We start from the raw sequence: 72,089 nt of genomic DNA on the forward strand, positions 1-72,089 counted from the left end.
TGCTCAACTTCTTTGATATCACATTCTTGTCCCAGACTGATGTTTTCCTGGTGCTGCAGTGTTCCTGCTTTAAAGGTTGCTTTTGCACATTCATCACTCAGGACATTTATATGGTCTCTCCCTTTTTTAATTTCTCCAAATCTTTTGGGTTTCTAATATGTGACAGGAATGGACCACATTCCTAAGTCAAAGTATGATTAAAGTTCATGAAATTAGTATTGTTTTACTCTGTCAGCCAGTAGTGCTCTTCGCAGAACCCGCAAGGTGCCCAGTAATGACTCCTACAATTTGTATGAAATTGCATGCATTGGTAATATAACTAAATATGATTGTAGACTTTTCTTTTAAGACCTGTTGCTCTACTGCTATTGGAATTGTCTGTGTATCTTTCTTCCACTTTGCTCTTGTTTCTGCCTGCAAACCTCCTGGTTTAATTTCTCCAAGACATTTGGGTTTCTAATACCATGTCTGGAATGGACCCCATTCCCAAGTCAAAATACGATTAAAGTTCATGAAATTACTATTGTTTCAATCTCTGATGTCAGCCAGTAGTGCTCTTTGCAACACCCGCAATATGCCCAGTAATGACTCCTCCAGCAATTCGTATGGGGTTACATGGATTGGTAGCATATCTAAATAGGATTGTAGATTTGTTTTTATAAGGTTCATTGCTCCTACTACTATTGGAACTGTCTGGATATCTTTCTTCTACACTGCCCTCATTTCTGCCAGCAGATCCTGGTATTTTGACCTTGAGTCTCTCTGTACGCAAGACACTATAGTCACTGGGTGTGGCTATTTCAATGAGTAATGCTACTTTTGTCTTCTGTTCTTGGACCACTATATCCGGTTTTCTAGCATCGATCTTTTGAACTGTTGGTAATGGGTGATCCCATGCAATACAAACTTCATTTTCTATGATGCTTTGTGACTCATGTTTCCAGCGTTTTTCAGCCACATCAATACCACAATGTTGTACCACATTATTATGCCTTTCAGTATACAGTCCTTCTGCCATTAGTGTGTCACAACCAGCAACAAGATGTGTGACCATTTCCAATTTGGTTTTACAAAACCTACATTTGTCGGATTCTCCCACATGTTCAATGGACTTTGTGAACCAGCGTGTACGCAAGCTCAATATCTTCGGCTGCCAACATTAACCTTTTATTTCTTGGTTTGAATTCGCCTCTCCTTAACCATTCCTTTGTTCGTTCCTGATCAACATGAGGTTCTTACAGAAGTTTACTATATTTGCAACTATATTTATGCTTTTTCCACAATTCTTGCCTTCTTATCTGGTCCTTTTCTTCTTGTTTTTTGCCACATTCAGTTGTTGCTTGGTTTTTATCTACTTCTGGTTTTATTTTCATTCCTGCTTGATGTTGATATGCTTCTGCTAGATTAAGCAGATAAGTCATCTTAGATTTATTCTCCTCATGTTTCAAAACTTTCAATACATTTGGATCTTGTGAGGTCAGTAGATGTGTGGAGCCCCATGATTGCAGAGCTACACATGTAATCAATTTCAAGGAGGCCCATCTTTCCTTCTGAATGGGAAATACATAATCTTGGCATACAGTGATTTTTATAAATCATTTGGTTAGCATGAAACATCATTCTTGTTTTAATATCTCATCTATCCAACACTTTTTCGGGCCAGTCAATCACTACAAAACTGTAAATTAGGACAGGAAGAGCAAACTGGTTTACAGCTTGGATCTTGTTCCTAGAAGTCAATGCTGTTTTCAGGATTAATTTAAGTCTTCTAAAATATTCCTTACTACAGTTTACTCACATTTGTTCATGTTTTATTTCTGATCCTTCATCAATTTCCAAGTATTTATACACTCCATCTTGCTCAAGTTCTTTTATATCACATTCTTGTCCCAAAACTGATGTTTTCCTGGTGCTGCAGTTTTCCTGCTTTAAAGGTTGCTTTTGCACATTTATCAAGACCAAATGACATTCTAATATCATCTGAAAAAGTTTTGACAACCTGCAGCTGTGCTTTCAGTTCCTCATCTGATGAGCTATACAGTTTTAAATCATCGACAAAGAGAAGATGAGAAGTCATTAGACTTTGCTGTTTTCGAGGAGCCAAATTGTAACCATGGCCTAAGCTGTTAAGTAAACAGCTTAATGGGTTAATGGCAAGGCAGAATTGCAATGGTGACAGGGAGTCACCCTGGAATATCTCCCTTTGAATTTTTTATCCCTGGGATAATAATCTGTCCTTTTCCATGGCTTAATTGCAAGGTGGTCTGCCATTGTTTCATGGTCACTGTAATGTAGTCGATCAGTATGGTGTGTACCTTATACATTTTTAAGCACTCTTATCCATGAATGTGGGATACCTTTTCATGTTGTACTAGACTACCCTTTTGTGTGAAACACTTGCGGCACTTAGGACATTTATATGGTCTCTCCCCGTATGAGTCCTTTCATGTTTTATTAGAGCACCCTTTTGTCTGAAACACTTATTGCATTCTGGACATTTATATGGTTTCTCCCCTGTGTGAGTCCTTTTATGTTTTACTACAGAACCCTTTTCTGTGAAACACTTATTGCATTCTGGACATTTATATGGTTTCTCCCCCGTATGAGTCCTTTCATGTTTTACTAGAGAACCCTTTTCTGTGAAACACTTATTGCATTCTGAACATTTATATGGCCTCTCCCCTGTGTGAGTCCTTTCATGTTTTACTAGAGAACTCTTTTCTGTGAAACACTTATTACATTCCAGACATTTATACGGTCTCTCCCCAGTGTGAATACTTTCATGTTTTAATAGATTCCATTTTTTTCTGAAACACTTGCTGCATTTAGGGCATTTATATGGTCTCTCCCCACTGTGAATCTTTTCATGGTTTACCAGATCACTATTTTTTATGAAACACTTGCTGCATTTAGGACATTTATATGGCCTCAACCCAGTGTGAGTCCTTTCATGTGTTACTAGAGAACTCTTTCCTGTGAAACACTTATTGCATTTCGGACATTTATATGGTCTCTCCCCAGTGTGAATCCTTTCATGTATTGCTAGATCACATTTTGCTCTGAAACACTTGCTGCATTCAGGGCATTTATATGGTCTCGCCCCAGTGTGAATCATTTCATGTTTTACTAGATGACTCTTTCGTATGAAACACCTGCTGCATTCAGTGCATTTATATGGTCTCTCCCCAGTGTGAGTCCTTTCATGTCTTGCTAGCTCATACTTGTCTATGAAACACTTATTGCACTCTGGACATTTATATGGTCTCTCCCCCGTGTGAGTCCTTTCATGTTTTGCTAGGGAACTCTTTTCTGTGAAACACTTTTTGCATTCCGGACATTTATATGGCCTCTCCCCAGTGTGAATCCTTTCATGTTTTACTAGATAACATTTTGTTGTGTAACACTTATTGCATTCAGGACATTTATGTGGCTTCTCTTCTTTGTGAGCTCCCTGATGTACTAATGGACTTTGCTGTACTATAGAACTTCGGTCACATTCAGAGTTCATGTTGCAGGTATAACCTGGATGAAGCTGTGCTACAGGTTTAACAGGATGCTTGTTGGAGGCCTTCACAGTTTGAACAAAGTGCTGCAGGTTCTCTGTAGGATAACTTAATAGAGATACTCCAAGTGATGGCTGCTGACTCCAGCAAATGCTCCATTCTCTGTTCCCATTACCTACAAACAGATTAATTATTAGTATTGTATCACAATGATAAAATACACGTGTTTCATTTTACTCACAACAGCACACATGCAACTTTTCCATTTTAAATATTATGGATATATTTTCCATTTTTAAAGTTAACATTTTCTGCTGCTATTATGATAAAAAGAAAAACAGTTCAGACTGTTCCTTTATGAGAGGTTAGTCTTCAATGACTAGCTTTGAGAGGTACAAAAACAGTACAGAACTAAAAACAATTTACAAAAAAATCAATAGTTTTGAATATATAACATCATCAATCAATCATGCCTACAGGCAAAATTCTCCACTTTTCTTCACTGTAACTTTGACTCCCATAACATTGTTTAATCTTTTTTTTCTTAAACATCTTTATTGAATTATCACTTGTGACATATGCAAATTTACATTTATACAAAAGTAGTGAAACTCTATTAACAAAGATTATACTTCACGTATATTGCTATTTATCATATGAGCTAAGCAGCATTACATAAATTGTTCAATTCCTTCCACACTTTTTTTTAAACAAGAAACATCTTTATTAAACCATCACTTACAACATAAGCAATCATAAGTTTACATTAATGAAAACAAAACACACTGACACAATCTTAGTTGCAAGCATTTTACATCACAAACCATATAGACATACTCCCAGTTCCAAACATTGTACATTACGTATAATCGATCCAATCATTTTTAGTCAAACATTACATAGCTTATTTAAGCCCTGCCTTCTTTTAAACTTCATTCCTCCCCTGTATGTATTGTTCCCAAGATTCCCATTTATTTTTTCATATGTAGTTTGCTCCTACCTTTTCTAAAGATCTAAATTCCAGTTTTCTCTCTCTTACTGTATTAACTACTTCCAATATAGCTGGTATAGATTTTGATTTCCATTTTCTGGTAATTGTTTTTTTCGGCAGCCACCATAATTAGACACAGTAAGGCCTTGCCAATTCTAGGCAATTCGAATTTTGTATCATAGCTCAGAAAAATAGTCGGCCTTGTCACACCAATCTGCCCTACCATAGCATCTCTGACAGTGCATCCCGTAGGGAATCCTTAAAGTCCACCTACTCACCTGACTCCCAGAAAATACATTCACAAGTACCTCCTTCCCAGTCACACCTTCAACATTTGCTGTCTGAGGAAATATTCTCTGGACTATACTTGGGTATAAAAATATCTATGTAAACATTTCCAAGTAAAAATCCTAAATCTTCTAGATTTTGTTGCATATTGTTTAATCTTTTCATGCAAAAATATTTATAGTATAGCTTTTAAATACAACATTCTGCACTTCCCTAGGTAGCTGAAACTAGTCCTTTTGGATTAGCACTGGTTGCCAAAGTTCAATAAAAAAAAAAAAAACTGACAAAATGTGGGACATGACTAAATAAGAATAGTAGGGCAGAGCATATTGAAATTGACCACACTGATGTAATAACTGGTTACAATGAAGTGTAGTAATGTCTTTAACATATGCAGATTACAGCATATCACTTTTTAATACAAGTTTATACTACTAAATTTCATTCAGCAACACATGAAGCTGCCATGTCCTTGTTGCAAAATGATTTTTGAGTGTGAAAATGAACATACCTCATGAAGTGTGACACTTGAGAGGTATACTAGAGAACGTATCATTGCATAACTACCTTAACATCACAGTGGACATGTGTGTGGTCACTGTTGTAGTCATGACAACAGGGAACTCTGAAACAGAGGTCTGATATGCAAACAGAAGTTTAGAGATGAGCACCCTTACACCTTGGCCAGGCAGATGCCACCTTATGTACCCAACATACCCCTGCACATACTTGGCATAAAGGTGACATTCAATCATAAAATCTTTGGAGCTTTCATGCCTCTTCATAGATCACGGTCTGTCATGATACACAATGCTGTAGAGGAATTTCCAGACTTATTAAACTTTGACTCACAGAGTTCTATACTTCCCAAAGAGAACAACCAGGAAGAAAGCATAAGAAAAAAAATTAAGCAAAGAATCAGGTTTAGGATGAAAAGACACAGGTACTCACTCCAGTCCTAGGTTCCTTAGAAGACAGGACTAGGACTGCAGCAGTAACCAGTCTCAAACATATGCTGTTATGGTCAGTTTGTTACACAGCTGTACCATGTTCTTCATGTGGATCACTGCAGCAGTAACCACTCACAAACATCTCCAGTTATGGTCAGTTTGTTACACAGCTGTACCATGTTCTTCATGTGGATCACTGCAGCAGTAACCACTCACAAACATCTCCAGTTATGGTCAGTTTGTTACACAGCTGTACCATGTTCTTCATGTGGATCACTGCTGCAGTAACCACTCACAAACATCTCCAGTTATGGTCAGTTTGTTACACAGCTGTACCATGTTCTTCATGTGGATCACTGCAGCAGTAACCGCTCTCAAACATCTCCAGTTATGGTCAGTTTGTTACACAGCTGTACCATGTTCTTCATGTGGATCACTGCAGCAGTAACCACTCACAAACATCTCCAGTTATGGTCAGTTTGTTACACAGCTGTACCATGTTCTTCATGTGGATCACTGCAGCAGTAACCACTCACAAACATCTCCAGTTATGGTCAGTTTGTTACACAGCTGTACCATGTTCTTCATGTGGATCACTGCAGCAGTAACCAGTCACAAACATCTCCAGTTATGGTCAGTTTGTTACACAGCTGTACCATGTTCTTCATGTGGATCACTGTAACAGTAACCACTCACAAACATCTCCAGTTATGGTCAGTTTGTTACACAGCTGTACCATGTTCTTCATGTGGATCACTGCAGCAGTAACCACTCACAAACATCTCCAGTTATGGTCAGTTTGTTACACAGCTGTACCATGTTCTTCAAGTGGATCACTGTAACAGTAACCACTCACAAACATCTCCAGTTATGGTCAGTTTGTTACACAGCTGTACCATGTTCTTCATGTGGATCACTGCAACAGTAACCACTCACAAACATCTCCAGTTATGGTCAGTTTGTTACACAGCTGTACCATGTTCTTCATGTGGATCACTGCAGCAGTAACCACTCACAAACATCTCCAGTTATGGTCAGTTTGTTACACAGCTGTACCATGTTCTTCATGTGGATCACTGCAGCAGTAACCACTCACAAACATCTCCAGTTATGGTCAGTTTGTTACACAGCTGTACCATGTTCTTCATGTGGATCACTGTAACAGTAACCACTCACAAACATCTCCAGTTATGGTCAGTTTGTTACACAGCTGTACTATGTTCTTCATGTGGATCACTGTAACAGTAACCACTCACAAACATCTCCAGTTATGGTCAGTTTGTTACACAGCTGTACCATGTTCTTCATGTGGATCACTGTAACAGTAACCAGTCTCAAACATCTCCAGTTATGGTCAGTTTGTTACACAACTGCACTATGTTCTTCATGTGGATTACTGCAGCAGTCATAACTTCAAAGACATTTGTCAAAGCTGGTACTATAATTATTTAGGACAGAGGGGCAGCAAGCTTTCAATAAGGCAGGAGCAAATAAAGTACTCGCTATAAAGGTAATGTCCATCTGTAGTACTTAAAGGTGTGTACCGAGAACCATGTAGTGCCCTCGAAAATGTCCTGTACACTGTCCCCTTTCAGGTAGGCTCTAGTGGATGCTCTGGATCCGTTGCGTGTGTTCTGACTTTCAGTGTAGAGAAATGTACGGACTTTGTGATAACTGGTAACGCTGAAAATTGCTGAAAATATCCATTTTTAAACTCCTTGAACATGTGGTCTCTCTTGTTTTCAGTAACAGCTACAAATAACTTGTTTGTGTTTGTAATGTCCTTAATGTGGTCTATATAAAATCTCAGGTGCTTGTGAATGCCCATTAAGTGCAGAAGTATTTCTGACTAAACTATACGAAGAAAAGACTGGTAGCTGGAGAGCTTAGCTTATGTTTATTTTCATAATGACTTGGGACAAGAAGGAGGGTGTTAGTATGCTGAGACACCATGTTTTTGTGAAGTGCCAGAAAAGATTCCTTTTATATTAAAGCCTGGAGCTATTGGACTCTTCTGGTGAATGGGAATGCAATCAAAAATGCACTTATGCAAAACAAAAATGTTGCAGTTGCACTTAATATCACTTGAAATGTCAACAGAGTCAATTTATTTCTAAATAAAGTTAAATCATAGGCTGGATCCAATTTTTCTGAGGTGCAGAATGCCCTTCAAAACTGCATGACAGGTGGCTTGAATGCAAGGGAAGGTCTAGCAGCATATAAGCAGAAATGGCTGAGGTGTACCTTCACCGAGGTGTTTTCTAAACCAGATGAAAAATGTTTGGGGGGGGTACAGAAGCACCATGGTACATCTCCCTTTTTATGGTAAAGGTTCCTCCTTTGGTACCACAGGATAAATCTGTTACATTTCATTAATTATGATTTTATTTGGAACTAGGCCTCCTAGTTTTCATCATGACTTTGGAGTACATTTCTCTGAAGGTAAGTATAGGCACAGACTCCATGCTACTTTATTGAGGGGGGGCATACACACAGACTGCATCAGAAGGTTGGCATCCTGTGGCAACAGAAAAGTCTTTCCCTTTCCACGACAGCAGGTAGGAGGATCCAGTGCTACCTAACCAGAAAGGGACAATTAATATAATTTCTGGACTCTTCTGCTTAATCTTTTGAATTATTCTGGGAAGCAAAGGAATATGAGGGAAAGTATACTGATACAGGCCTCTCAAATTCAGGGAGCAGGTGTTCACTGCCCAGGTTTGACTATAAGGAACTCAAAAACACATTGCTTCTCTCAGTAAAAAAGCTGAAAACAAACAGATCTTCTCAGGAATACCTCTCGTATGGTTGTAATTTCTAGGAATTGTACCTCTGTGTGCAACCACTTGTGTGAGTCTGCAGAAGTCATGCTCAACTCATCTGTCAATGAGTTTTCCAATGATGGTATGCATGCAGCTGTTAGAAGAAACTTCTACTGCATAGTTGATCCCAGGCCTGTACATCTAACCTACACAGGCAGTAGGAGTGAGTTCCTCCCTGTTTATGTACATCATTGTGGTGTTGTCTATAACCACGTTCAAAGTTCCTGGCACAAAGCTTCAGCACTCTCACAGCATAAATGACTAACAACATTTTGTTTATATTTATGTGCATATTTCTTTTTAAGAGTTCCACGTGTCCTGAACATCAAGGTTTAAGGTGAGAATACCCCAGGCCTGGTCTGATGTATCCATGATTTGGGTCTAGTTGTGACCTGGTCACTTAAACAGCATCCATTTTTTTTTCTTCTGGCTCACCCACCAAACTAATTCCCTATTCACACAAAACACAAGAGTTTATTTTTTAAGGGTTCTGACTAGTGCTCTCAGGAATTCCTTAAAAATCACTGTAAATTCCCACATGTGAAACGTGTCTAAAGGAGTAAAGTGGACAGCTGAAATCCTATGACCTAGAATCTATAGTGTTTGTCTGGCAGACTACTTTATCAATGGCCTACATATTCTAGGCTGTCAGAAGGGCCCTACAAGGATTCATGTCCTGTAGTAACCCCAGAAATACTTCTGAACTGGACTCAGAATGGACTTTACATGGTTGAGAGTGAAACATATTCTTTAAACTCTGCTTTTATGCATTTTGGAATTTAGCCTGCTTTGCAGCTTTTATTGGCACATTGTTTTAATGGTTACAATCACCTTGAATATATAAATCAGGAGATTAAGGAATATATTAAAACTAGTGTAGAAAAGTGTCACTTTACAAATCAAACAACTATGTTCACTTATAATGCTTTTCCACTACTGATGGCAAAAAGAGAGGGGAAATGAAATCGGGGTACAGACAATGCTGAAAGTCAAATGTTTAATAACTCACAGAGCTTACGGATATAATCTTTCATCAGTATGAACATATAACAAATCCAAAGTCAAAATACTTATATTAAGTCTTAAAAAACACATGACACAACCTAACCAATCACAAAAACAGTTAAGAAATTAACAATTAATTACTTCTTAAAGAGAACTAAAACATATTTAACACACAGCTAAAAAGCATCTTGTAACAGATGTATCTTATAATAAGTGTGTGTGTGTGTGTGTGTGTGTGTGTGTGTGTGTGTGTGTGTGTGTGTGTGTGTAAAATTTAAGTCCCAAGGTGGAGGAATTGGTTTACGAGGGGGTCTGATAATGAAGACCCCTTTCAGGAAGAGTTTAACCTCCAGTCTAGATGCTAAAGGAGGTACCAAAGGGAGACAAGCAGAAATGGCAGACAGGTGAACCTTAAATGAAGAATACATCAGTCCTGAATGGAGAAGCTCACACAAGTAAGAAAGGACCATAGGCAGAGGAACGAGTAAAGGGTCCTGTTTTTTCTTTTGATGCCATCTGGAGAATGTTTTCCATTTTGACACAGTTTCTCTTAGTGCTAGCCTTTCTGGCCTCCTGCAGAACATTGAGCATGTCCTCTGTGTATAGGTGTCTGAAGGGGGATTAGAACCCTATCACCCATAAAGTTAGTCTGAGATTGGTCATTTGAGGATGTACTAGGGGATCCCATGTCTTGTGTGAGTAGATCTAATCGGTGAGGTAACCTGTGATGATTGCCCCTGGCTAAAAAGTGAAGAAGGCGAAACCAATGCTGTCTTGGCCAAAAGGGAGTCACCAGCAAAATTTTTGGTTTGTCCCTCTTAATCTTCAGAAGAACCTTCTGAATTAGTGTGAAGGAGGCGAAGGCATAGAGATACACCCCGCCCAAGAAAAATAGAAAGTGTCCACTTTTCAAGCTTGGGGGATGAGGATCCCTTGTGCAAAACTGAGGCATATGTCTGTTCTGGGAGGAGGAAAACAGATCTGCCTGTGGAACAGCCTACTTGTGAATGAGATCCAGGAAACACCTCTCTGTGGAGCTTCCATTCATGACAAGGTGCAGAAGTTCTGCTGAGTGTCTGCCATAGCATTCTCTGATGAAGGAATGTATATGCCTTACGAGTGGATATGAAGTGTTGATGCTAATCCAATCTGTATGGCTAGACTGCAAAGTCAGAAAGACCTCATCCCCACTTGTTTGTTTACGTACCACAAGGCAGTCGTTATTGTCTGTGACTACTTTCAATGTGCTTGGGAGAAGTGCTAGTTGGAAAGTTTGCAAAGCTAGACAAAGGGCCCTCACCTCCTTGATGCTGATATGGTCCCCTTATCTGGGGACAGACCATTCTCCCTGCACTTTGTTTTGTTTGTGTGACTGTGCAATAATACTGCTCACAACCCTACAGCTGATGCATCTGTAAAGATCTGCTGTAAGAGAGGAGGTATCTGTAAGGGGATGCCCTGGTTGAGATTGATGGTGGCAACCCACCATTGTAGTTCTTTCCTCAGGCATGGTAGGAGAGGGAGAGAGGTTTCCAGAGGGTGAGAGTGTTGGCTCCACTGAGACTTCTGAACCCAATGGATCTTTCTCATTACCAGAGGGATCATGGGTATCATGGATGCCATGTGACCCAAAACATTCTCTGGCTGGTAAAAAATATAGAGTGAGAAGGTTTTGGAAGTGGAGAGTGAGGTCTGTTATCCTCGGAGATAGTAGAAAGGCTGCCATCCTGTCTGCTCTGATCCTGCATTCTAAGAAAATTAGGTCTTAAGTAGGGGTCAGGTGGTATTTTACCTCGTTCACACTGAATTCTAACTCTGCCAGGGTTTTGTTCACTTTGTGTAGGTGAAGGGTTTGACGGTCCTGGTGAAGTATTAACAGGTCATCTAGGTATGGATACAGCTGAATAACCAGAGTTCTGCAGTGAGCAATCACTGGAGCTAGGCATTTAGTAAACATGTGAGGTGCTGTGGAGAGCCCAAAAGTTAATGCAGAAAGTTGAAAATGCAAGCAGCTTATAAAAACGTGTAGGACTTTCCTGTAGTCCTCACCTAAACAAAACAGGCACTGATCATGTGGGTCTTTATGAGGAATTTGTCTCCCACAAGCACACTTCCCCTTTCTAGTGGACATGCAAGTCTGAAAACAAAACAACAGATTGTAAAAAACCCCAATGGGGTACTTCTCTGTAGCAGATGGCAGAATAAGAATGTTCACTGTGGCAGAAAAATTCTGGGGTGGGTTATGTGCAGATGTCACGTTGACAGCCTAGATCAGTTTATGGCTCTGACATCATATGTCGCATGTACTCCTACTCCCAAGACCTTGGTATAATGACTGGATGTCCGGTGCTGCAGGCAGCAACATACCTACTGTCACGAACACTGTAACATGAGAATAGGACATCACTTGTATATTTTCCTGTTCATTACTATAAACTAGACTGTCACAACACACACACACACATATATATATATATATATATATACACACACACACACACACACACACACACACACACACACATATATATATATATATATATATATATACACACACACACACACACACACACATAGACATTTATATATATATATGTACGCACACACACACATATATATATATATATATATATACATACATGCAGATGTGGCACGTGTGAACATGTCTGACTGCCTCCACCATGCTGCCAATTCAATGGATTGGATGAATGACGTGTTTTAAGGGGCAGTGCCTGGGATGAAACATCTGCTGGGAGGGGGCTGGCATCCACGTGGGTGTAGGTTAGCCACATCATCTCATTTTAGCCAATGTGGCAGTGCCTAATCATGCTCCCATAGTGTCTCTACTGCCAGTGCTCTATCAGTGGTTGAGGTCCCTATACCTACACGTGGCAGGCCATAAGGTCGTGGTCCTGGGCATCTTCATGAGGGGAGCACATCCAGCAGGCAACAGTCATGTTCAGGTAGCAGCGATGGATCTAAGCATGGACGTGGGCATGCCAGTAAAACTCCTGGCACAGCCAGTTCTCATGGTCAGCTACGACAGTGATGAACTGCCACCTGTACCAAGCATGGCTCACACCTGTCCAACATACAAAGATGCAGAGTTAGCATGGTGCTTGGCTGTGTTCTTGCTGACACTTGCACAGCAATTTCACCTAGACAGCCCATACAGACACACACCAGTTACATTTGTTTGGCCGTGAAGGTTCTTAAAGCTCATTTTGTCTCACTGGCCACTTGTACTTTATCCAAATGTCTGCTGCTTTTCGTTCTTACTCACACATACTCACCTTTTGCATCAGCCCAGGCTTCCCTGTCCCCCCCACCCACACACCCACATGCAAAACACCTTGTACAAGTGATGATAATTGTGCCATATCCCTGTTTTCCATCTTTTGGATTCAGGGACACATAAGCTTTGTGTCTGATGCTCAGGGTGCATAGCTGACAATGTTTAGCATATCTGTGTTTGTGATGTTGTTTTGTTAACTGTACATTTGACATATTTTGGTCTTAGAAAGTTAGACAGTTGATAGAATCAAAACAGTTTTTGTATCAGTATTATTAAGAATTTTCTGAGGGTTGTGAAGTCTGAAACTGAAATGTGTCTCATTACTTTCCAGCTTCTCTCTCGAATGATTTCCCAGTACTAAAGTATGAGGCCAAACTGATGACATTCAGTGACCATCAGTACTTTTGAGAGATATAATGTGTGAATCTTTGATGCTTGAGGCCTACTACGTGATAGTGGGACACATGTATTCACATAAGTCTCTGCTGTCACTTGTTAAAGTCATTGCTGTACAAATCACCCACCTTTTACTTACATACATAAGTTAACAACATGCAAGGATATGCCATTCACTCTTGTATTACACAATTCTGTTTTAACACTCCAGTTCATCACTTACCTTGTAAATCCAACAGTTGCAACAGTTTTAGTTCAGGGCTGAGTCTATCTGATGCTAGAAGTACACAGTTATTACATGAGTAGGTAAGGATGTGAGCACTGCCTGGCATCAAGGCATATGCTTGTGTGTAGGATGGAGATTTTAGTCCCTTAGGTAGTGAGCAAGTGTGCTATGCATTGTCTCTTAGCCAATGTTAAGGCATATTGAGCAGACATACATCTGCAGCTGCTGGTTCCCCTCTGACTCCTCACCTGCATGTGGATGTGGCCATGGTGACCTTGCCATTGGTGGTGAGATGTGTGCCCCTTCCTCTTCTGGATCCTGCTGAAGATGTTTTTTCAGGATGATGTTGTGAGGCATGGCACAGATGGTGTAGATATCAGTACATGTACATGAATTGCACAGCAGGGTTGCCCCAGATGTACCTAGGCACTGAATTGCGACTTCAGCAGCCCAAAGAAATGCTCATATGATATTTCTAGCTTGAGCATGCACCTCATTATGGCATTCTTCAACAGGTGTGTGTGCATTTCTGATGGGTGTAATCAGCCATGGTGCCAGTGCATAACCTGCATCCCCAGTAAATGATCCTGTGGTGGGATATCACCCCAGTTAATGGAGTGGAAACCCTTTCTATTTATGTGGACCCTTTCCTGTTCCCCAGGTGGTGCCTTGATTTCTAAAGGAGTACAATCTATGGCACCCATTACTTCAGAGAAGTGTGTTACAGGGTAAACTCTTGCATAACTGTAGACCTGTCCTCAGAACAGAGAAAATATATGAGGTCACTCGCATGTTGGAGCACAGCATTCAGGAACTGATGGAGGATCCTGGATGCGGACACCTGTGACACCCCCAGCATGTCCCCTGTTGCTCTCTGGAACGTTTCTATAGCTAAAATTCTAAGTGCTACACATACTTTTCTCTCCAATGGTATTGGTTCCCTCAGTTTGCCCTGGGTCTGAGTTGAGGATGACAGATTGCAGAGTTCCTGTAGTCTGTCTCTATTTACTGTGCAGCACTCTATGATTTCCAGTTCATACAGATTGTGATAAGTTAATTGGGGTTTGAAAACTTTCCTCCTTGGCCGTGGTCTATTAGCAGCAGCAGCAGCAGCAGCATGGACTCCAGTCTATTGCACATACACATGAATTAAAACAGCAGCCCTTGTATTCTGTGTAGACTCCTTTCTGTTGCTGTATTCCAACAGGTTTTGGAATTCGCAGGGAAAACTGGAACTGAGACTACATGATTGCTTTATAGCGTTTTGAATAGCTTCTCCCATCTTGGATTGGTTGATTAGCATACAATCCAGCTGCTTATGCTGTAATTACCATGCCACTGTGTTTACTGTGGTTGCGCATCTCTACAGACTATGTAGAGCCGCTTACTGAATACAAAACAGTGGTCTACTACGTAGGGATTATTGAATCTCCCCTCTAATGTAAAAGTAATGTGGTCTATATGCCAAACTGCATGAAAATCATTAACACAAAGTACTAGACAACACAAAGTATGTTTTTTATGAGCTATTATTTTTGTTTTCCACCATATTTACCAAATCCCAGTTCTGAGCTACCATTATTTTATGTATATACATTTTGCCAGGATTAACATTATATTTTTAGATTTTTTGCCTCAGTCTTTATATATATTTTTTCATTTTTCCTCAAATAACGAAGAGTTAAAACAAAATGTCATAAAATGCATAGATTTTTGCCTTCAGTCTTTTTATTGTATATATTTTCTCACATTTCCTAAATAATTTTTAAAGAAGAAACAAACACAGTAAAAATGCATCATTAATAAGCTGTTCATTTGCTGTCTTGTCTTTTCTTTAATATATTATTCTTGTATTCTGTTCTGTTTATCCCTTTCTTGCTCGTATTCTGTCTCATTTCCCTCCTTGTCATTCACTGGCAGTTCAGCATTACAGGTTCATAGGTAGGTACTAGACTGGCCCTATTGGCCCTAGGGCATAATTAAGCCTAACCAAAATGTTCGGCTTTCACCTCCCATGATGAGGTTTAGTTACTGCGCCACTGTCGAGCAGAGGCCACAGACGTGATTCCGGGTGAATTTCCTGTTTCCCATCCATCCATCAACTCAAGATTCTTTGAACAGTGCTAGTGAGCTCTGCCTCACATATATGGGGACCTTATTCCAGAGCAAGGGGAGTCTCTGGGACACAAATCTGTCCCTCCAACAAGTCCAGTTTATTGTTGCTGTCAGGTTAATGTCCCTTGAGTGTATAACTCTGTGATGGTTTCTCCTTAGGTGGATTTGGTTTTCCTTGGGTGGAACATTTCCAGCAATTCAGGGTTTGCCATAGCCTTGTATGTTAGGCAGAGGTCACCTCTGAGTAGTCGGTACAAACTAGCAGGTATAGTTTGAGTTTTTTAGCCTCATGGCATAAGGGCATGTGTTTAAGGCCTGTTATCTTCTTTGTGAGGTACTTTGAGGCCTCTCCAGTTGCTGCAGATGTCTTGTAAGGTACGGTATAACAATGCATTTTTTGGCATTTAACTTGAGGCCATCTGTATCAGTGAGACCTTTCTGAAGGATGTCTATGGCACCCAGTTTGTCATCTCGCGAACTTTGTTAGCCCATAATCCCTCCGTGTTTAGTCTGATCTAGCATTCCCTATTCTCATTGAATGGATTCTATCTGCATCTATTGCCTCAGTGACCTTTTAAAAAGTCAGCCAGATTAAGGAGACATGAGACGTCCTTTATGAACCCAAACTGGGTAGAGTTTGTAGGTTTCCTGATGTCTCTGTGGGCACATAGCCTGAGGAGGCTGTGGTGTTAAACATGGTATTAAAGGTGCGGGATTAATTTGTTTTGGAGTTCATGTATCCATTGGGATGCTGTCAGATCCCCATGGATGCTGTGTTTTTTTGCTTGAGTGCTGTTTTCACCTGGGTGTACATCTAACCTACACAGGCAGTAGGAGTGAGTTCCTCCCTGTTTATGTACATCATTGTGGTGTTGTCTATAACCACGTTCAAAGTTCCTGGCACAAAGCTTCAGCACTCTCACAGCATAAATGACTAACAACATTTTGTTTATATTTATGTGCATATTTCTTTTTAAGAGTTCCACGTGTCCTGAACATCAAGGTTTAAGGTGAGAATACCCCAGGCCTGGTCTGATGTATCCATGATTTGGGTCTAGTTGTGACCTGGTCACTTAAACAGCATCCATTTTTTTTTCTTCTGGCTCACCCACCAAACTAATTCCCTATTCACACAAAACACAAGAGTTTATTTTTTAAGGGTTCTGACTAGTGCTCTCAGGAATTCCTTAAAAATCACTGTAAATTCCCACATGTGAAACTTGTCTAAAGGAGTAAAGTGGACAGCTGAAATCCTATGACCTAGAATCTATAGTGTTTGTCTGGCAGACTACTTTATCAATGGCCTACATATTCTAGGCTGTCAGAAGGGCCCTACAAGGATTCATGTCCTGTAGTAACCCCAGAAATAGTCTTCTGAACTGGACTCAGAATGGACTTTACATGGTTGAGAGTGAAACATATTCTTTAAACTCTGCTTTTATGCATTTTGGAATTTAGCCTGCTTTGCAGCTTTTATTGGCACATTGTTTTAATGGTTACAATCACCTTGAATATATAAATCAGGAGATTAAGGAATATATTAAAACTAGTGTAGAAAAGTGTCACTTTACAAATCAAACAACTATGTTCACTTATAATGCTTTTCCACTACTGATGGCAAAAAGAGAGGGGAAATCAAATCGGGGTACAGACAATGCTGAAAGTCAAATGTTTAATAACTCACAGAGCTTACGGATATAATCTTTCATCAGTATGAACATATAACAAATCCAAAGTCAAAATACTTATATTAAGTCTTAAAAAACACATGACACAACCTAACCAATCACAAAAACAGTTAAGAAATTAACAATTAATTACTTCTTAAAGAGAACTAAAAACATATTTAACACACAGCTAAAAAGCATCTTGTAACAGATGTATCTTATAATAAGTGTGTGTGTGTGTGTGTGTGTGTGTGTGTGTGTGTGTGTGTGTGTGTGTGTGTGTGTGTAAAATTTAAGTCCCAAGGTGGAGGAATTGGTTTACGAGGGGGTCTGATAATGAAGACCCCTTTCAGGAAGAGTTTAACCTCCAGTCTAGATGCCAAAGGAGGTACCAAAGGGAGACAAGCAGAAATGGCAGACAGGTGAACCTTAAATGAAGAATACATCAGTCCTGAATGGAGAAGCTCACACAAGTAAGAAAGGACCATAGGCAGAGGAACGAGTAAAGGGTCCTGTTTTTTCTTTTGATGCCATCTGGAGAATGTTTTCCATTTTGACACAGTTTCTCTTAGTGCTAGCCTTTGTGGCCTCCTGCAGAACATTGAGCATGTCCTCTGTGTATAGGTGTCTGAAGGGGGATTAGAACCCTATCACCCATAAGGTTAGTCTGAGATTGGTCACTTAGGGTGTACTAGGGGATCCCATGTCTTGTGTGAGTAGATCTAATCGGTGAGGTAACCTGTGATGATTGTCCCTGGCTAAAAAGTGAAGAAGGCGAAACCAATGCTGTCTTGGCCAAAAGGGAGTCACCAGCAGAATTTTTGGTTTGTCCCTCTTAATTTTCAGAAGGACCTTCTGAATTAGTGTAAAGGAGGGGAAGGCATAGAGATACACCCCGCCCAAGAAAAATAGAAAGTGTCCACTTTCCAAGCTTGGGGGATGAGGATCCCTTGTGCAAAACTGAGGCATATGTCTGTTCTGGGAGGAGGAAAACAGATCTGCCTGTGGAACAGCCTACTTGTGAATGAGATCCAGGAAACACCTCTCTGTGGAGCTTCCATTCATGACAAGGTGCAGAAGTTCTGCTGAGTGTCTGCCATACCATTCTCTGATGAAGGAATGTATATGCCTTACGGGTGGATATGAAGTGTTGATGCTAATCCAATCTGTATGGCTAGACTGCAAAGTCAGAAAGACCTCATCCCCCCTTGTTTGTTTACGTACCACAAGGCAGTCGTATTGTCTGTGACTACTTTCAATGTGCTTGGGAGAAGTGCTAGTTGGAAAGTTTGCAAAGCTAGACAAAGGGCCCTCACCTCCTTGGTGCTGATATGGTCCCCTTATCTGGGGACAGACCATTCTCCCTGCACTTTGTTTTGTTTGTGTGATTGTGCAATAATACTGCTCACAACCCTACAGCTGATGCATCTGTAAAGATCTGCTGTAAGAGAGGAGGTATCTGTAAGGGGATGCCCTGGTTGAGATTGATGGTGGCAACCCACCATTGTAGTTCTTTCCTCAGGCATGGTAGGAGAGGGAGAGAGGTTTCCAGAGGGTGAGAGTGTTGGCTCCACTGAGACTTCTGAACCCAATGGATCTTGCTCATTACCAGAGGGATCATGGGTATCATGGATGCCATGTGACCCAAAACATTCTCTGGCTGGTAAAAAATATAGAGTGAGAAGGTTTTGGAAGTGGAGAGTGAGGTCTGTTATCCTCGGAGATAGTAGAAAGGCTGCCATCCTGTCTGCTCTGATCCTGCATTGTAAGAAAATTAGGTCTTAAGTAGGGGTCAGGTGGTATTTTACCTCGTTCACACTGAATTCTAACTCTGCCAGGGTTTTGTTCACTTTGTGTAGGTGAAGGGTTTGACGGTCCTGGTGAAGTATTAACAGGTCATCTAGGTATGGATAGAGCTAAATAACCAGAGTTCTGCAGTGAGCAATCACTGGAGCTAGGCATTTAGTAAACATGTGAGGTGCTGTGGAGAGCCCAAAAGTTAATGCAGAAAGTTGAAAATGCAAGCAGCTTATAAAAATGTGTAGGACTTTCCTGTAGTCTGTAGGCCTCACCTAAACAAAACAGGCACTGATCATGTGGGTCCTTATGAGGAATTTGTCTCCCACAAGCACACTTCCCCTTTCTAGTGGGCATGCAAGTCTGAAAACAAAACAACAGATTGCAAAAAACCCCAATGGGGTACTTCTCTGTAGCAGATGGCAGAATAAGAATGTTCACTGCGGCAGAAAAATTCTGGGGTGGGTTATGTGCAGATGTCACGTTTACAGCCTAGATCAGTTTATGGCTCTGACATCATATGTCGCATGTACTCCTACTCCCAAGACCTTGGTATAATGACTGGATGTCCGGTGCTGCAGGCAGCAACATCCCTACTGTCACGAACACTGTAACATGAGAATAGGACATCACTTGTATATTTTCCTGTTCATTACTATAAACTAGACTGACACAACACACACACACATATATATATATATATATATATATATATATATATACACACACACACACACACATATATATATATATACACACACACACACACACACATATATATATATATATATATATATATACACACACACACACACACACACACACACACACATTTATATATATATATATATATATATATACATATATATATATATATATATATATACATACATGCAGCTGTGGCACATGTGAACATGTCTGACTGCCTCCACCATGCTGCCAATTCAATGGATTGGATGAATGACGGTTTTAAGGGCAGTGCCTGGGATGAAACATCTGCTGGGAGGGGGCTGGCATCCACGTGGGTGTAGGTTAGCCACATCATCTCATTTTAGCCAATGTGGCAGTGCCTAATCATGCTCCCATAGTGTCTCTACTGCCAGTGCTCCATCAGTGGTTGAGGTCCCTATACCTACACGTGGCAGGCCATAAGGTCGTGGTCCTGGGCATCTTCATGAGGGGAGCTCATCCAGCAGGCAACAGTCATGTTCAGGTAGCAGCGATGGATCTAAGCATGGACGTGGGCATGCCAGTAAAACTCCTGGCACAGCCAGTTCTCATGGTCAGCTACAGTGATGAACTGCCACCTGTACCAAGCATGGCTCACACCTGTCCAACATACAAAGATGCAGAGTTAGCATGGTGCTTGGCTGTGTTCTTGCTGACACTTGCACAGCAATTTCACCTAGACAGCCCATACAGACACACACCAGTTACATTTGTTTCTCCGTGAAGGTTCTTAAAGCTCATTTTGTCTCACTGGCCACTTGTACTTTATCCAAATGTCTGCTGCTTTTCGTTCTTACTCACACATACTCACCTTTTGCATCAGCCCAGGCTTCCCTGTCCCCCCCACCCCCACCCACACACCCACATGCAAAACACCTTGTACAAGTGATGATAATTGCGCCATATCCCTGTTTTCCATCTTTTGGATTCAGGGACACATAAGCTTTGTGTCTGATGCTCAGGGTGCATAGCTGACAATGTTTAGCATATCTGTGTTTGTGATGTTGTTTTGTTAACTGTACATTTGACATATTTTGGTCTTAGAAAGTTAGACAGTTGATAGAATCAAAACAGTTTTTGTATCAGTATTATTAAGAATTTTCTGAGGGTTGTGAAGTCTGAAACTGAAATGTGTCTCATTACTTTCCAGCTTCTCTCTCGAATGATTTCCCAGTACTAAAGTATGAGGCCAAACTGATGACATTCAGTGACCATCAGTACTTTTGAGAGATATAACGTGCGAATCTTTGATGCTTGAGGCCTACTACGTGATAGTGGGACACATGTATTCACATAAGTCTCTGCTGTCACTTGTTAAAGTCATTGCTGTACAAATCACCCGCCTTTTACTTACATACATAAGTTAACAACATGCAAGGATATGCCATTCACTTGTATTACACAATTCTGTTTTAACACTCCAGTTCATCACTTACCTTGTAAATCCAACAGTTGCAACAGTTTTAGTTCAGGGCTGAGTCTATCTGATGCTAGAAGTACACAGTTATTACTTGAGTAGGTAAGGATGTGAGCACTGCCTGGCATCAAGGCATATGCTTGTGTGTAGGATGGAGATTTTAGTCCCTTAGGTAGTGAGCAAGTGTGCTATGCATTGTCTCTTAGCCAATGTTAAGGCATATTGAGCAGACCTACATCTGCAGCTGCTGGTTCCCCTCTGACTCCTCACCTGCATGTGGCCATGGTGACCTTGCCATTGGTGGTGAGATGTGTGCCCCTTCCTCTTCTGGATCCTGCTGAAGATGTTTTTTCAGGATGATGTTGTGAGGCATGGCACAGATGGTGTAGATATCAGTACATGTACATGAATTGCACAGCAGGGTTGCCCCAGATGTACCTAGGCACTGAATTGCGACTTCAGCAGCCCAAAGAAATGCTCATATGATATTTCTAGCTTGAGCATGCACCTCATTATGGCATTCTTCAACAGGTGTGTGTGCATTTCTGATGGGTGTAATCAGCCATGGTGCCAGTGCATAACCTGCATCCCCAGTAAATGATCCTGTGGTGGGATATCACCCCAGTTAATGGAGTGGAAACCCTTTCTATTTATGTGGACCCTTTCCTGTTCCCCAGGTGGTGCCTTGATTTCTAAATGAGTACAATCTACGGCACCCATTACTTCAGAGAAGTGTGTTACAGGGTAAACTCTTGCATAACTGTAGACCTGTCCTCAGGAGTACAGAGAAAATATATGAGGTCACTCGCATGTTGGAGCACAGCATTCAGGAACTGATGGAGGATCCTGGATGCGGACACCTGTGACACCCCCAGCATGTCCCCTGTTGCTCTCTGGAACGTTTCTATAGCTAAAATTCTAAGTGCTACACATACTTTTCTCTCCAATGGTATTGGTTCCCTCAGTTTGCCCTGGGTCTGAGTTGAGGATGACAGATTGAAGAGTTCCTGTAGTCTGTCTCTATTTACTGTGCAGCACTCTATGATTTCCAGTTCATACAGATTGTGATAAGTTAACTGGGGTTTGAAAACTTTCCTCCTTGGCCGTGGTCTATTAGCAGCAGCAGCAGCAGCATGGACTCCAGTCTATTGCACATATACATGAATTAAAACAGCAGCCCTTGTATTCTGTGTAGACTCCTTTCTGTTGCTGTATTCCAACAGGTTTTGGAATTCGCAGGGAAAACTGGAAATGAGACTACATGATTGCTTTATAGCTTTTTGAATAGCTTCTCCCATTTTGGATTGGCTGATTAGCATACAATCCAGCTGCTTATGTTGTAATTAGCATGCCACTGTGTTTACCGTGGTTGCGCATCTCTACAGACTATGTAGAGCCGCTTACTGAATACAAAACAGTGGTCTACTACGTAGGGATTATTGAATCACCCTTCTAATGTACAAGCAATGTGGTCTATATGCCAAACTGCATGAAAATCATTGTTAACACAAAGTAGTAGACAACGCAAAGTATGTTTTTTATAAGCTATATTTTTGTTTTCCACCATATTTACCAAATCCCAGTTCTGAGCTACCATTATTTTATGTATATACATTTTGCCAGGATTAACATTATATTTTTAGATTTTTGCCTTCAGTCTTTTATTGTATATATTTTCTCACATTTTCCTCAAATAATTTAAAGAAAGAACAAAATGTCATAAAAATGCATCATTAATAAGCTGTTCATTTGCTGTCTTGTCTTTTCTTTAATATTATTCTTGTATTCTGTTCTGTTTATCCCCTCCTTGTCATTCACTGGCAGTTCAGCATTACAGGTTCATAGGTAGGTACTAGACTATTGGCCCTAGGGCATAATTAAGCCTAACCAAAATGTTACGGCTTTCACCTCCCATGAGGTTTAGTTACCTGCGCCACTGTCGAGCAGGGCCACAGACGTGATTCCTGGGGTGAATTTCCTGTTTCCCATCCACTCATCAAGATTCCTCTTGAACAGTGCTAGTGAGGGGCTCTGCCTCACATATATGGGGACCTTATTCCAGAGCAAGGGGAGTCTCTGGGACACAAATCTGTCCCTCCAACAAGTCCAGTTTATTGTTGCTGTCAGGTTAATGTCCCTTGAGTGTATAACTCTGGTGGATTTGGTTTTCCTTAGGTGGAACATTTCCAGCAATTCAGGGTTTGCCATAGCCTTGTATGTTAGGCAGAGGTCACCTCTGAGTAGTCGGTACACAAACGAGTATAGTTTGAGTTTTTTTAGCCTCATGGCATAAGGGCATGTGTTTAAGGCCTGTTATCTTCTTTGTGAGGTACTTTTGAGGCCTCTCCAGTTGCTGCAGATGTCTTGTAAGGTACATCCTGAACGGGGCATTGTATTCAATTACAGGTCTAATGAGTGATGAGTAGAAGGGGACAATAACCTCCTTATTCTTAGATGCAAACCCCTTTGTGACAAGATGGGCCATGTAGAAGGATTTTCTAACCAATTTAGCTATGTGACTGTCAAAGGAGAGGTTACTATCCACCTGTATCCCTAGGTCTCTTATCACACTCTCTGTGATAAGTGGGCTGCCACCTATGTTGTAATTCATTGGTACTTGTTTTTTTTCCCAAAAGGTATAACTATGCATTTTTTTGGCATTTAACTTGAGGCCATGATTTTGTCACCACGTATCTGTATCAGTGAGACCTTTCTGAAGGATGTCTACGTCAGTAGGAGTCTCAATTATGGCACCCAGTTTGCAGTCATCTGCGAACTTTGTTAGCCATAATCCCTCCGTGTTTTCTTGTACCTCCCAGAAATAGATGCCGAACAGGAGGGGTCCCAATACTGAGCCCTGTGGTAGTCACAGGTTTGGAGTCTGATCTAGCATTCCCTATTCTCATTGAATGGATTCTATCTGTGAGCCAGTTGGCATCCCATCTTGTTACGTAGGGGGTTATGTTTAGGTTAGTGAGTTTGTCTATAATTCCCGAGTGGGGAATGGTATCAAAGGCCTTGGCAAGATCAAGGTATGCTGTGTGGACCACCTTCCCTTCATCTATTGCCTCAGTGACCTTTTCGAAAAAGTCAGCCAGATTAAGGAGACATGACCGTCCCTTTATGAACCCAAACTGGGTAGGGTCTAGAGTTTGTAGGTTCCTGATGTCTTTGTTTATGAGTTCCATGATGATGTGCTCCATGGCCTTGCAGACTAGGCTCGTCAGGCTGATGGGGCGGTAGTTCCCAGGGTCAGTGGTGGCACCTCCTTTATGGAGTGGGATGACTATTGCCGTGCTCCACTCTGTGGGCACATAGCCTGAGGTGAGGCTGTGGTTAAACATGGTATTAAAGGTGCGGGATTAATTTGTTTTGGAGTTCATGTATCACGCAGCTTGGGATACTGTCAGATCCCCATGGATGCTGTGTTTTTTGCTTTGGAGAGTACTGTTTTCACCTGGGTGTCTTTGATTTCAGGGGCAGCACAATCGTCTAGTATGGATATGGGCCCTCTAGGTGGTGAGGGTGGGGTAAAGTTTGCACTGAACCTATCTACCAATATATTGTCGATATCAGTTGGTTCCGTGAATTTTGAACCATTATGCTGTAGCTCAGAGCAGATCTGAGTGTTGCAGTTTAGATTCTTGACATAGCTAAAAAAATGCATTGTGGTTGTCTTTGGTGTATGTTGCGATATTTCTTTCAAAGTTCGCCTTGGAGGTTTTTATGAGGGTTCTTAGCTTTTTGCTAAGGTTGGTCAGGGATCCCTTCCACTCCTGGGTTTTTACTCTTTTTTGTAAAAATTTCTTCCTTCTGTTGTAGAGCTTATTTATGGCCAGGGTCCACCAGACTAGTTTCTTATTTTTGGAGGAATGGGTCTTGGTCTTGTGTAAGTGCTTGTAGAGTGCTTTTGTGTAGGATACAGCAGATTCAATCATATTGACATTCTGTGTGGGAGTAATTTGCCAGCTCTGTCTTGAGTAGCATAAAGTTTGCTTTGGAGAAGTTTTTTATGGTGGTTTCCCTGGGAGGGGGTGAGGGTGGTATGTGGATATCTAGGGTGATGAGTGTATGGTCTGATTTGACCATTGAAGAATTCACCACAGGTGTGGATCATTTATCCCCCATGTTGATGATAACCAGGCGAAGTATATTGTTAGCTCTCATGGGGATGCTAATAAGCTAGTCCAGGGCATTTGAGGAAGCGCTGAGCAAAGGTATTAGTACTTCCGTAGTTTTCCCAGTTAATGTTTGGATAATTGAAATCAGCCAGTGTAAGGGTGTTCGGTTGGACCTTCATGTTTTCCAGCATCTCGAGGAATAAGGAGTGGGTGTCTTGGGTCAGGGATGGTGATCTGTAGCAAGCTACAATCTGAATTGCAGTTCTGCCTATTGTTAGTTGCACTTGGATGATCTCTGAGGTATCATAATTTGTGACCAGTCTGGAGGTGTGGTTATCCCTGATGAATATGGATACGCCTCCTCCCTTTGTATTTTGGACCCGGTTTTGTGGCCGAAATGTGTGGTATGAGTTGTAGCCTGGCATCGCTGGGGTGCTCTCGAGCCTTGAACCAGGTCTCAATTACTGCACAAATATTGATGATCTCCATATTGAGGAGTGCCTCGAGAGAGTGCATTTTGAGGTTTAAACTCCTGGCGTTGAGCAGCATGACCCTCAGTTTTTTGTCGCTGTGGATTTGTCTTTGACCCTTGCCTAAAAAAAGCACTATGGGGGTGGCAAGAGCCTTTGACAGTATCCTGAATCCCAGGGGTGACAGCTGCAAGTCATCTCTGGCGAAGCATCGAGGCTTGTCAAGCATGTCATCCCAGGCAGACAGACACTGGATGCCCTTTGAATGACACCAGAAACTTAGCCAGTTGTTGAAATTTATAATTTTTTCCTTGTACTGAGGTAACATTCATGGTGAGGGTAAGATGCTACTTAGGGCTAGGGTCATACCTGCCTTAGTTACATGATCAGCGAGCTCTTCTATGTCCCTTTTCATGTAGTCCAGGGAGGTACGTCTCAGGTCATTCACACCAACATGGACAATGACTGAGTCGTATTTGTACTTGTCATGGAGTGACCTGAGTGCGTGGGTAATGTGGCGGATTCTGGCACCCGATAAGCAGCTGATGGTGACCTTCTCTTTGTTCAGCCTGGTGAGAAGGACATCTGTGTGCCTGACTATGGAGCCGCCTATTACAAGTGTGTTAGGTATGGTGTTTTGCCTTAAGGGCTGTCGTTATCTGGCACACTGGTTTTGGAGGTTATGTGTTGATTTTGGTGTGTTAGTGGGTGCAGGTTGCTTGCATGTCTGCTGTGAAGGTCTCTGTTGTTTCTGCAGATTTTTATTTAGAGCCTCCGAATATGTCTTTGTGTATCTATGTGTGGGGTTTGCAGTTGCATGTTTGGTGGGTCTATGTGCAGTGAGTGGTGTGTTGCAGGTTGGTACCTTCTCCTCTTGGCTGTCAAATCCAGTCGTGGCTGGAGAGAGCTTTGCCTCAAGTTTGGCTATGCAAGTGCATCTCTCGCAGATTTTAGTGTCGTGTGGTAGGAGGAGAGGGTTGTCTGTGTAAATGAGGCAGTTGTGACATTGCCTCAGGATGCCCATATTCATCAGGTGAACAGGAGAATACCCTGGGAGCTGGCTCATGGACATGCCTGAAAGAGTTTCAGAACTTATTCTTATTTACCTGGTGGGGAGTGTAGTTTGGCTGCTCCCTACAAACATATATATTTTATACCCCTGATGACCTGACGTCAGGGAGGGGGTGACAGCAGCTGACGCAGGACCCAGGACTTTGGAATTCAGGCCAACTGAGGGCAACCTGCCAGCAGTATTACCCAAATGTAATGACTGAAACAGTGAAACACGAAGAACATCCTGGAAACTTCGTATGTTCAAAGAACGTTTAAATTTAACAGCAATGCTATGTTGTTGTGTCTTTAGGCTTTTCCCGGTTAGGGGTCGCCACAGCGGAACTCCGGTCCGCTAATGATTGGCAGTTGATTTTTACGTGCCGAGTTGCCAGCCCTGACGCACAACCTTCAACGAAGGTATGCTCATTCACGCATGTACAACTGAAAAAGAAGTGATAAGAATCAGACCTATAAATCATATTAAGACCTTTAGGGGTTGAGATAGCCTTGATATGCTGCTAATGCAATACCAAGACTCTTAACATGGTAATTGTATAAGATTATCTTGGTGATCCAATGTCTTCCTAACACTGTATAAAGTTATGTGATGTTGAATTTCTTCCTTTCTGTGTATACATTCTAAATATGTTATATTAATAAATTCTTTCTTAAAAACATTCTAATTGATCTGCAGCCTATAAACATCCCACTTGAGTCATATAAATTACAGGAATGTAGAATGAGGCACCAGGATATGCTTTTCCTTTTATTTCTGTATTTGGATGCATTGTGCACTGACTTACAATTTGTATATATGTATCTGTTTCCTTATGGCTTAATTTATGACTAAAATGGCCCACAGTGACTGGTTCACTTACTCAGGTAGCAAATGTAAACACATAAGACATCTCAGCATACCATTTTAATAAGGTACTCTTAACCCTCAGAACAAAGACCACTCCTTAAGATGGGAAAAGACCTACCTGCTGAAACTAAGGTTTCACAGTTGTCTAACATTACTTCCTTATGAAGGTCCTGGTCTTGTTTTAACATCTTCATCTCCTCTGCTGAAAAAGCAACAGCAACATCCTCAAAGGATTCTGGAGCCTGTAAAAGACACATGGTGCAGTTCATCTTTTCTTTTACTGAAGTCAGTATAAAATATGCTAATTTCCTGTAATGCATTCAATGTAAATTGTGTTATTTTTTTCAACAGGGTAGCACTGGCATTTGTTACCAGAAGTGCAGTTAAAACAGTAAAACTAATCAGTCACTAACAAGTACAAATTTCCTTTCCAGAATTATACATGTAACAATGCCTTCATTTCAGAGTTGAAAACTGTCCTTTGCTGCTATCTCTCTCTCCTCTACACACATTAAGGTCAGCGATAGGAGGGCACAGGGTTCCAGTTAAAGATCTATGTTTAGAAAAAGACTATGTGATCTAATTTAGGGAACAAGGAAACAAGAAACAATGAGGGAAGCCGTGAAAGATGGAAAGAAAAAGTGGGACCACAGCTGAGTAGGAATGAAAACTAGAGTAGAGATAAGATAGAGAGGGCATGGGGCTGTGAGATAGTTGTAGAAGCTACTGGAAGACAGCTTCAGAGTAATCGAAGGATGACAAACCATGAAGGATTACTTAAGAAATCTACACAAAATGGTCCAAGATGGCAGTCAAGATATCCACTCGGTGGTGGTACAGAAACTGATTGGTGGAATTAATAAAATGGCTATGGAACAGTAGGGCAAATTAATTTAATGGCCAGTGGTGCAGGGAAGAATGGATGGGGGCCAAAGGAGAGAGGGTGTATGCGAACAGCTGGGTTAGAATATGAATAACCATTGTGGGAGGGATAATCCAAAAAATCTCATTCGTCAGTGCCAAATGTTACCTGCGTTAGTGCAAGACTCAGCAGCATGTAGCAGGGTAAGACTAGAGGCATACAGAATGAGAATGCAGCAAGGCTCAGACAAAACTGTGGTCTAAAATGTATCCAAAGAGGAATAGTCTGCCCAGATCAAGGGTCACATTAGTTAAATTTAAGTCTGCTTCTGCTAGAGCTGGTGGAATTCAGGTAGATGTAAAAGACCCTAACGCACTTTCTGAAAAGAGCAGAGGTTAGTAGTATAAATACCACACTGGGTCTCTCCTGAATACAAAAGAAATGATGCAACAAAAGTAGGGAGAACCACTATTCTGCACTTTGGATATTGGTTCATTTAACAGTAATCCACTACATGGTGTGAGTAATGCAGGATTTTCCAATAGATGGCACAATCTGATTAAGAAGGTAAAGCCTGAGTGATTAAACCAAGCCAGCCATGGCTAAAGCCTGTGCTACTCACACCCTGTTGATTGTTGCTATTATACAGTGAAATTTAAGAAAAAAGCCTTAATTATTATTTATAAAATTATTGTATAAAAATAATTCTATGCTCTTCCATCTGCTTCTGGTAGTCTGGGTCAGCCAACATATGACCTGCATATGCTCTGCAAATGCACAGTAAATTTCTGACTTTTTTTTTTAATATGTTGTTGTATCTTCTGTGGAAACTGTTAATGGTGCTCTTAACGATATTTTTGTGTATTTTTCTGGCATATCATTGAGGAATATAGTCACTAAATAAAAGAAAATGTCTGTTTCGGGGGGGCAAGAGGCTTTATCATGTTCTATCAGGATGCAAAATATGCCATGTAGATACTTGTAGGGGTGCTCCTGACATTGAAATTGTGAACTTTTTTAATGTGAAACAGAAGACCTCCAATTCTTTACAAGAGGGAACAAAGTTTGAGCTAAATTTGTCCACCTGTAAATTGGCTATGTCCTCTGGGTTGAGTATACGACAGCATTTAAAGACAGGTTTCTGCAGTGCTGGGAATTCTTTTCTGAGGTTTCTAACACTGCTAAAGAATGTTTTGTGGTTATCCTTCACCTGGGTAGCTAAAGTTACCTCATACATGGCTTCTGTTGATTTGATTAGTGTCCAGAGTCCTCTGTTAAGTTTAGCAGGAATCTTTTTAGCATTATGACAGTTAAATTTACTTTTGCATGCAATGAGCTTTTTCTTTTATTATACAGCCTGTTTATACATGGGTTCCACCACTTAGGTTTACTCTTACATTTGTACTGTATTTTCTTTGGAGGGGGACAGATGCTTCTATGAAGTGATTTACATGTGCACTGAATTTCAAATAATGAAAGATGGGATAAACAAGTACACGTTGGGGTAATTACATATCCCCTGTCTATGAGGGCCACTAGTTTGCATTACTGATCCTAATGGAATATCACAGGATATTAAATGTGACCTATGACAATAGCATACTGCAGGGTATTCCATGTAGCGGATAATAATGGAGTATCACAGAATATTACACGTGGCTGATGATAATGGAGTAAATAGGATATTACATGTGATTTATGGTAATTGGGTATCACAGGATATTCCACGAGATAGGAAACAACGGAGTATCATGGCATATTGCATACAAATGGTGATACTAAAGCAAAACAAGATAGTCCAGGTCACTGATTATAATGGACTATCACTGTAATTATAATGGAGCAGCACAGATATTACAATTGAATGATAAAGCAGTATCACAGGACATTATGTCTGCTAATGGAGTATTATAGGATATTACATGTGACTGCCGATAATGCAGTATCACAGGATATCACATGTGACTAATGACAATGATGTAGCATGGAATATTACATGTGATACGGCATTTAAGGATGTTGGATTCCAGTTGTTACAAACTTGGTATAATTGAACTTGCAATGGACTATTAGTAGCGCAAGTACCCAAAACAAATTTATTCCCCAGATGGGGTAAATGCACTGCAAACGTCAGATCGATAACCTCATTTCCTTTTTTCTAAATGGAACCAAAATTCTACCACTGCACAGTGAAAAGCTTTATGGGTCACATACCTATAAGTGTCTGTCCTACACAAGGGCAATCTCTGAATATGTACTGAACTTTACATGACTGAATATGAATCCTACACAACTGGATAACTGACAAAACCACTGTTACTATGCTTCCGGACATTCACAAATGCTTCACTTCAATTTACTGACGATTTACCTGAGTGATGATAAACAAATATGGAATTAAGGGCTGTTTGCCAGTATATGTAAATTATTATGCACCTCCCCACAGCCCAAGTATGCATGAATTGTTTTACATGCTCTCCATTTTAACTTAGGCAAACAACCTATCAAGGATACCCACTCTCCTCCATTTACTTTACGTTAGCAGTGAAGACTTTAGTGGTACAGCCAAGAGAAAATCCTCACTGACCACAACCATATATGTACACCCAGGTGGTTTGAAGATAAATGCATTGTTTGGCACTAGTCATGCTTGGTTCTACAACACTCTGCTATGACATCAGTTTAGATACTGGCATCTTCCTGCTCAAGGAGGCCTGTATTAGAGAACAAAATTATCAACAATAAGGTTTAACTGACCCAAATATCTGGGCACACTACTAATGACAATGATGCAGATACCATTAACATTCTTACTGGCACCCTTGCACAGTGACCTGTACAATTTAATACTGTGATGGAAAGAACTATTCCTGAAATTTTTCATTAAGTTAGCCCACTTAAGATGATGCTCCCATTGTTTGTTCCAGCTTCCATTCACAGGGTTGTCCTGACAGTCAAAATGTTGCAATGGGTTTTAGGTACAAATGTTGCAGTGGGTTTTACATACAATGTACAACCCCCATGGTGAACAAGAGGAAATTGAACACTGCCAACAAAGCAGTGCTAATTTTCCTGAGCTTTCATCACGGCATTCTTAAGGAGGAATCACAAGCTGATCTGTATGTAGATGTGGACATTTCTCACACAGGAATATTCAAGAAAAAAACTGCATCTCCTCATGGTATGAAATCTGTCAGAAATGACAATAAGATACTGATCAAGACTTGAGGTTGGCATAAGCCCAGAAAGGATAAGGCAAGTTAGGGAGATCATGGAACTCTGAAGATGTCCAGACAGACAACAGCCTAGCCTTTCAGTCTAAATGGCAATCTCAGGAAATGTTTCTGCACAGATCTGCATTAAGTAGGGTCTTGTAAGTTTAAAGCTTGTCATTGTTTGAAATTAATTCTGAACCCCACTCTGCTGTACTATTAAAGCAGTTCTTACAGGTAACTCCACCTTTTTCAAATATGCACTTCATCAAATTCCTCTACTCACATGAGAAGACGAAAAGGCTCTAGTTCACAAATATAGGCATGGGCCTGCTCCAACCAACTGTCAAAAATGTTTAAATGTTTTCTTTCACCAGCCCCTTTCACTCCATAAAGGAAAACTTTAAAAATCTAATAAACTGACTACCAGACCCAAGATATACATTTATTATGCTCTGACAGCTTGAATAAAACTATTACATGCTCATTTGATGGCAATTACTCATTTCATATTATTTAATAAATGTTAAAACCCCTTCTGTAGGTTAAAATAATAGACTCAATTGATCTTTATCACTGTTCACAACCAAATAACCTACATGCAAAACAGCATACTGCCCTGCCCTGTTACACAAACATTTTGAGTTAAAAAGGAAGGACGAGACTATGGATGCACCTAGAGCTCGACGTCCACCTCTGGATGACATGAAATTTTTGCTGCTGGGTTAAGCACACCTCCATTAACATGTTTTCCCATGGGTATTATATGCGATTAGACAGGCATCACTTACTCTTTTAGCGATTACTTTCAGATTAAGCAGTTCTCTGGCAGTAACTCCAACAAAGAAATGGTACATCATAGTTACTGGTTCTCTAAAGCACCAGTATGTGCAGGCCAACAGATATTGGTCTGCCTATTTGTTATAACTGGACTGGAAATAGCAGGAGAGGGGATTTCATTATCGATGTTCATAGCATTTCATTTAAAACAGATGTGTAGGAATGGTGTGCATTCTTAGGATGGTAATGCTTGTTTTTGGCAATGCTTATCAATTGTTCAGTGGGTGAAATTGTTTAAATAGAATAATTTTTTACATACTTCTCTTTTATAGTTGCTTAACTCTTGACAGCAACACTTCATTAAAAGTCACACACTAAAACCGATTTTCTTCTGGAGGAGGACTTGCATATAAACTTGCATCTTTATATGTGGTAAATTTGGGATTTACAGGATACAGTTATCTACTTCTTGGGTTGCCTAGCACAACAAGTTTTCTGCACAATAAAGTCTAGAACCATCTCATTTAACTGAATCTAATACTCTATTTCAAACAAATTCTGCAAACCACTGGACTAATACAGAAGTTCAGACAGCTGGTCTTCCTTCTGTTGTGACTCACAGCACTAGGTATTCTTAAGCAGTATGGTAACTGCTTGCTGCTCACAGATAATGAACCTTATTTAGTATATACCAGGACATTATGTTCTTGAGAGATGCAAGCATTTAACTAACATGGAGTCCTCACTCCAACAAAAGGCCACAGATAGTGGGAATCACACATTCCAAAACAGTCTACACTAACCCCCTGCACAACATTTTACACTGTGACTGTAAAAACGCTATTGCCAAAGCCTCCTTGATCCATAAAGACTAGGTCTCAGTAAAAATTTAACACCACATCACCTTCTGGCATACTTCTGAGAAAGAGTAACCAGCATTTAAATAATTTCAGATCCAGTACACCAGACGACTCTAAAATTAAAAATGTTTTAGTGATTGATGACTCTGTAGTCAAACATGTCATCTCTCCTCTGGACAAAGACAGGGTGGAGAATTGTCTTTCAGATGCCAAGATCTCTGACATCTTAAGAGACCTTAATGTACTTTCACCTGGCAGCTATGGCTATGACATGGTGGTGATCCGATTGGGAGTGAATGACTAGGCATGCAAAACTCTGAGGGATATGCAGAGAGGCATGTCAGAACTCTCCATGCAAATCACAAATGCAAGGAAGATTCTGGTCCTGAGAAGAATCCTTCCTTCCTAAGAATGATGCCTAAGAACAAAGCTAAAATAAGTAGCATCAATAATTGCCTATTTGGTACCAGATCCAATATGTGTCAGTTTGAGATGAGATGCTAGACAGTCCTACATCCTCTGGCACAGATGACCTTCAGCTCTCATTACAAGCCTTCAACGTATTGGCTAAAGGCTTTGCTGCCACATAGTACAGTTTTAGGCAGAGTCCAGCTGATGGACATGCAAATACAACTAACATATCAAATCCAAAACAGGATCACATTAAGGTGGCTCTGCTCAATGCCAGAAGTCTCCAGAACAAACTGCCCAACATTGAGGCCCTTCTGCATTTGAAGCACCTCCATGTTTGAGTAATTACTGAAACTTGTTTTAAATGTTAAGAAAGCCACTCTGTGCATAGCTAGGTTTTTAATCTATGTCTTCAGACTCTGTGGCAACTGTGATAGCATCTCCACATTTGTAAGGGACCACATTACCTCTAGACAGATTCCCAGGGACCCACAAACACAGCTATCACTTTATAGCCTGTTACAGGACTCCCTTTATGTCTCCTGAAAATCCTGTAAGATTCATAAATGTAATCAATCAATGAACTAACAATAAGCAAAAACTTAATTATTTTGGGAAACTTTAACTACCCATGAACCTATACCCCAAATGTAGGATAAATCCAAAAGTTCTGTGCTTCATAAACAAAAGCTCCCTTGAAAAGATTATGAAAGACAATAGACGGCCTAATATTCTTGACATGGTCCTTAAAAATATAGCTTTTTTCATGCACTATTCCCCTGGTATCTCCTTCCCTGGTTAAGTCTGCTCATAAACTAATCACTTTAATGATTAAAGCCTCTAAAGTTGACAATATCAATATCTCAGAATTCAATGATTGAAAATGTACAAACCTTGCCACATTCTATGATAAAGGTTCAAGATTCACTTATTCTATCTTAATGTCATACTTCACCTCAACAGGGAGGTACACAAAAGAGTTCTGTGCCACTTAGATAAATGTACACAACTGACAGTATGTCAGATCTGAATATAATGGAAAGTTTGAAATGAAACCAGCCTGGTGGTCCACCAGTGTAAACTTTACAATAAAAGAAAAAACTTCTTAAATATATATCGGATCTAAGGATCCTCAAATCAAAAATGACAATGGAAAACTGACTACTTAAAAAAAGAATGTTAGGACTATTAAGGCACTCCAGGAACTTAAGTTAGCATATGAAGCTAAGGACAACAACAAATCTTCCTTTAGCTGTGTGTTAAGAAAGAAAGAAATAAGACCCAACATTGCTCAGAACGTATTCAAGATGGCACCACTAACTTTGACCCAGTAGACATCGCAAATATACCAGCTAACAAATTAAGTCCCAACTTCATTCAGGAAATGAAGACTCAAACCACGCTTATTCCTGAATCCCTCAACCCCCTCCCATCAATACCACCAAAGTTCATGAACTAAAGGCACTCTCAAAGACTAAAAATACTTCCTGCATGGGACATGAAAATATACAGTGCCATGCAAGTACATCTGAAGCAACTCAAACTATTTAACTAAGTTTAGCTACTGACATTCGGTGCACAGTAGTGACAATATAACTGAAGAGGCCACAACACTAATCCCGAAAATTACAGGCCCATCAGCTTGATGAGCTTCATATGCAAATCCATAGAGCATATTATAACTGACTTGTTTAACCATGGCATTAAAAATCTTATCAGGCTAGAGATTCAGCAGTTTGGCCTTGTCAAGGATCGATCCTTTCTAATAAATTTGTAAAACCAAAATAACACTTTGCAGCCGATATTCTACAACCCACAACAACAGTTTATTGCAACCATCCAAATGGCATAGAGAGAACAGTGTGATGAAGTTTTGAATACGAAAGCGCTTCACCTACATGTACTACTTGTTCTCTCTATGCCATTTGGATTGTCGCAATAAACTGTTGTTGTGGGTTGTAGAATATCGGCTGCAGAGTGGTATTTTGGTTTTATTTGTTGTGCTTTGCCACTCCAACACCCTGTTTTGTTTATTATTTTCTAATAAATTTGGTTAACTTCTTTGAAAGAGTAACACAAACTATTGACAGCAGCCATGCCATACACAAAGCATACCTCGACCTGGTCAAGGCCTTTGGTACTATACCCCAGACACTAACTAGCATAGTTACTATGCTCAATGCATTATAAAAAGACACCTATGTAGTAAGATAAATAGCAAACTGGCTGAAGGACAGAACCCATACAGTGCTGGTAGCAGGTGCTTCATCAAAGAGCATGAAGGTAACCAGTGGTGTTCCCTGTTGGGACTTCTTTTATTTAGCATTTACTTCTCTGATTTCCAGACAATAAACCAAGACCTCTGGCTAACCAGGTTTGTAGAAGACTGTAAACTGTGAGTCAGTGTACCGTGACTGTTTGACACCCATAGCCATGTGAAAAGAATGCTGATGGGCTAGCAACAGTATTAAATGAAATCCTAACAAGGTAATATTATTCTATTTGGTAAGTTATCCCTCCTTCCAGGTTATGATATCAATATCCCACTTTAAAATGAGAATATACTTAGAGATCTTGGTACCTTCTCCTCTGATTGTCACGTAACAACAGAAGTCAGGAAGCACTTCTACTTAGCACAGCTAATCGACTAGGAGATACCTTCCAGATCCAAACGGGTCACTGTCACATTATATTCAGCACTAATTATGCCAATTATTGACTACAATGTCCCCTCTGGAATGTACGCTACTAGACATGCTTAACAGCAGCTAAGAAGACCCCAGAGGTTCCTAACTAAGGAGATCACCTGTTTAATAAACCTAAGCTACCAGAAAAGACTGGAAGCAATGCCCCTTTATTATCTTCTAGACGTCTGAGGGGAGATTTATGCCTTGCCATTCAAGCCATTAGGAACTCGGAGGTCCTTGATCGTTTGAATCTCCAGGAATGGAATAGTTCACAAGGGATCTAAATCTCCACCAACAAGTAAATAAAACAATATAGAGACAGAGGTGCATTACACAACACCTTTCCCACCTCTGGAATTTACTTCCAATGCAAATTAAGCTGTGTAACACATTACCTGCCTTAAACCAGGAACTGGATGTTTGGGAAGGTATTCACAAATTCAGCCATGGCCTGACTGGTCTGGCACTCCTCGACAAAGGAGGTTAGTTTGAGGGTGGGCACTGACAGGTAGACATGGTCACAAGAGCCAGTTGCCTTGTATTTGCTATTACCTGATGATACCTTACAGTAAAGCCTTGATAAATACAAACCTGCAATAAGCAAAGGAATTGTACTTGTCTAGAACTTCTATGCTATACATTTTTCATCCAATGGTCAGAAATTGTATATATAAAAACCATAGACAGTTTAATTTACACATCAAAGTTCTTGATGGGATATGGCTTCATATTAAATAAATTATCCTCCACTCAAAACCCATAAAATGTATCATTCATTTTAAGAATGAGATCAATGAAGTATGCAAAGCAAGGAAGTTGTCACCTTAACCTGACACCTGGAGATATCAAATAAATAAATGCCTCAACCTGTACAAACTATTTTTTTTGTATTCAATGAGATTATTTTGAGATGTTGGGAAATTAATTTTGTTGTTTTTTGCTAGCACCTCATTTCGCAGTATGTTTATTTCAACATGTTGGGAGCTGACATGGCTTGCCTTGATGTAAAGCCATGGATCAGTTTCTAGCAAATGAACAGAAATACGTTAAAAAAGGTATTTGAAAAAATAAGCGCATTACTATTCATAATTTAGACTGCTAGGAAGTTATTAAAGTTTCTTATGTCAGTTGCAAACCCAAGATTTTACTTTCCAAAAAGAAAGACATGCAATAGCAAAAATTAAAAAGTGCACTTACTGACGGAAAGCACAAAGCTAACGGAGTTCTATGTTCTGATGTATCACCCGACACAGACTCCTCAGTGGTTGTCAGACAATCTGTGCCATCATTTCTCTCTTCCAGAACTTCCAGAACCTCTACTTCTGTTTTGATTTGCAAGTTAGTATCAGACACTGTTGAATGGATTTCCGTAACACCAGTTTTAATGCATTCAAGATTTTCTTTCAGAATTTCTACTTTGCTGTTAAGTTGTTGAATGAGTTTTTGCTCCTCGTCATGGAGAAACTGGTGCAGTTTTACAAACTCTTCTGCAATATATTTTTCCAAATTAAAAGCACGTTCCTGTGAAACAAGTAATACAGATAAGAACAAGCTAACTTGCTACATATTATCATACCATAATACCAGTTATGTCCATATATTTACCTTGTATGACAGAATGAATAAAGTTAAGCTCCCTGAAACAGAAACAGAGGAGTTGACTGAAAAACTAGTGACATGGTTAAGGGGAGGGTTTGTCTTAATGGTTAAGGTCTTTAACTCACAGATATAAGATAAAGGATTTCACTCTCACCTCTAGTTACTGGCTAGGTATATATAAACATCTGCAGACTGGCAGCTTAGTATTTACCTATGAACCTACCTAAGCCCATCAGTGTGAATGGAACAGAGACATGTAAAGACACTATAATACTCTCTGGAGGAGTGAGCGTGGAGACTCAAGTACATAGATGACCCTTAGTGTACAATCAAGAATCAGTGTAATGTAACAGCAAAAGGATAAGGTGAACTTGACACTGTCTGTCTGTCTGTATGTATGACAACTTGACTTCTCCTGAATCCTGGTAGTCTCCGAAGATTAAACTGGTTTCCAGGAATTATGGTGAGCTAGATGCCATATTCCTAGAAGACAGACATTTTCTGCTGCAAGGTAAAATGTAGGCTCAATCCCCTAGGCAGACCAGTATCTGTTCATTATACAGAAGGTGGGGGCCACATCCAGTGTCGCGACAGTAGATGAAAATGACACCAATTAGGTTATGCTGTCTCGCACAATAGGCCAGATTCCAAAATGTTTGGTCTCAAAGTAAGTTACTTACTCCAAGAGCAGGTCTTATGAAATCTGGGCCTACTGTAGGCCTCTTTACAGATAGGCCCTTTCACTGAAGTAAGTTAGTTACTCCAAAAGAAGGTATTTTGGAATCTGGTCCCCAGTGTAGGCCTGTTTATGGAAAGGCCTTACACCAAAGTAATTTACTTACACTGAGAACAAGTCTTACAGAATCAGGACTGACTTATAGTAGGCTAAGTCACTTACACTGACATCACGTCTTTTGGAATCTGGTCCTCATTGTAAGCCTGTTTATAGATATGCCCTACACCAATGTAAGTTGCTTGCAATGAGGTAAGTTACTTACAATGAGAATAAGACTATTGGGATCAGGCAGACTAAGTCACTTACATTGAGAGCAAGTCTTTTGGAATCACACCCAGTAGGTTAAGAAGGGCTACCAAATACAAAAGCTTAATTCTACAATGTGAAAAATCAGTGAATGTAAACACTGCAACAGTTGTGTAGTGATTTAGTCCCAGCATCCAATAAGAAAGTACAGCTGTTTAAAATTTTTCCATAACAGTAGATGAACTTCTATTCACTGCTGCAGTATTCTCTACATTAAGGATCGCCAATCAAGGGAAGCCCAATGTCTGGCCAGTCTAACAAAGCCTTTAGTTCTTATAGGCATTGTACATCACATGTATGCACATACTCAGAACATAAAATGCCCACCGGGAAAAGAAAACATCGGAGGGGAGATGGAGAAGGAGGAGGAGAATTAGAAGGGCAAGAAAAGGACAAAGCTGGAGTTAGAACAGAGGGGGCAGAAGGGAGGGAGCAAATACTGCAACAGTGAAGAGGGCATCTACTGTTATGGTAAGATTTTACACAACTTTATTACATCCTTCCATATCCCTACTGAAATATTCTATACTAACGGAGAGTACAGGAGCTCAAGAGTAAGGCACTACCTCTGACCCAGTAGACATTGCAAATATACCAGCTAACAAATTCAGTCCCAACTTCATTCTGAATATGATGACTCAAACCTCATTTATCTCCGAATCCCTTAGTCCCCTCCTCCCATCAACACCACCGAAGATCATGTACTAAAGGTACTCTCAAAGGCTAAAAATACTTCCTGCATAGGACATGAAAATATATACAGCTGTTTAACAAACAGTACCATACAAGTATGTCTGTAGCAACTCAAAATATTTTACTTGAATTTAGCTGCTGACATTCGGTGCACAGTAGTGATGTCACTTCACAACGGTGACCAAACTACTGATCCTGGGAATTATAGGCCCATTAGCCTGATGAGTCTCGTATGCAAAGCCATAGAGCATACTGTAACTAACCTGATTAATTACGACATTAAAAATCTCATCAGGCTAGACCTGTATAAGTTTGGCCTTGTCAAGGGTAGATCCTTTCTAATGAAACTGGCTGACGTCTCTGAAAGAGTAACACAAGCTATTGACAGCAGCCATGCTGTACACGCAGCATACCTCAATCTGGTCAAGACATTTGGCACTATATCCCAGATACTGACAAGCATAGTTTGTATACTTGATGTATTATAAAAAGACCCCTATGCATTAAGATGAGCAACTAAATGGTTAAAGGACAGAATCCATACAATGTGGGCAAGCAGGTGCTTCAATAAAGACCATGAAGGCAACCAATAGTGTTCCATGTTGGGACTTCTTTTATTTAGCATTTACTTTTCTGATTTCTATCAACCAAGACCTCTGGCTAACCAGGTTTGTAGATGACTGCAAAATGTGAATCACTGTCAGGTGACCATTTGACTCCCAAAATCATGTGAAAAGAATGCTGATGGGCTAGTAATGGGCTTAAATTAAATTCTAACAAGTGTAATATTATTCTATTTGGTAAATTATCTCTCTTTCTGGAATAGGATATCAATAACAGGCAATCAATACCCACTTTAAAATGAGAATATAATTAGAGATCTTGGTACCTTTGCCTCTGATTATCATGTAACAACAGAAGTCAGTAAGCACTTCTACTTAGAACAGCTGATCGACAAGGAGATACCTTCCAGATCAAAAGAGGTCACTGTCCCATTATATTCAACACTGATTATGCCAATTATTCAATCCTCCCTGGAATGTACCTATTAGACTTTTCTTCTTCTTTCAGCTGCTCCCATTAGGGGTCGCCACAGGACATCAACTGTTTCTATTTCTTCCTGTCCTTTGCATCTTGCTCTGTCACACCAACCACCTGCATGTCCTCTCTCACCACATCCATAAACCTTATCTTAGGCCTTCCTCTTTTCCTGTTACCTGATAGCTTCATCCTTTGCATCTTTTTCCCAATATACTTTGCATCTCTCCTCAGCACATATCCAAACCAACATAATCTTGCCTCTCTGGGCTTGGTCTCCAAACTTTCCAACCTGGGCTGACCCTCTAATATACTTATTCCTAATCCTGTCCATCCTTGTCACACCCAGTGCAAATCTTAACATCTTCAACTCTGCCACGTCAAGCTCTGACTCCTGCCTTTTTGTCAATGCCACTGTCTCCAACCCATACAACATAGCTCGTGTCTCACTACCCTCTTGTAGACCTTCCCTTTCACTCTTACTGGTACTAGTCTGTCACAAATCACTCCGGACACTCTTCGCCACCCACTTCATCCTGCCTATACTCTCTTCTTCACCTCTCTTCCACACTCACCATTACTCTGAACTGTTGATCCCAAGTATTTAAACTCATCCACCTTCACCACCTCTACTCCCTGAATCCTCACCATTCCTCTATCCTCCCTCTCATTCACACACATATATTCTTAGTCATGCTGACCTTCTGTCTTAGTCTTGCTGACCTTCATTCCTCTTCTCTCTAGAGCACATCTCCACCTCTCCAGGGTCTCCTCCACCTGTTCCCTACTCGCACTACAGAACACAATGTCATCTGCAAACATCACAGTCCACGAGGACTCCTGTCTGATCTCGTCTGTCAACCTGTCCATCACCATTGCAAATAAGAAAGGGCTCAGAGCTGATCCTTGATGTAATCCCACCTCCACCTTAAACGCATCCATCACTCCCACCGCAGACCTCACAGCTATCACACTACCCTTGTATATATCCTATACCACTCTTACATACTTCTCTGACACTCCCGATTTCCTCATACAATACCACAACTCCTCTCTAGGCATCCTGTCATATGCTTTCTTTAAATCCACAAAGACACAATGCAACTCCTTCTGACCTTCTCTGTGCTTCTCCATCAACACTCTCAGAGCAAACATCGCATCTGTAGTGCTCTTTCCTGGCATGAAACCATACTGCTGATTACTAATCATCACATCCCTTCTTAACCTAGCTTCCACTACTCTTTCCCATAACTTCATGCTGTGACTGATCAATTTAATCCCTCTGTAGTTACTACAGCTCTGAACTTCACCCATATTCTTAAAAATCGGTACCAAAACACTTTCTCCATTCCTCAGGCATCCCCTTACTTTCCAAGATTTCATTAAACAATCTAGTTAAAAACTCCACTGCCATTTCACCTAAACACCTCCAGGCTTCCACAGGTATGTCATCTGGACCAACAGCCTTTCTGTACTTCATCCTCTTCATAGCTATCCTTACTTCCTCCTTGCTAATCCACTGCACTTCATGATTCACTATCCGCACATCATCCAACCTTCTCTCCTTCTCATTCTCTTCATTCATCAGCCCCTCAAAGTGCTCTTTCCACCTGCTCAACACACTCTCCTCACTTGTGAGTATGTTTCCCTCATTATCTTTTATCACCTTTACCTGCTGCACATCTTTCCTAGCTCGGTCCCTCTGTCTAGCCAATCGGTACAGGTCCTTTTCTCCCTCCTTAGTATCCAACCTTTTATACAACTCTTCATACGCCTTATCCTTAGCCTTCACCACCTCTCTCTTTGCCATGCACCTCATCTCCTTATACTCTTGTCTAATTTCTTCATCTCTCTGACAATCCCACTTCTTCTTCGCCAACCTCTTTCTCTGTATACTCTCCTGTACTTCTTCATTCCAGTACCAGGTCTCCTTGTCCTCCTTCCTCTTTCCAGATGTCACACCAAGCACCTTTCTAGCCATCTCTCTTACTAGCTCTGCTGTAGTTACCCAGCTATTCGGTAACTCTTTACTGCCACCCAAGTGCCTGTCTTAACTCTTCCCTGAACATCACCTCACAATTACCCTTTTTCAATTTCCACCATTTGATCCTTGGTGCTGCCCTCACACTCATCCTCCTCTTCTTGATCACCAATGTCATCCTACAAACCACCATCCTATGCTGCCTAACTACACTTTCCCCTGCCACCACTTTACGGTCTCCAATATCCTTCAGACTGGCCCTTCTACACAAGATATAATCCACCTGTGTGCATCTTCCTCCACTCTTGTATGTCACCCTATGCTCCTCCCTCTTGTTAAAATACGTATTCATCACAGCCATGTCCATCCTTTTCGCAAAATCCACTACCATCTGACCTTCTGAATTCCTTTGCTTAACACCATCCCTACCCATCACTTTCTCATCCCCTCTGTTCCCTTCACCAACATGCCCATTGAAATCTGCTCCAATCACCAGTCTCTCACCCTTGGGTACAGTCATCACCACTTCATCCAACTCACTCCAAACTTTTTCTCTCATCCATTGCACACCCAGCTTGTCGAGCATATGCACTAACATTCATCATTACACCATCAATTTCCAGCTTCATAAACATCACTCTATCCGGCACTCTTTTCACCTCCAAAATACTCTTAGCATACTGTTCCTTCAGGATAATGCCTATGCCATTTCTCCTCCCATCCACACCATGATAAAACAATTTGAAACCGTCTCCAATACACCTAGCCTTGCTCCCCTTCCATCTGGTCTCTTGCACACATAATATACCAACCTTCCTTCGGTCCATCATATCAGCTAGCTCTCTCCCTATACCAGTCATACTGCCAACATTCAAAGTTCCGACCCTCACTATCACAGTCCTAGCCTTTACCTGCCTTCAGGCATTCCTTCCCCCTCTTCTCCTCCTTCGGCCAACAGTAGCTCAATTTCCGCCAGCACCCTGTTGGCCAACAATACTGGTGGCGGTCGTTGTTAACCCGGGCCTCGACCGATCCGGTATGTATATCTGTACTGTTGTCTGCACCTATGATTTGGCAAAATTTTACGCCGGATGCCCTTCCTGATGCAACCCTCCCCATTTATCTGGGCTTGAGACTTCTCTAACAACTAGAAAGACCCCAGATGCCCCTGGGTTCCTATCACGTAGTCAACTTTTACAAGTTCGAACCACATATGGTCGAGACCATATGTTCAAATTTGTAAAAGTTCAAGTGTGTGAATGGAAATCTCCATAAGTGGAGGTTTCCATTCACTTCAATGTGGTACGATCTCGGAGTTGGTATATTTAAGTAGCGGGGAGTGTGGGCCCCCCTGCTTCAACTATTTGTTTGTCCATTGCATTTTTTTTTTTTTTTTTTTTTAGGTATTTGAAGTTCTGTAATTTCGAACATAATGTTTCGAACATTAGGTGTTCGGAGTTACAGAACTTCAACTATCTGATATAGACCCAATGCTCCTACCCAAGGTCATCACCTGTTTGATAACCCTAATCTACCAGAAAAGACTGGATGCAATGTCCCTTTATTCAGTATCTTCTAGACTTCTGAGCAGAGACTTATGCCTTGCCTTTCAAGCTATTAGGGACTCAGTGGGTCCTTGATCTTTTGAAATCTCCAAAATACAGTAGTCCACAAGGGATCTAAATCACCACCGGCAAGCAAATTAAACAATGTGGAGAGACAGAGGTTCCATTACACAACACCTTTCCCACCTTTGGAAATGACTTTCACTGCAGATTAAGCAGTGTAATACATTATCTGCCTTAAATCAGGAACTGGATGTTTTGGGCAGGTATTCACAAAGTCACCCCTGGCCTAATAGGTCTGGCACTTCTACACAAAGGAGGTTCAGTCTGAGGGCAGGTACTGGCAGGTAGAAATAGCCACAAGAGCCAACTGCCATGTATTTCCTGTTATCTGATGATATCTTGCAGCAAACGCTTGACAAGAGTCCAGCAATAAGTAAAGAAATTGTTTTTATCCAGAACTGCTATGCTACACTTTTTTCAGCCACCAGTCAGAAATTGTGTATATAAAAATCAGAGACAGCTTAACTCACACATTAAAGTTTTTGAAGGGAGATGGCTTTATATTAAATAAATAGTCCTCTACTCAAAAATCATCAAATGCATCATAGTCATCAAAAGTATCATTTTTTAAGAAATCAATGAAGTATTCAAGTAAGGAAGTTTTCACCTTAACCGGACATCTGGGGACCACCACAGATTGAGGCATTTAATTTTTTTTGTACTCAATGAGTTTGTTTTGAAACGTTGGGAAATTAATTTTGTTGGTTTTCTAGCACCTCAGTTCTCAGTATGTTTATTTCAAAATGTTAGGAGTTGACAACATGGCTTGCCTTGATATAACGCCATGGATCAGTTTCTGCCAAATGAGCAGAAAAAAATTAAGAAAACAAATAAATGTAATTGAAAAAATAGTCACATTATTGTATATAAATTAGACTGCTGGTAAGTTATTGATGCTTCTTATGTCAGTTGCAGACCCAAGATTGCAATTTCCAAAATGAAAGACATGCAACAGCAAAAATTAAAACTGGACTTACTGATATAACTCCATTAGCTTTGTGTTTTCCATGTTCTGATGTGTCACCTGACACTGACTCCTCAGTGGTTGTCAGATAGCCTGTGTCATCATTTCTCTCTTCCAGAACCTCTACTTCTGTTTTGATTTCCAAGTTAATATCAGATACTGCTGAGTGGATTTCTGTACTGCCAGTTTTAACGCATTCAAGATTTTCTTTTATCTCTCTCAGAATTTCTGATTCTTTGCTGTTAAGTTGTTGAATGAGTTTTTGTTCCTTGTCCTGGAGAAACTGGTGCAGTTCTACAAATTCTTCTGCAATGGATTTTTCCAAATTAACAGCACGTTCCTGAGAAAAAAGTAAAACAGATAAGAAACAAGCTAACTTCTACACATTATCATACCACAATACCAGGTTCAGGCGCCTAGGCAGCAAGACATTTCCCTGTGATACATTTTGGCTGGGGACACATGGCTGAAATGACATTCAGCTGCAGAGAAATATGGCTGTTTGCAAATTCCCTGTGGGCAAAGAGAAGAATGTGTTGTCATACCTACAACTTCAATAACCAAATTCACAGGGGGAAAACAAACAGCCATATTTCTCTGCAGCTGAATGTCACTTCCGCCATGTGTCCCCAGCCAAAATGTATCGCAGGGAAATGTCTCGCTGCCTAGGTGCCTGAACCCCACAATACCAGTTATGTCCATATAGTTGACTTGCATGATGACAGCATGAGTAAAGTTAAGTCCCCTGAAACAGAGACAGAGAAGCTGATTGGAAAACTGGTGACATGGTTAAGAAGAGGGTTTGTCTTAATGGTGGAGGTCTTTACCTCACAGATGTAAAGTAAAGGGTTTGATTCTGACCTCTTGTTACTGGCTAGGTTTATAAACATCTGCAGAGTGGTAGCCTGACATTTACCTATGAACCCAGAAACTAGCTAAGTCCATCAGTGTGAGTGGAAGGGAGAAATGTGAACCCTCCATGATGCTCTCTGTAGGAATGAGACTCATGTGCATAGATGATCTATACAAAGAATTTGTGTAATGCAACAGCTGTGTGTTCAGAGGGAGGTGAAGCTGGATCTGAAAAAAGCATAAGGTAAGCCCCACACTGTTTGTCTGTCTCTATGCCAACCTGACTTCTTCTACTGACTCATTGCAGTCTCTGATGATTAAAATGGTTTCCAGGAATTATGATGAGCAAGAGGCCATATTCCTAGAAGGAAGATGTTTTTTGCTGCAAGGTAAAATGTAGGTTCAGTCCCCTAGACAGACCTGCATCTGTAGATTATACAGAAGTTAGGAGGAACCATGGTGGCTAGGCAATATCCAGGGTGATGACAGTAGATGAAAATGACACCAATTAGGTTATGCTGTCACACACACTGGGCCAGATTCCAAAATACTACATCTCAAAGTAAGTTACTTACTCCAAGAATAGCTCTTCTGAAATATGAACCCAGTGTAGGCCTGTTTACGGCCTTACACTGAATTAGGTTACTTAGTCTGAGAGCAAGTCTTTTGGAATCGGATACTCAGTGTAAGCCTGTTTATAGATTGGCCTAACACCAAAGTAATTTACTTACACTGAGAACAAGTCTTTTAGAATCAGGAGTGACTCATAGCAGGCTAGGTCACTTACACTGACAGCAAGTATTTTGGAATCTTGTCCCCACTGTAAGCCTGTTTACAGATGCCCTACACCAAAGTAAGCTGCCTGCAATGAGGTAAGTTACTTACTATGAGAATAAGTCTATGACTTATACCAGGCTAAGTCACTTATACTGAGCAAGTCTTTTGGAATCAGGCCCAGTAGGTTAAGAAGGACTGTCAAATACAAAGCTTAATTCCTCAACATGAAAATCAGTGAATATAAACAATGCAACAGTTGTGCAGTGATTTAGTCCCAGCATCCAATAAGAAGGTACAGTTGTGTAAAATCTTGTCATAACAGTAGATTGACTTCTCTGCATTGTTACAGAATTCTCTACATAAGAGATCTCCTGCCAAGGGAAGTCCAATATATGGCCAGTATACCAAAGCCTTCTTAAGTTCTTATAGGAATCGTACATTACATGTATACACCACAAACAAGGAGTAGGGCTTAAAGGTAATGTATGGAAACACCCACTTTGAACAGAAAACACCTACAGGGACAAGGAAAACACAGCAGGAGGAGAAGGAGAAAGAAGAGGAGAATTAGGAGAAGGAGAATGAGGAGAAGGAAGAGGAGAATTAGGAGAAGAAGAATGAGAAGGAGGAGAATGAGGAGAAGGAAGACGAGAATTAGGAGAATGAGAATGAGAAGAAGGAAGAGAAGAATGAGGAGAATGAGAATGACGAGAAGGGAGAGGAGAATTAGAAGGAGAATGAGGAGAAGGAAGAGGAGAATTAGAAGGAGAATGAGGAGAAGGAGAAGGAAGAGGAGAATTAGGAGAAGGAACAGAAGGAGTAGGAGAATGAGGAGAATGAAGAGGAGAATTAGGAGAAGGAGAATGAGGGGAAGGAAGAGGAGGAGAAGGAGAATGGGGAGAAGGAGGAGAAGGAGAAGGAGAATGGGGAGAAGGAGGAGAAGGAGAATGAGGAGAAGGAAGAGGAGAAGGAGAATGAGGGGAAGGAAGATGAGGAGAAGGAGAATGGGGAGAAGGAAGAGGAGGAGAAGGAGGAGAAGGAAGAGGAAAATTAGGAGAAGGAGAAGGAAGAGAAGAATTAGGAGGAGGAGAATGAGGAGAAGAATTAGAAGAAGGAGAATGAGGAGACGGAAGAGGAGAATTATGAGAAGGAGGAGAAGGAAGAGGAGAATTATGAGAAGGAGGAGAAGGAAGAGGAGAATGAGAAGGAGAATGAGGAGAAGGAAGAGGAGAATTAGGAGAAGAAGGAAGAGGAGAATTAGAAGGAGAATGAGGAGAAGGAAGAGGAGAATTAGAAAGAGAACGAGGAGAAGGAGAATGAGGAGAATTAGAAGAAGGAGAATAAGAAGAAAGAAGAAGAATTAGAAGAAGGAGAATGAGGAGAAGAAGGAGAAGAATTAGAAGAAGGAGAAGGAAAAGACTTATAAGAAGGAGAATTAGGAGAAGGAGAATGAGGAGATGGAAAAGGAAAATTAGGAGAAGGAAGAGGAGAATTAGAAGAAGGAGAATGAGGAGAAGGAAGATGAGAATTAGAAGAAGGAGAATAAGGAGAAGGAAGAGGAGAATTAGAAGAAGGAGAATAAGGAGAAGGAAGAGGAGAATTAGGAGAAGGAGAATGAGGAGAAAGAATGAGAATGAGGAGAAGCAAGAGAAGAAATAGGAGAAGGAGAAGGAAGAGGAGAATGAGAAGAAGGGCAAGGAAAGAACAAGGCTGGAGTTACAATAGAGGGGGCAGCAGGGAGGGAGCAAATACTGCAACAGTGAAGAGGATATCCACTGTTATGGTAAGATTTTGCACAACTGTTTTGCGTTCTTCCATATCACTACTGTAATATTCTATACTGACAGAGTACAAGAGCTCAAGAGGAAGGCACACAAGAGCCCTCTACATATCCATACAGGATATCCCTGGCAAAGCCTGCCCTGGAAGTGGAAATAACATCCAACTTGCAATGCTTAGTGAAAGTATGAACAGAGGACCAAGTAGCAATCTCAAGGATGGAACTGGCATCCAAACTCTTAAAAAAGGACCAGATGAGGCAAATGCCCTAGTAGAGTGCATCTTTACTGATGAGGAAATATATTTTGCATGAAAAGAATAACAAAAAGAAATGAACTTGGAAATCCAGGAGGATACAGTTTGCTTAGAAATAGCCAAACCGAAAGTCCTGAGATAAAAGGAAACAAAAAGCTGCTCACATTTGTGAATAACTTTAGTTTTATCCAAATAATATTGGAGTTGTCTATGCAAATCCAAGGTGTGAAACACCTTCTCAATGGCATAATTTGGAGAAGAAAAAATGGAAGGAAGATGGAAAGACTGATTAGGGGATGACTGACTACACTGGGCATAAAAGAAGGATTCATACATAGAAACTTGCTGTCTCGGTGGAAAACTAAGAAATGAGGATGAAGTTCAGACACTCTCTTGGCCAAGTTAGCTGAGGTGATAGCCAAAAGAACAGTCTTCCATGTACAGTGTAGTAAGGAAGCTGAAGGAGGAGGCTCAAAGGGAGCCTTACTCAATTTTTCAAGTACAAAATTGGGTCCTAGGAAGGAGGAGCAGGCTTTCTAGGGAGGCCTGATATGAAAGATGCCTTTAATAAAGTGCTTGACTTCAAACCTAGAGGCCAGAGGAGGAGACAAGGGCAGATGAGCAGAAATTGCCTACAGGTGGGCTTTAACTGAAGAATATGCCAACCCAGCATGGAGCACATCACACAAATAAGAGGGAACCAGAGGATTCTCCATAGAAAGGGGATCCTGATGGCAAGAAAGGCACCAAAAAGAAAATATCTTCCATTTAGACAGATAGGATTTCCTAGCAGTAGGTTTCCTGTCCTCCTGTAGAATCCAAAGCATGTCCTCAGAAGAAAAAAAGGTGTCTAAAAGGAACCAAAATCTTACCATCCAAAGTGTCATTTGAAGAGTGGGCAAGTGAGGATGGATGAGTGACCCCTTAAGTATGAGAAGATCAACACAGTGAGGTAAGTTGTGGTGATTGCCACTGGCCACCTGAAAAATAAGAGGGAACCAATGCTGTCTGGGCCAGAAGGGAGTCACTAGCAAGACTTTGGGAGAGTCTTGCTGCATCTTTTGTAAGACTCATGGTAATAGAGGAAAGGAAGGGAAGGCATGCAAAAACATCCCCTTCCAAAGAAAATGGGTTGTCCACTTTCCATGCCAGAGGCCTTGGGACTCAAACAAAAGAGGAAGTTATCTGATCAGAGTAGAAGCAAAAATTTCTACCCGAGGAATATCCACCAATGGACAATGTCCAAGGACACATCTCTGTAAAACATCCATTCATGAGCTTGTGTGCTGGACCTGCTCAAGGAGTCTGCCACTAGATGTGCTCTGAGAGAATGTAAACCATCTGAAGAGTCCATTGATACTAGAGAGCTAGATCCCAGACCTGAAGAGCTAGTCTGCAAAGAAGATAGAAACTTGTACCCCCTTGCTTGTTGACATGCTACATCACTGTGGTATTGTCTGTGAAAATTTTGAGAGGACAAGGAAGAAAGAGGGAATGAAAAGCGCTCACCTTCATTATACTGCTGTTGTCTGACCTCTGATGAGGAGGCCAGAGACCCTGAAACTTGAGGAGGGGACAGTGCACACCCCACCCCCTGACTGAGGCATCTGTAAAGAGATCCTGAGTTGGAAATGGAACTTGAAAAGAAGCCCTGGGATGAGTGTAATATGATGAATCCACCATTGATGCTCAAACTTGAGATAGGAAAGTAAATATGCCAAGAAATTCATGGGGTGGCAATGTTGAAGCCACAGTGACTTTAGGTACCACTTAAACTTCCTGATATGCAGCCTGGTGAGGGGGAGTATGGGAATTGTGTAAGCTATGAACCTGTGAACCCTGAGAAATTTCTGGCTGTAATAGCCACCAGAAGAACAAGGGATTGGAAAAAGACACTTAGAGACAGAGGTATGGGGGATAGGTAGAGATATAGGCACTGTCTGAAGTCTGCAGCTGAGGAAAATATAATCCTGAGAAAGTGTCTGAACTGATTTCTGGAAGTATATGGTGAACATATACTCTGTAACAGGGAAGTAGTACACCTGAGGTCCTGAAGCAGAGTGTTGGGGGAAGGAGCTTGAATAAGCAAATCAACTAGAGAGAGAAAGATATGAATTCCTCAAGCACTCAAAAAGCTACAACATGAGCGAGACATTTGTAGAATACCCTTAAGGCAGTAGAAAGGCCAAAGGGCAATGCACAGAGCTGAAAACACAAGGAAAAGACAGAGAAGCATAAACATTTCCTGAAGAGAGGATTGATGGGGATGTGAAGGTTTGCATCCTTGAGATTCAGAGAGACCAGAAAAGACTTGGGAGAAATGAAGAGGAAATAATGCATGCAGAGAAATCATCTGAAAGGAAGGAATCTTGATCAGGGTTTTCAGCCAGGAAACATCCAGAAATGGCTTCCAAGTATCCTCCTTTTATGGGACCAGAAACAACTTTTAGTAAATTCCCTTCCATACTTGGGCAATAGGGATGGCTTGAATGGTGCTCTGAGCAAAAAGAGAGTGAAGAACTGCCAGAAAATGAGAGAGCTATTCTGTGGGAGGTTAAGGAATGCCTGAAAAGGGAGAAAGGGACCATGAAATATCCCTGATTGATAATGGATAGATCCCAAGAGTCTGAAGTAAGCTGAAGCCAATTTGAAAGAGACAGGAGATGGTGAGACAAGGGAACTTAGGTGAAGGTAGGAGAAAGCTAATTGTCAAACAAAACCCAGGTTTTCCTGGAACCATGTTTCTGGGAGGTAGACATCTAAGTAGACTTCGAAGGCACATTCCTAGATCCCTTTTTGTCCTTGGTAAGAGGGAGAGATTGCCTATGAACAAAATGTGGAAATAGGATAAACAAATGCGCATTTTGGCTTCTGCAAGGCTTTACCCTTATCTCAGAGAGACTAGAAAAGTTGAGCTGCAGCAGAACCTTTATTTTTCAGAGCAGTATCCAAAAGTTTGGCCTTAATTTCATCAGACAAAGCCTGAAAAGGAAGACTCTAATAACATCTCATAACTGAACCAAAGGCAGCAGCCTTGGAAGATGAATCAGCTGCATCATACCTACATTCAATTGTGTGGCGGGCAGTTTGAGAAGTACAGCCCAGTAAGGAAAGGGCTAAAGACTTCCCCTTGGAGTCAGGAAGCTCAGAAACCATGTTAGAAATCTGATAAAGGAGGGTCTGGTGGCTGATAGCCTAAAAGGATAAAGTGGCAGCAGAGTAAATTTTGTGCCCAGCCTTTCCATAGCCCTACTATCCCTTCCAGATGGGAACTGCTTAGTAGATGGCAATAACTGTACAGCTCAGAGGAGACTGACTTAGCAGAAGGGCATTTATAAAGGAATTTGTGCTACTCAGGCACTTATATAGAATCTGGCTTCTTAAGTGCAGGGGGTGAGAATCAGGGACTCCAGATGTTGCCAAGAAACTATCCAGAAGGGCAGCCAGAACATGAGGAACAGCAGATGGCTTAGGAGACTCCGTCTGTAGGAGCTCATATCTTTTCTAAATCTCAGAGACATGAGAACAATCCCACTTAAAATGATCCATCATGTGGGCAATGATATCTCCAAAGGAGAGTTCTTCCAGGGGGGAATCTGGACTTGTGGAATCCTCTTGTGAACCTTAGTCACAAGGCGAAGGGATTATGAAGAGCAAGCCAAAGTTTCTTCTCCTGAGTCCAGGTCATCATCTGAGGAATCCATTTCCTTATTCTTGTTGAGTGGAGTTGAAGACCAGGCCCAGAGAACCATTAAGGAGGCTTCAAGACCATCAAAGCATAAAATCAACTCTGAGTGAAATCATGCCATTCACATTGGGGATCCTGAACAATACAACAGGGGAAATATGCTTTGTTTTTTGCTTTTTTTTTTTCCTGTGAACATCCACATGAAACACCCTTTGAGGGTAAGATCCCTGGCGAGATTGAATAATAGTGATATGAATCTCCCTAACTTAGATCTGAGAAATGCCCCTCAGTCCATCAAATATGAACCAGACAAGGTTCCCCCTAAATGTCAGGTACAGATGTGTAAAAAGCCTCCGTGGACATGGAAGAAACTGGATCGATGCTGGTGTCTGAAGGGGTTTTAGCAGCGGAATCTGAACCACTGGACAATAGGCTTTCACCAGCCTCAAGAGAGATATCCAGAGGAGGCTGGACAGCAGCCGGATCAGACCTGACTTTTTTTATCCTTTTTGGCAGACAGCTCACCCTTGAGAGAGGAGGATTCAACCATAGCTCCCTGAACCAACCAGGTATATGGCCAAAAGAGGAGAGATTATTATGTATGGTTTTAGGCACAAATGCCTGGGAGATAGAGCACTGCTAATGATCATGTGACATACCCAGACAGAAGATACACTTGTAACAGACATGATAGGGAATATACCTCAAACACTGACATTTTCCCTTTCTGGATGACATGAACACAATAACCATAACAAATAAGAAAAAAGCAAAGAAACCCCAACTGGGCGCTTATCTGAAAACACAGCTTGGTAACACAGCAGAAAGGAGTTCAGACCAACATTCACCAAAAGCATTTGGACTGGCAGCAAAGTAGTTCTGAGTGTGTGCATCTGTATGTCACCTTTATCCTCTACACCTTGTGTAGCATACTTGTGATATACGATGCCTAAAAGAACTAAAGGCTTTGGTACACTGGAAGGATGTTGGGATGTCCTTGGCAGGCGATCCCTTAGGATAAAGAATACTACAACAGTGATATGGAAAAACATCTTGCATTGTAACTGGAATTACATATTCTGCAATGGGTCAGTGTTAGGTATGGCTCTGAAATTCAGGAATAGACATCATACAGGTCTGTAATCTTAGGAAATGTGTGTGATGAAGAATGTGTCATGTTGGCCTATGGAATTAGACAATAAATAAGATACAAACTGACTTGTAGGATTGTGGTGGTGACCCTATGAAGCTATGGAACATCTCTGATACAAAATGACCTGTATGCATCTATGACAATGGATACAGTATGGTTTATATGTGTGTGTTGTGTGTGCATCTGCACACGTGTGTATCTATGTGAGTGTGTGTGCGTATACATGTGTGTGTCTGTGTCTGCATGGGGTTGGTAAATAGATCACCGATACAGAATTAGTTATGTGATCTTATAGGCTAGGGAATACATTGTAGATAAATACAGCCTTATTAGAATATACAATGTTTGGGAACAGATTTGAGAAACAGAATGCCTCTTGTGGCTCTATATTACTGGAGAACAGTCAATGTGAGATTATGGTGCATTGAAATACATCTCTGAAACAGAATGCCACACGTTCCTTTGAGGATGGAGATTTAAACTTAGTTACAGAATATCTTACCTGGTTCTGTATCTTGCAAACATAAATATAAATATTACAACTAAATATAAATATCTTAAGCCCAAGATACACAGAAGAATGAGCCTATGGGGCTCAGAAACTGATTTCTGACACAGAATGACTTGTGTGAGCCTGTGATGTTGGCTAACAGACCACAGACGCAGAATGGTTTGTTTGGGTTTCTCATCACACAAGGCAACCATTGTCAGAACAAATTTTTCTTTCTGCGTGTTGATGACAGGACGTCTACACCCAGGTAACTACATCATCAATAAAACACTCTTTAAAAATTGATTCAGTAGTTAGGAATCTGAGAACTCATTTAGATAGTAACTTAGCCTTCATCCAACATGCGCCCAAGGTAGTAAGAAAAGCCTTCTGTGTTGCTCACCTTATAAAAAGAGCACAGCATCTAGGTCAGGGAGGTCATCATCCCACTGTACTTGGCTCTCATCAGGCCCATCATGACAGGTGATGTTTGTCTGGTATACAAGTCATCTCTGGACCCTGTTTTGATGAATGTTGCACATAAAAAAAAAAAAAAACGCCTCAGAGCTACTAGATTAAAAGACCTAAACTTTGCTTTCAATATAAATGGGACATGTTGGTGAGACGGACAAGCTTCTCAGAGAATTCGTATTCTCTGAACAGGCTCCCCATCCATGAGAAACAGAGTTCCTACCGATCCCTATTTAAGCACAACTTGGACCTATGGAATGGAAATTCAATCCTGGTCTAGTACCTACACCTCTGATGGAGATGGACAGAGGCAATCTCAAAATCACCCCAGTAAATCAAATATAAATCAGATCGAATGTGTGGGTCACATTGGTCTTGCAAGGCCAGGCTTTTAAGGACCCTAGTGGTCGTTAACCATGTTCACAGGTTCATAGGTGTGTACAAGGCTATCAGGTCCCTCATGAGGTTAGTATTAAACCGATATAGCTTTCCCCTTAGACTAAAGCAGCTAGGACTTGCAGCTAACTTAAGCAAAATCAAAAGCTTGTGCTTTGGCACTCAAAAAAAGTGCGTCAGCACAGTTAATTAACATTAGTACATTTTAGCACTAGATAAACAGTCTTAATAAACTGTCTGTACATATAATAATTTTGGAATTTAGCTTGACCCCTTTGTTACCTAATCTAGGCATATGCAGAAACTGGAAAAAAAATTCTGAAATGTGTAACACCTGGTACAGTTCTGCCAATGTACTGACCAATACTGTCAGGCACTCAATGGTAAAGGACATATTAGTACCAACTCAAGCTGTGTTACCAGCTATGGGCTACCAATAATGGGTGCTACTTGTGCACGTAACCTACAGACATCAATCCCTGCAACATAAAGTGTGCAAGATCATCAATGTGTCACTTTAAAGACAGCAGCTCTTACAAAGTAGTCATAATAGAAATATTAACATTCAGCATTATTACAATCAAAGCAATGCAATACAATACTATCAATACTTCAAAATCTGAGGGTAATGCTACTCAATGCTGGAAGTCTAAACCTCAAAATGCACTCACTTGAGGCACTCCTTAAAATGGAGAACATTGACATCTGTGCAGTGACAGAGACCTGGTTCAAAGCTCCAGAGAGCACCCCTGCATTACCAGGCTACAATTCATAACCACACCTTTCGGCCACCTAACCCAGAACGAAGTACTAAAGGCGGAGGCATGTCCATATTCATTAAGGATATCCACACCTCCAGGCTAGTTGCACAGCATAATGCATCCGAGATTATCCAAGTGCAACTAACTCTGGGCAAGACCGCAATCCAAGTTGTAGCATGCTACAGACCCCCCACCATGCCCCAGGATTCCCACTCCTCATTTCTTGATACACTGGAAAGTATTAGGGTACAACCCAACACCCTAATAATGGGTGATTTCAACTACCCCACCATTAACTGGGAAAACCACTCATGTACCAACTCTTTTGCTCAACGATTTCTAGAATTCATAAATTCCAACTCCTTAGATCAACTTATTCACACCCCCACCAGGGGCAGCAATATCCTAGACCTGGTCATTACCAACATGGGAAACCAGTGTTCCACACCAGATGTCAATTCCTCGTTGGTCAGATCCGATCACAAGCTAATCAGCCTAGACATCCACATCCCACCCCCACCCCCAATTAGGGAAACCATTGTAAAAAACGTCTCCAAAGCCAACTTCACACTTCTTAAGACAGAAATGGCAAACTTCACGACACCCATGCATATGGACAATAGAGGTATGACTGCTGAATCCTACACAAATGCACTTTATAAGCACTTACACGACTGCATGGATCATGCTATCCCTAACAGAACCAAGATGTTATCCTCCAAAAAAGGAAGCCAATCTGGTGGTCCTCTGCCATAAACAAACTCTACAACAGAAGAAAGAAACTGTTGCAAAAAAGAGTAAAATCCCATGATTGCAGGAACTCACTAGTCAACCTCAGTAAGAAGCTGAGATCCCTCATAAAATCCTCCAAAGCTAGTTACGAAAACAAAATCGCCACTGACTCTAAAGACAACCACAAAGCATTCTATAGCTATGTCAAGAATCTTAATGGGAACACTCAGATCTGCTCAGAGTTGCAGCACAATGGCGCTAAATATACAGAACCAACTGATATTGCCAACATCCTAGCAGATAGGTTCAGTGATAACTTTACCCCCTTCTCACCCCCTAGAGGGCCCATCTCTATACCGGAAGAATGCAAAGTTCCTGTAATCATGGCTGCACGGGTAAAAAACACACTATCCAAAGCCAAGAACACAGCACCCAAGGGACCTGACAATATCCCAGGCTGTGTTCTACATGAACTACAGAACTGGCACCCCACCCAAGTACCATGTTCAGTCATAGCCTCACCTCAGGCTATGTGCCCACTGAATGGCGCACAGTGACAGTTATCCCACTCCACAAAGGGGGAGCCACCACAGACCCTGGAAACTACCACCCCATTAGCCTAATGAGCCTGGTCTGCAAGGCTATGGAGCGTATCATCATGGAACTTATAAACAATGACATTGGTAATCTTCAAACTCAGGACCCCATCCTGTTCAGGTTTGTAAAAGGCAGATCATGTCTCCTAAACCTGATAAGACTTCTTTGAAGCAGTCACCAAAGCCATAGATGAGGGTAAGGTGGCTCACACAGCCTATCTAGATCTCGCCAAGGCTTTTGACACCATCCCCCACTCTGGAATTATAGATAAACTCACTAAACTAGGTATAAATCCCTATGTCACAAGATGGGTTGTCAACTGGCTCACTGACAGAACCCACACTGTGAAAGTAGCAGACTCCAAATCCAGCTTCAGACCAGTGACAAGTGGAGTACCACAGGGTTCAGTCCTGGGTCCTCTCCTGTTTGGTATCTACTGCTCTGAAATACAGGCCAACACAGAAGGTCTTTGGCTAACTAAGTTCGCAGATGACTGCAAACTAGGAGCCATAATCAAAACTCCAAAAGATGTGGACATCCTACAAAAGGGCCTTGCTGAGACAGATGCCTGGTGTCAAAGCCATGGCCTCAAGCTCAATGCCAAAATGTGCATGGTCATTCCTTTCGGTAAAAACTCAGTACCCATGAACTACCACATAGGTGGTAGTCTGCTTAACACCGAAAGTGTGATAAGAGATGTTGGGACACAGGTGGACAGTAGTCTCTCCTTTGATAATCACATCGCCACAGCAGTCAGGAAATCCTTCTATGTGGCACACCTCATCACAAAAGGTTTCTCATCCAGGAAAAAAGAGGTCACTGTTCCCCCTCTACTCGTCACTCATTAGACCCATTATAGAGTACAATGCCCCTTTTGGTATGTACCTCACAAAACATCTACAACAACTGGAAAGGCCACAGAAATACCTCACAAAGAGGATTACTGGCCTCAAAGAGATGCCCTATGCAGACAGTCTCAAAAAACTGCAGCTTTACGCCGTTGCATATCACCTACTCAGAGGCGATCTCTGCCTAACACACAAAGTTATATCAAAACCAGAGCTTTTAGACATGCTCCACTTAAAGAAATCCCAATCTCTATGAGCTACATGCTCTAGGGACCTAAACCTAGTCACCACAATAAACAGAACATGCTGGAGGGATAGATTCCTGTCCCAGAGACTTCCCATACTCTGGAACAAACTACCTATCTATATCAAACAAAGCTCCTCATTAGCACTGTTCAAGAAAAATCTTAATGATTGGATGGCAGATAGGAAATTCACCCCGTGGATCACTTCTGTGGCTCTGCTCGACAGTGGCACAGGAAAATAACTTTCTTGGGTGGCAAAAGCCAGGGTACCTTTGGCTAGGCTTATATAGGCCCTAGGGCCAACAGCCTAGTACCTACCCATGAACCTATAATGGTGTTACAAACTAAAACAGTAGCTGGTGTTACATGTGTTTTTGTAACATAATATACCTGAAGGATATGATGTCTGGAACACCAATGGATGTCTATGCTTACTGACTAAAATCCTCACATTATCCTACCAACCCCAAACAACAGATGTTCGAGAAACAGACCAACAGTAATAGGCAAACATCTGGCCAGTCTGTGGACAACATGCCAGTTGAGAGGTACAGAGTCATATCACTGTCAGATGTCATGTCACCCAGTAAATGCATGTCCAGACAAACCCTATCAATGTAGCAACCCTCCATGTGTATAATAGCACTAATGACATACAATCTGTACCAAAATCTGGAGCTTCGTCCCCCATGTTGTTGGGCTGTCTCCACATCTCCTGTCCTGTGAGGTATTCCCACCTACTGCCTGTGAAGCTGTAGCCCCCACACACCTCCGTAGTGTCCCCTGCACAGGCAAGAGAAATGGGCAAGGCCCACATGAAGGGCATCCCAGATGTTGTAACTAGCAGCTGTGTCCAGGCCCACAATACAATACTATGTGGGCACCTACATAGTTTAATGGCCTCAGCAATACCAGACACAACATCATCAACCACCTCAAGGTAGTCTTAACGCCTGTGGTGGACAACAGCAATATACAAACCACAGATGTGGTCCCTATATTGGCTGTACAGGGTAAATTAGGAGCACACACCAACTTGGCATCAAGTCAGCCATTGTCTGATTGAGCATGCAAGGTTAGAGGTGGAGTACTGTAAGGCTAACTATGAGCTCAGATTGGACACATCCACCAAGCCCAAACACAAGGCCATCTTCACATATGTCTGCAATCTCTGAGGCAACAAACCAACCCACTCTGTAATGGTGGCCTATCAGACCACATACACACACACAACATAGCTATAGCCAACCTGCTGCAGATATCTTTAGGGCAAACATCACCCCCTGGGTCAGCATTACTATAGGTGGATATGCACATCACCCACACCGCTCCCCTCATCACCAGTGAGCAGGTACATATTGCCTACCGACAGTCAACAAATGTACATATCCATGGGACCTGATAACATCCCTGTATGCATGCTACATGAACTCAGGCATGTGCTCCCAGCTCCATTACACACTGTAGTCACACCAAGCTTTGCCACCATCCACACCCCATCTGCATGGAAGATGCCCACTGTCATCCCTCTACACAGACATGAATGAGGAGTACAGGATTAGGAAATTAACTAGCCCTCATTGGGGGGAATATGACACTTCAGGACCAGCAGTACAATGCAAGCAGATACAGTGCTGGTACATACAGGGGTATGGTGTGGTTGTGCATGGTCCCTACTGGTATTCAATGTAGCTGTGCAGGTTCTGTACATACTGTTGCCAAATGTATGAGGTCCTGTGATGCGTCTCCCTGTTTATGTCTTCCAGGTGCAATGTCGCATCGGCAAAGATTACCTTTCTCAGCGACTGAGACAAATAGAATCATAGCAGCCACACTACAGAACTATGCCATAATGTTTGGCTGGAGCTAGCAGCATCTGCAGGAGAGGACAGGCCTATGGGACAACCTTGTCCACAGGGTAAATGATGTCGGCCTGCACACATATACATACAAGCAGGTCTGGCATCTTGAAAGTGACTTTATATGCCATGCCCAGCAAAGGGCTGCTGCACTGGCCAGGGAATGCACAGCCACAGGTGTGGGCCTGGCCATGCAGCCCCACTGACACCCACTGGAGAGCTCCTCGGGTACTTTGGGGTACCCATCCCAGTACAACATCAGAGTACAAACCCCCCCACATACTGGAGGTGGGTGGCACCCAGACAATGAACAGGGAGTGTGCAGGTAAGGCCACAGTGTAGATTAGTAGACTAGTGTAACAGACATACTTGTAATTGTGGAGTATCTACGTGCATGTCTCAGATCAGACTGCAGTTGCGGATGGGGTTTTCTAATGCACAGAGATGCACATCTATGGTGAAGGACAGCAAATTGTGTAGTATTGGGGGTTGTACTGTAAATGTGCAGACATGCTGCATCCATCCTGTACCAATGCCACATGTGGGTCTGCTGACAATACTTCCCTCCTACAACTACTTAGGTCCCTCCGGTCTGCATGTGGGATGGCAGCCTGCAGTTGGTAAGTATGCAATTGTTCTGTGGTGGTTTGCCAATACCCCAGGCATGTGAAGGCCATGCAATGTACCATGCACACAACTGTGACTCATAACCATATTGCTTTATGTGCATGTTTATTTGTGGTGAGGTTAACTGCATTGCATCAGTGGTCACCACAGGGGCCTATCTGATGAGACTGTAACATCCATGTAGCATACCTCATGACCCATCAGTGCAAGACCTCTGGACAGAGACCAACAAAACGGGGGGGGGGGTGGCCTAAGGTAGGAACATGTCTGAAACATTACTTTTATATCATGGATATAAACAGTGTACACACCCCTGTTACAATGCCAGAGGTTTGTGATATATATACAAATTGAGGCCACAATATGTCAGTGCACACTTTTCCAAACTGTAATGTGACCTATGACATGAACAGTTCATCTGTAAAACCAATCAATCTGGTGGGCACCAAATATGGATTATACAAACCTGACAATAAGCTGGATGCGTATGTGTGCACACCTGTCAAATAATATGCTATTGCATCAACTTGTGATGTACTGACAGCATTAAATCTGCTTGGGTACACACCTACCATCAAGTAAAGACACTCTGAGTTACACCAAACAACAGTCTGCTGTCCAAGTGAGATAATCATTTGCTCAGTTGCCTGCAAGAGCAACAGCCATGGCTTGCACACAGCTTACAAAGTACCAAAGGGATCTCATATGTCAAAGGTATCAGTCAAGAGTAGGGTACAACAACATTAACATAGCATTGCATACACCATTGCATACACCATGGATCACAGTGGAGACAGTAGTCAAAAGGTGGATTGCATATGGGACAACAGTGCTGTTAAAAATAACCTGACATCCCTCCAAAAAGTGATGACAAGGCATGCCAAGACCTGGTCATGGAGGCTGCCAGGAGACATACAGCAACACTGAGGGAGTTGTAAGAATCTCTTGCTAGTACTGTTGTTGTGTACTACCTGTTAGAACCCTCTCCCGTATTCTGCATACGTCTGGCTTATGGGGTACAGCAGAAAATGAACTCAATTTCCCACATCAAAATACATCCAGGGGTTGATACAATTTGCAATAGAGCACATCAAGTCTCCCAAAGGCATGTGTGAAAATGTGTTATGGTGTAATGAGACTAAGGATCTACCTCACAGCCACAATACCAAAAGGTATGTGTGGTGCACAAGCAGCACCTCTCTAAACCTGAAGACCAACATCCCCATGGTGAATCAAGCTGGTGGCAGTGGCCTGCTTGGGGATGCTGTTCCAAAGCCAGAACTGGGCCTGTAGTCATGGTGGTGGAAATTCTGAACAGTTCCAAATGGCAACCACGTCTGGCCAAAATCCATCAGGTGTCTGCAAGAACGCTAAGGATGGGGAGGTGTGTCAGCCTTCAACATGACAAAGACCCGAAGCATACATCCAACGCTACCCAAGAATAGATTCACCTGAACACACTCATGGTTATGGATTGGCCCAGCCAGAGCCTAGACCTACACCACATAGAAAAACCCCAGTGTGATTGGACGAGGGCTGCACACGAGGTGCTCATGTAATCTGACAGACGTGGGTGACCTTTGCATGGAAGAGTGGCCAAATAATACCAAATCAAGATGTGATATGTGGATAGACACCTTCACAAGAAGATTGAATGCTGTAAGTCACTTACGAGGTGATTCAACACAGTATCATTTTAAAGGTGTGCCCACTTATGCAATCACCATAGTGTATATATTGCAGTCATTCTATTTTACACGCAACACTTGTGTTTGTTTATTAATTGGATTGCACAGGCCATATGTCACATGACAGATCAGTAACATATTTAAATGCATTATTGCAGTCTCATCTTGTATATTACAAGAACATGGCATGTTAACAGGATTGTGTACACTTATCATATCCACTGTAAGTTTAGAAGGTTGGTGGTTTAACAAGGAATTGTGTGACCATACATTTACTGCTGGTTTGGAGGTATGACACTCAAATGTATGTCATGAATCAGTGACGTCAATCCTTAGATCATCTGACTCATGTATGATGGAAATACAGGGGTTATGAGAAACAGAGCAGACATAGGAGCCAAACTTCTACACATCCTGTAAGGATCTGTACAGCTGTGAGGTATGTTCTGTAGTACTTGCCACTGTGCTGCACAGGTGAACAGCAATGATGTGTACATAGGTGCAGTCTCTGCTGGGGAAGGGCCATCACTTACTAACACTAATCATGCATCCCAGAGCTCTATATTGTTAGTTACAGGTAGTAAAACTGGCTGCAATGCATGATATTGTGGGCAGTGTCATGCATGTCACCATTTGTTTAATGTGTGGTCTGTGTAACTGAGTTTTTCCACCTGTGAGTATGCGTGTGTGTGTGTGTGTGTGTGTGTGTGTGTATATATATATATATATATATATATATATATATATATATATATATATATATATATATATATATATATATATATATATATATATACATACATATATATATATATATATATATATATATATATATATATATATATATATATATATATACATATACACCAGCCAATCTCAAAGTGCAGGTATTAATGTACATATGTTGTCTTCCCCTCACAGGTGGTGATGGCATTCGGGGTCATCCCCGCTTGGAAAATGGTATCATTTTCTCTGCAGGCTCTGACAATAATGATTGGTATAGTGAGGTACAGGTGAGGTTGTCAGGGGCTGAATCTGCACCAGTGGTTGGCATCCCACTTTTGTCCACACCATCCCTGCACACAGTGACAATGCCCCCACATACCCCATTTACCAGTGGCCACAGATGATGAACAGTTGGCAGGTGGTGGCACTGATCAGGCTAGTGTGCTGTCTATGGCAAGTGTGTGTGTAGACAATGGCCATAGCCAGAGTGCAGGTGAGGTTCCACAGAGGTGGATGGACAGCGATGCTTGCAGGAGGAATGCTGATCGGCAGGCCGCTGTGGCAACTAGCACAGAAGGTGTCATCAGGCACATGTTCCAGGCTGTCACGGATGCTCGGGCACATAGTGAATTCCACAACACACAAATACTCAGGGTGGTGGGTGCAACTCTTCCTAATTTATGTGGTGACATTCATGACCTTGTTAAGGCCACACATCTAAATAATGAGGTCATGAATAGATGGAGGGGGTGAAACCTTGCCAATCCTCAACCATGGCATGTCTGTGCTAGACCATGTGGTGGGAGATGGGCATTGGCCTCATGGACGTAGATCAGCACCAACAGCAGCTGAGATTCTACGGGTCCATGCACCTTCACACTCCTGTAATAGTAGTGACACCAGCAATACCAAAGAGGGGTTGCTGTCCACATCACACCGGAGCAGGCCATGGGCACTTGGTCCTGTCCAGTCCCATCAGGGGCATGGATCCAGCAGACAGCAGTCACCATCAGGAAGCAGTACTGAATCTGCCCTTGGACCTGGTGGTGCCAGTGTTACCCCCTGGCAGGACCAGTTCCCATGTACGTGGTAAGAGACAGTGAACTGGACACCCTGCCATGTACGGTCCACAGCTGTCCAACATACCCCAGTGTAGGGCATCCACATGGTGTGACTATGTGCATACACACACACACACACCTCTGTATCACAGTCAGGCCACCTCCAGACACACACAGGATGTCTGCACAGCCCATGTATTGGACACCCCTATACACACACACACACACACACACACACACACACACACACACACACACACACACACACACATGATGCCAACCCATATGGGCCAGCCTAGACCTCTGTCAAACCCACACCACACCCTGTGCATATGATGATACCTGTGCCACATCCCTGCCATCCACACTATCGATGCAGGGACATGGTAATATGGGTCTGATGCACAGGATGAATACAGTACAGTGTAGCTATGTAATACTATGTTAGGTGCTGTCTACTTGCATTTGTTATGGGTACACATACAGGTGTATGCACCTTATTAGCCAGAATGCATTATTGCTGTTAGTACCACTGACTGAATGTAGTCTGACATGCTGTATTCTGTTTGTGATCTAGGTGTGTGTGTCTGCAGGCTGTGGCCCTGCAGACATTCCCAAGAGGGAGTATGGCAGACTGGGAATACACTGACCATGTCATAGGAAAGGTACAGCTTTATATGTACATGTACCAGGTGTGTATGCATGCAACAGTGTGTGACAGACACTGATGTCAGATAGTGTAACCTTGCATAGATGCCCCTTGTCACAGACAGGTAGCCTTCAGCCATGTCAGCTCAGTGTTGTGTAGTACCACAGGCTCATACACACAGAACAGGTTACTGCAATACATGTGCAGGTCCCTCACAAGCATAGCCATTACATTAACTGCAACGGGTTAACCTGTGAACACATGTTGGCCCTGCCACTTCTTCCCCATACTCAACCCTGATGCAGCTGACGAGGGCATGCATGAAGCACCCACCAAGAGGAGAAAACGCAGAGAGAAGAAGGGAGCCACTTTTGAGATTTTAAGTATTTTTTCTCTGTTTATTTGCTAAGTTTTTCTGCATAGTTGCCTAGTTTGAGCATTTTCTGGCTTGTTAAACTTGATTTCTGCATTAGTAGCTGTATTTAGAGCACAACCAAAAGCTGTTTGCTGAATTTCCTGTTTGCACTTAATTTTAAAATCGTTTTTTCTCAAAACTTGCATATTTTCTGTCTTTGACCTAGCACTCTTGTGTGGGGTCATTTACTGCACTGTTATAACTTGATATTACTTGTGAACCTCTGCTATCTCTGAAAAAACAAAACAGAAAAAAAAAATCTTGCTTTTTTCCCACTTTTCTGAGATTTAAAAAAGTTCAGTTACAGGCTTGCTGTTCCTGAACTGTTTGTAAGTTTCTGTGAGGCCATTTTTGCTTGGGCTAACGGAAAGTCTCTCTGTTGATCAGTGGCAGTGAAAAACATTGAGCAGCTCCCCTGCCCCCCGTGGGAGTGGTTACTGACTTGAAACTATAGTTTTATTGGCCGTATTGGGTCAAATTCCTGGCTCTTTCCAGCCCCTGCTATCAAGCACGCTTTAGTGCGGAGTTGCCACTAGAGCAGCATCGGGCTCCATAGAGTCTGTTCTTCATTTTTTTCCTTAGAACTGCTCTAGTAATCTAAACAGTATATCCCTTAACTAAAAAGCGCAGCACTTGTTCCTAAAAAGCTTTTTTTTTTTCCCTCCAAAAAAAAAAAAAAAAAAAAAGCTCAGCACTTGTCTTAAAAGCATCTTCTTTTCAGGCTTAGCACTTCTGTATTATACAAAGTCCCTCACTAGCGAACCCCCCAGGAGTACCCACTTCCTTACTAAGTCCTCTCTCATTCAGTTACACCCCAAACTTCTTAATTTCTCTAGCATGTCGAAGGGCCAGATGCTGGCGTCCTCTCCTGTCCAGTTGGTGAATCTGGGAATATTGAGGCAATGTTACAATTGCCTCATGTACACAGACAACCCTCTCCTCCTCCCACATAACACAAATACTTATGAGAGATGCAGCTATTTAGCCAAACTGGAGGCTGAGCTCTCTCAACTCAGGACTGGCAAGACCAGACAGGAGGAGAAGGCAACTACACACACCACAAAACCAGTCTCACATAAAGCTATCACAACAAAGAATCAAACACATAAACACACAAAGACATACTTGGAGGCTCTGAGCAAAAATTTACCTAAACAGCAGAGGCCTCCAAAGCAGACACCCAAGCAACCGCCACCTCATGACACACCACAGGCAACACATAAAACACAAAATCAGTGTGCAAAGCAGTCACAGCCCTTAAGGCCAAATACAACACCAAACAAACTTGTCATAGGTGACTCCATAGTCAGACACACTGACGTCCCACTCACCAGGCTGAACAAGGAGAGGGTCACAGTAAGCTGCCTATCGGGCGCTAGAATCCGCCACATAACACAAGCACTCGGGTCACTCCACAGCAAGTACAAATATGACACAGTCATTGTCCATGCTGGTGTGAACGACCTGAGACGTACCTCCCTGGACTACATGAAAAGAGACATAGAGGAGCTCTCTGATTATGTAGCCCAGGCAGGTATGACCCTGACCCTGAGCAGCATCCTTCCTTCACCAAGAATGATGCCACAACATAGAGACAAGATGATCAGCTTTAACAATTGGCTTAATTTCTGGTGTCATTCAAAGGGGATCCAGTGTCTGTCTGCCTGGGATGACATGCTTGACAAGCCACGCTGCTTTGCAAGGGACGGCTTGCACCTGTCACCCCTGGGATTCCGGATATTGGCTAAGGCTCTTGCCACCCCATAGTGCCTTTTTTAGGCAAGGCTCAAATTCTAAACCTACCACCCTAGAAAACAAAAATGGGAAGAAACTAAGGGTAATGCTGCTCAATGCCAGAAGTCTAAATCTCAAAATGCACGCACTCGAGGCCCTCCTCAGTATGGAGAACATCAATGTCTGTGCTGTGACTGAAACCTGGTTCAAGGCTCCTGAGAGCACCCCGGCACTATCAGGTTTTACCTCATATCATGCGTTCCGGCCCCAAAACCCGGACCACACCACAAAAGGAGGGGGTGTATCCATATTCATCAAGGATACCCACACCTCCAGGTTGGTGGCAATGCACGAAGCATCGGAAACCATCCAGGTGCAATTAACCATAGGCAAAACTGCTCTACAATTTGTAGCATGCTACAGGCCACCCTCTCTAACTCAGGAACCCCACACAGCCTTCCTGAAGACACTGGAGGGTATAAAAGTATCTCCAAACACCATTATATTGGGTGACTTCAACTACCCGAATATAGACTGGGAAAATTACTCAAGCCCAAACTTTCTAGCCCAAAGGTTCCTGGAGTTCATAAATTCAAATGCCATGGAACAACTAGTCACCGTTCCCACAAGAGGAGAAAATATACTAGATCTCATCATCACAAACATGGGGACAAAATGCTCCACATCGGAAGTATATCCCTCATTGGTGAGATCAGATCATAAACTAATCTCACTGGATATCCACATCCCGCCCCCACCCCAAACAAAAAAAGACCACAGTGAAGAACTTCTCTAAAGCAAACTTCACACTACTCAAGACTGGTGTGGTATCCTTCAAGGCCCCCCGAGCCAGTGGAAACCACAACCCAAGCTGCGGAAGCCCTTACAAATGCCTTCTATGAACACCTCCAGGACTGCATGGATCAGGCAATCCCTAATAAAACCAAGACTCTTTCCACCAAGGGCAAACGTCCAGTCTGGTGGACCCCAGCCATAAACAAACTTTACAAAAAGAGGAGAAAGCTGTTACATGATAGAGCAAAATCCATAAAAGAGAAGACACCTTTGATCATTATTAGTAAAAAAATACGAGCACTCATACAATCATCCAAGGCCAACTTTGAGAGAAAAATTGCCATAGATTCAAAAGACAATCATAAGGCCTTCTTCAGCTATGTTAGAAACCTGGGTGGAAACTCCCAGATATGCTCATAATTAGTCCACAATGATTCAAAAATCACTGAACCCACAGACATTGCCAACATACTGGCAGACAGGTTCAGTGCAAACTTCACCCCCCTCTCCCCAAAAGGAGAGATAACTATCCCAGCGGAGTGCAGCCTCCCAGACATCTCCAATGCGCAGGTGAAAGCTGCTCCCTCTAAAGCTAAAAACACAGCATCAATGGGACCGGATGGTGTCCTTGGCTGTGTGCTACACGAACTCAATGAGGAACTAAACCCGCACGTAAGGCAGCTGTTTAATCTTAGCCTTACCACAGGATACGTGCCCAAGGAGTGGCGTACGGCAACTGTGGTCCCACTCCACAAAGGCGGTGCCTCTACGGACCCTGGTAATTACCGCCCCATAAGCTTAACAAGCCTGGTCTGCAAAGCTATGGAGAGGATCATAATGGAACTCATAAACAAAGACATAGGGGACTTGCAGACATTGGACCCGACCCAGTTTGGCGTTGTCAAGGGCAGATCATGCCTTTTGAACTTGGTCGACTTCTTCGAAACAGTCACCAAGGCTATTGATGAGGGAAAGGCAGGCCATACAGCCTACCTTGACCTTGCAAAAGCTTTTGACACAATACCCCACTCGGGTATTATAGAGAAACTTACCAGCTTAAATGTAAACCCATATGTCACAAGATGGGTTGCAAACTGGCTGAAGGACAGAACCCACAGGGTTAGAGTAGCTAGCGCCATGTCAGACTCCAAGCCGGTCACAAGTGGTGTCCCACAGGGCTCAGTCCTTGGCCCCCTGTTGTTCAGCATCTACTTCTCAGAAGTACAGGCTAACATAGGAGGACTATGGCTGACAAAGTTTGCAGATGACTGCAAACTGGGAGCCATAGTGGAAAGTACATCGGACACAGATATCCTTCAGAGGGGTCTCACGGAAACTGATAGCTGGTGCCAGAGCCATGGCCTAAAGTTAAATGCCAAAAAATGTATAGTCATACCCTTCGGGAAAAACAAGGTAACCCCAAGCTACCATATAGGTGGCAATCCACTAAGCACAGAAGAGGTTATCAGGAACCTGGGGACCCAGGTTGACAGTGGCCTTTCTTTTGACACTCACATTGCTAAAGTGGTTAGAAAAACCTTCTACATTGCCCACCTGATCATGAAGGGATTCACATCCAGATCAAGTGAGGTCATTGTTCCCCTGTACTCTTCACTTATCAGACCAATGATCGAGTACAGTACCCCATTCAGGATGCATCTCACCCGACACCTGCAGCAATTGGAGAGACCCCAAAAGTTCCTCACCAAAAGGATAAAGGGACTCCAAAATCTGTCATATGCTGCCAGACTGAAGAAACTCCAGCTCTATTCAGTCGCATACCGTCTGCTCAGAGGTGACCTGTGCCTGACATACAAGGCCATGTCCAACCCAAAATTAATGGACATGCTCCACCTCAAAAAATCCAAATCTACCAGATCCACTAGAGCAAGCGACTTAAACCTTAGAGAATATAGAAAACTTGTTGGAAAAACCACTTTAATAACAGAGCAAAGCTTTCGGGCAGAACCCTTCTTCAATACTAACACATTCAAGTCTGAACACTGAAAGCTTATATATAGGTCTAAAATCACATGATCAGCAGCCAAAAAATCATGTGAATACAAAACATAAAATGCAAAAACATATACATTGTAAAACATTATAAAATCATCTTATAGTATTACGTAATTTAACTAAAAATACGTGTGTGTGGACAGTTGAGGTGTACATAGCTGTTTGCATGGATATATATACACAATAAAGTCATACAGTCCAATGCGGGTTCCAATTTGTCCTGTAATTCTCTAAGTGTAGGAGCATGCCCAGTGTGACTTTCTATACTTCAGTTGGGACTCCATTCCAGAGATAGGTGCTACAGCCATACCTCTCAAGAGTACACAGGTGTTTCCTCAGGGTACTTGTTTTGTTTAGCAGACATTTTCTGACATATCTGTAGTCTGAAAGGACAATGTATTGTGTCATTAACTAGTCCCAAACATCCTCAGATCATCACACTGCTTTACCAGAGGAATACTAGTTGTATGATGCATAGACCAATATTATGAGGGCAGCTATGTAAAACCTTGCCCAGCAAAGCCATTTGTGAGGTGTGGCTGCAGCCAGTGTAGTAATGAGACACAGCTGTGTAAACAGTCCAGCAACCTGGTGATATACTGGCTGAGGATATTCTGTTTGTGTGGTATCTTTTTAACCTGAGATGTCATATACTTGTATGTGCATACCTCTAACCTGTACATCTTTGGCAGGTTGGCCAAGTGTTTGGCTAGAGATAGCATCCTTTCTATGTAAACATGTCTTTTTATGGTTTAGTTAGTTACATATAATTGAAGTGTGATGTTACAACATAATGCAGACATTACTGTTTCAGAATATATAACCTTTAGACCATTACCACTACTGCAAACCCCTCACCCTACCAACTTTCTTAGTATGTAAGGGTGATATTTACAACACATGCCTATCATTGTGCCTTCATTCCACTTTTATTTCTGCCCTTGTCCAGACATCTTACTGTCAGAGGTTGGGAGTTATGGGTGTGGGTACAGAGTGCATTCAACTGTGCTGGCATGTCGATTATTTGTAACAGTAAACATAAGAAAAAGGATGATTGAGAATAACCACTGGCAACAGTACCACAAAGCACAAAAGCCTGCTACCTCTTTCTACACATCCTTCAAAATGTCATCAATATGTATAGTACATTCCACATAGCATTGTGACTTCCAGGCATGTCAGTGGCAGATTAGTGGTTGTCACTCACATGCATACCAGTTGGCAGTGGAGTTATCTGCACATGGCCCTGTGAAAGGCAACACTGTACCTAGGGCAGTACAAGACGACTGTCAGAAGAACATGCTGACCAGCTCCAGATAGTCAAAACCAAAAAAGCAGCGACAAACCAATAATCAACAGAAAAGCAAATGAAGGCCAAAGGACTCCACAAAGAAGTGATAAATCCAATTTATACAGCAGTAAAAGGTTAGCACTTTCGTCCCTGAAACGAACTAGGAACTTCATCACACAAATAAATGTTTTAACAGCTTTTTAAAATCTGTAACCTAAAGTGCATGTGAAATGACATCACAAAGCACACCTCTAAACTCAACTAAACCACACCCCTGGTTCATGACATGTATACAGCCTTGCTTAAGAGAAAATACCTGAATGAATGACTTGAGTATAAAATGTAATACACAAGATAACATATCAAACATGTTAAAATTGTAAACAAATATAAATACTAAAATAGACACTGTTAAAATGCATATCTAATAGACATAAGTAAATAAAAGACAAAAAACATGTTTTTTCTATTAAATTCCTAGTGCAAAATATTTGTAAAATACTTATAAAATCAAGTATTTACATAAAAGTAACTTGTATTTATGTAAATGTATACAAAAATCAGGTGTTATCTATTCAAGGCTTTTGATTTTAAAACACTTGAAATAGAAACAGCCTCATTCAACCCAGGCCAAACCTTGGCATTTAAGCACAACTGCCATATCAATTCTTGTCTTTCCAGTAGCAGTGGCCATGCACACCCCCCCCCCCCGTTGTT

The 72,089-nt window shown here is 41.7% G+C and overlaps 1 protein-coding gene across 1 annotated transcript; it reads right to left on the reverse strand.

The window, feature by feature from the left end:
- Positions 1–2,290: 2,290 nt before the first annotated feature.
- On the reverse strand, positions 2,291–45,804 carry LOC122813931 (zinc finger protein OZF-like). The gene is given in 5 exon segments (XM_044086477.1): positions 2,291–2,434; positions 2,437–3,678; positions 27,829–27,952; positions 37,720–38,043; positions 45,481–45,804. Coding segments are annotated over 3 exon segments (1,416 nt in total). The 5' UTR covers positions 27,905–27,952; positions 37,720–38,043; positions 45,481–45,804; the 3' UTR covers positions 2,291–2,336.
- Between the last annotated feature and the right edge of the window lie 26,285 nt (positions 45,805–72,089).

Source organism: Protopterus annectens, chromosome 10.part0 (assembly GCF_019279795.1).
Source record: "Protopterus annectens isolate FY-2018-M chromosome 10.part0, PAN1.0, whole genome shotgun sequence".
NCBI lineage: Eukaryota > Metazoa > Chordata > Ceratodontiformes > Protopteridae > Protopterus > Protopterus annectens.